The sequence below is a fragment of the Lacerta agilis genome, chromosome 2, assembly GCF_009819535.1.
Source record: "Lacerta agilis isolate rLacAgi1 chromosome 2, rLacAgi1.pri, whole genome shotgun sequence".
Lineage (NCBI taxonomy): Eukaryota > Metazoa > Chordata > Lepidosauria > Squamata > Lacertidae > Lacerta > Lacerta agilis.
In genome coordinates this window covers 32,611,355-32,683,107 of record NC_046313.1, presented here as the reverse complement: position 1 = coordinate 32,683,107, position 71,753 = coordinate 32,611,355, and the positions used below count along the sequence as shown (strand labels likewise).

General features: G+C 44.7%; 2 protein-coding genes across 4 annotated transcripts in view; one reads left to right on the top strand and one right to left on the bottom strand.

Moving 5' to 3' along the window:
- The window catches only part of QRICH2 (glutamine rich 2), a 39,285-nt gene extending 25,458 nt beyond the window's left edge, over positions 1 to 13,827 (top strand). For both annotated transcript variants that reach the window (XM_033139402.1, XM_033139401.1), the window contains 7 exons: positions 229 to 350; positions 3,876 to 3,941; positions 4,321 to 4,422; positions 5,479 to 5,682; positions 8,885 to 9,053; positions 12,926 to 13,013; positions 13,592 to 13,827. In XM_033139402.1, coding sequence (XP_032995293.1) covers positions 229 to 350; positions 3,876 to 3,941; positions 4,321 to 4,422; positions 5,479 to 5,682; positions 8,885 to 9,053; positions 12,926 to 13,013; positions 13,592 to 13,812 — 972 coding nt within the window. In that variant the 3' untranslated portion in view covers positions 13,813 to 13,827. The remainder of the gene's footprint in view (positions 1 to 228; positions 351 to 3,875; positions 3,942 to 4,320; positions 4,423 to 5,478; positions 5,683 to 8,884; positions 9,054 to 12,925; positions 13,014 to 13,591) is intronic.
- A 26,388-nt stretch (positions 13,828 to 40,215) lies between these two features.
- Positions 40,216 to 70,735, bottom strand: UBALD2 (UBA like domain containing 2). Of its 2 annotated transcripts, XM_033139398.1 has the most exons (3): positions 70,151 to 70,730; positions 68,428 to 68,490; positions 40,216 to 42,141 (listed from the first exon to the last, which is right to left on the bottom strand). In XM_033139398.1, the coding sequence occupies exons 1-3, from the start codon at positions 70,268 to 70,270 to the stop codon at positions 41,821 to 41,823; spliced, it is 504 nt and encodes a 167-aa protein (XP_032995289.1). In that variant the 5' UTR covers positions 70,271 to 70,730; the 3' UTR covers positions 40,216 to 41,820. The 2 variants fall into 2 exon arrangements, with proteins under 2 accessions (XP_032995289.1, XP_032995291.1); XM_033139400.1 differs by lacking the exon at positions 68,428 to 68,490 and having other exon boundaries at positions 70,151 to 70,735.
- Between the last annotated feature and the right edge of the window lie 1,018 nt (positions 70,736 to 71,753).

The following is a 71,753-nucleotide window of genomic DNA, read 5'->3' as shown; positions in this document are numbered from 1 at the left end:
TTGTGTTTAAATGGACGCACGACTTTCCTGCTGTAAGCTGCCTTGAGCACCAGAAAGGTGGGCTGAACGATACTTTGAATGGCAGCGACTCACTCAATGGGGCGGAGCTTCAGTGCTAGCTTCCCAGCGGTGCCGCTTCCACGACAGTAGCGTTGCAGCTCTACCCTACCGCGTCAGTGCCTTGGACATGCAGCTCTCTTCAGAACCGTTCTGTCCCTTTCTGTGCAGCTGGACCGCTTGGAACTGGACCCCTTCCGACAGCAGCTGGAGGAGCGCTGGAAGGATATCCGGAAACAGCTGAAGGAGAGGATGCCACAAGAAATAGGAGACGAAGCTGCTGGGATCAGGAGGTAAGAAGTTGTGAAGCTCTTATTTTCCGGTAGACGTATGATAAGAGCGGGCAGATGTCAAGCCAAATCTGATGCACGTTGCCACACGTGTCTCACGTCTGTGGTGTGGTGTGAAAGTGAAAGCCTCCAACATGCCAATGCACAACATGCTCCTTGGAGCCGTGTGCTGGTTTTATGGTTGAAGGGTCTTAAGTAGAGGAGCAGAATGCTGAGACACTGCCTTTCAGGATAAAATGTGTTGGATGGACTATTGCTCTTTGGCCTGGCCTGACCTCAGCGCACTTTGTATATCTAGTATGAGTTCTTGAAAGAAAGGCCTTTGGAGTAGCTTGCACCCTAACCTAGCACTTGGAAGAGAATGGTTATTCTCCAGCAAGCTGGGGTCCATACGTCCTACTTCTCTACTGTACTCTTTGGGCTCCGGGTATTTGTTTTTGACACTTATGCTGGGAACAGTGAGCCCTGTTCCAACACCGAAAGCCTTGCCAAAGATGCTTTCTCTACACCATCCTTGGCTTTTCTTAGTTCTCTCTGCTCAAGCTCTTTTCAAGAAGTGTTTGCTGCTCCTAGGCATAGTTAGCAGTTTGTGAAACAATACACTCTTGGCTTGAAGGAGTACACCTTGCCCATCTGCCTATCTATTCTCCTATGCCATTAGGTTGCCTAGAAACCTCTGCTTTCAAAGAGTGGAAGTTATGATTTGGAGGTGGGGGGGTTAAAAAATACTGCTTTGGAAGACTGGAAGCCATTTTTCACGCTTACTCCTGCAGTATGATTAAAGTAGGCCTAGGGTCGTGTGGCCCTCCAAGCTTCTCTGTCTTACTCTCTGTACTCTCCCCGGACTACACCCTCTCTTCTCCCTGGTCCCAGGCAAGTCAAAGGAGTGGTGGAATTGATAGCTCAGTTGGTTAGAGTATGGTGCTGATAACACCAAGGTTGCAGGTTCGATCCCCCTATGGGACAGTGGCATATTCCTGCATTGCAGGGGGTTGGGCTAAATGATCCTCAGGGTCCCTTCCAACACTACAATTCTATGATTCAGCCACCACCGTCTGCTCATCCTCCTTGAGTGTTTTTGCAATGCATTTCTTCAGTAAAAAAAAATACACACAAAATTGTGTATGTTAGAGTACAAAAATGCATTGTGTTATGGAAAATTGCCAGCAGAAATGTGTGTGTTAGGTAAAATTACATATAACATGCACATCTACAGAGAAATGTACACAAAATTGCAGGCAATTTTTTGCCTGGGCATTTCCCCCTTCCCCCCTTTTTAATGCAAACTAATGTGGAAAACTAATGTGGAAAAAAACTGGGGCACAAGTGGCACTGTGGGTTAAACCACTGTGCCGCTTGGGCTTGCCAATCGAAAGGTCAGCGGTTCAAATCTCCATGACGGGGTGAGCTCCCATTGTTCGGTCCCAGCTCCTGCCAACCTAGCAGTTCGAAAGCATGCAGTGCAAGTAGATAAATAGGTACTGCTCTGGTGGGAAGGTAAACGGCGTTTCTGTGCGCTGCTCTGGTTTCGCCAGAAATGGCTTAGTCATGCAAGCCACATGACCTGGAAAAACTGTCTGCAGAAGGGGACAAACGCTGGCTCCCTCAGCCTTTAAAGTGAGATGAGCGCCACAACCCCAGAGTCTTCCGCGACTGGACTTAACTGTCAGGGGTCCCTTTACCTAATGTGGAAAAGGGGTAAACTGAACTTTTAAGACTGGAAAAGTGAGAAACCAAAACTGATAATTTTGTTCATCCCTACTAGATGGGGCTCCGAAGCTTGGATGTTCCCCTGCCTATAGGCATCTCAATCGCACTCTGCTGCATAGCTGTGTTTTTAGTTTTGTTGCTTTTTTTTGGAAGTCTTTTGGAAGGAGTGGCCCAGTAGCTGGCACTCTCTCATCCAGGGGTAGGCAACCTAAGGCCCGGGGGGCCGGATGCGGCCCAGTTGCCTTCTCAATCCGGCCCACAGACGGTCCAGGAATCAGTGTTTTTTTTACATGAGTAGAATGTGTCTTTTTATTTAAAATGCATCTCTGGGTTATTTGTGGGGTATAGGAATTTGTTCATTCCCCCCCCCCAAAAAAAATATAGTTCAGCCCACCACATGGTCTGAGGGATGGTGGACTGGCCCATGGCTGAAAAAGGTTGCTTCCCCCTGCTCTCATCCCTGCACGTTGTTGTCAATGGATGCTCTTTCCTTCACTGCTGCAAGCTGCATCACCCACGTGTTACCACCAGAGGGTGGTGGTGCTTGCGACACGTGGGGACATGGGGCACAGCTCACTCACCTCAAAGGGAGAGCGAATAGCCTCAGCGAATGGAAACTGGCAATTACAAATGCATTCTGCTGGGCGGAGGGTGGTGGCACAGTGAGCAGCCCCCATACAGTATGCCCGTTATGTAAGAAGATAGAGGCTGGATCCAACAGCCAGGCAGGCCGCCTCCCAGGCCTTGCTCGTTGCTTCCCTCCACATCCTTAGACGGAACGAAACAGTGACTGTACTTGAAAGAGTGGAGGAATAAGGTGCAAGCAAATGCTTTCCGACAAGAAGCGTGGTATCCCCAGGCGAAGTTGTGTGTGCGCAGTTAATTCCAGCTCTTCCTCCAGGGCGATCTTCAAGGAACAGAGAGGCTTGAAGCTGCTCAAATCCTGCCCCATGCACCAAGTACTCTTTCCCAGCAGTAGCTGGTGGTGCCAATTCCTGACTCATAGCCTCGCTCACCTCTGCTTCCTTAACGTCAGTCAGTTGGGATTAGGTAAAGGTGTGTCATGTTTGGGATGGAAGGATCTCCATAGCTACCTGATCTCCACCAGAGGAATCTCCACCAGAGGAATCTGCTTTCCTCGAAGAAGGAAAAGAGGAGTAGGGAATAGAAGTACAGTACAAAGTGCAACCGACGTGCAGTTTTGAGGAGGGGGGGTGCTTGTTTTCTAAAGCAGGTCGCTGACGTTGTTTTTGCATGCAATTTGACATTTAGATTTTTAAAATGTGTTGTTCTGAAATATCGAGAATGGTCTCTTGTTGCTCTCTGGCAGCTCTCCAGGTGGTCAGTTTTAAAAAGGAGGCACCCAACCTGCTGAGTGTTAGGATGCCCAAGTTAATTCCACACTTACGTTGCTACCCAGGCAGCCAGAAACTACATAGGAACGGGGCAAAAAGGCAGCAAGTGAATGTGCTTGGCCTGCTTGTGCTGCAATGTGCGAAAAGTGCCTTCTGCATCTCCTCCTCATCCACGGAGAGATCTGTGAGTGTGTGGTTTTACCAAGCACGTAAGGAGCTCCCTACACACAACTTGTGTTGCTTCTTCCTCTGCTGTTGTGAGCCCACAAACCTTTCAACTTCAGGGCATCTTCCCCCCTTCATGAAAACATGTGTACAAACTATCATTTTACTCTACTTTGCACAGACCGTTAAGGCAAACTTTTGCATATCCTGTGTCTCACCTTCCCCCCCCCCTTGCTCTGTACTCCCGTTACCGTAATTCCTTCATTTGGCCTAAGCATCTCTTTTTCTACCCAAACAGGAGACTCCTGGCCCACTTCCACTGCATCTCTTGCGACCGACCTTTGGAAATGGTGGTTCCTGGCCCGTAAGTCCATGTGTGGAACTCTTATGGTGCTTGTGTGCGTATGTTGCTGTCCTGGGCTCCTTTGGAAGGAAGGATAGAAAATTAACAATAAATATTTATAGGGGTATGTGGTGGTTTAAAAATAGGTGCAGTACAGGACTTGGAAGCTGGGCGGTTTGGATTTGATTCCTCCTTGCTCAGCCATTGTGGGCAAGCCACAGCCTCTGACTGGTAGCTTGGGAAAAACACATCCCATCGGCCAGCCCAGGGTCATGCATGGCCTGCCCTTCCGTGACAAGCAGATGTTAGCAGTTGAACCAGGGACAACTTCCTTGTCCTGTAGCTGTTTCGTTCTCCCACCCCTCGCTTTGCTTAACCTGCTTGCTTATTGTCTTGGCAGACACATCACAACACTCCCTGCTGTGCCAGGTTTACCTCCTCACCAATCCCTCCGGCCATACATGGTTTATGAATTGGAACAAATCAGGCAGATGAACCGCAGGTACACAGAGGACAAGGGGCTTCTGGGGTTTTGTTTTCTGGTTCCTAGCTTGTGTGTATTTTAAGAGGCAAGTCAGGTGGCAATTGGACGGGGCACAGATTTGGAAATAGGGGGCCTGCTGGGGAGAATGAAACTGAGAAGACAGCAGATGCAAAGTGCCTGTGGCCTTGGTGATATTGCTATCATTCTGTTGGGGGAAGGCAGGAGTGGTAGGAAAATAGCTTGCAGCCCAAATACTCCTGCCTAGCAAAACAAGATTTTTCACTGACAGGTTGGACAGAGGGAGCTCTGACCAACATCGCCCCAGCTCCCCCATTTCCTCTGCCCCATTTGCATGTGACGAGAAGGGGGCAGTCGTTTCAGCAAATTGGCAGGTAGGGGAGCAGGGCAGGGAATTAGTCTCTGTTGGTGTGGCGAGGCTTTTCCTGGCAGCTAGTGGACGCCATTGTGTGTTTCCTACAGTTCTCTTGCAAACAATATTCTGTCACCGTGTAGCAAAAAATTACAGTGGCATCTGTTAACCGGAGCCTAGAAGAAAGAGCCCCAGTGCCATAGTTAGGAAACTGGTGGTGGAAGGGGGGGAGGGACGTAATGGGGTAGGTGGGGGTGAATCCCTCCCTTTCCTCCAACCATTCCTCTCAAAATTTGACTGAAAGTTTCCTTTGGGCAATCTCTCAGCACAGCCTTAGATAGAAGTGTCACTGGATGGAGCAGTGTTCCTCAGCAACCCCTCCATTTGTTACACCCAGAGGATCTTCTGCAGAAAATGTGTCCCGTTGAACATGTGTCCTTTGCTTTTTAGATTCTTCATAGCTGTCAGTTTGAGTGAGGTCCTCCCGGGTAGCATAGCTCCATGTAAATGTTCTCACTAGTTCCTGCTTTCCCACAAAAGGAGTGTAAAATGCAAGCAAGGCATGCTGGAAGCCACAGACCTGCTTAACAGTATGATTTCTCTTTTCCGTTCTCTTTCTGTGGCTGTTTGCCGTCTCCTTGCTCTCTGGCTTGTGCTGCTGCACCCCACCTTTCCCCTTCCTATCCTATTGTACCCCACCCTAGTCTGAAGCTAGGACCTGGTGTTCGTTTTGATGCACTGGAGAAGAGTGCGAGTCTCAATAAGCTGCGCCGCATCCATTCCAAGATGCTCATGGATATACAGAAGGTGCAGAGCCATTACAGTGGTGGAGCAGCGAAGGTCAACGCTCAGATGATCAGGGAGATGCTGCAGGCCCAGTGTCTTGGCTCAACCCCGTATGGCAGACGGTAGGAAAATAAAGGTCTTGAGCAGTTGAAGTTCATAGCTCCAAAGAAACGAGAAGCAAAGTAGGACTGGCACTAAGTCTGAAAGCACCCGGGACAGATCAACTTCCAAGCCCCACCCACAGCAAGAGTTTCATGCCCTTGTGCAAAATGGGAATTGCCGCTTCCTGGCCTCACCCACCGTACCCCACTTCTGCCGCCACGCCCCAGTTCTTGCCGAGCCTGGTGCAGGCCAGGGTGCTCCTCTGAGTATTGCTCCCCTAGAGGGAAACCAAGCAGCAGCCAGAATGCAGGAACACCCTGGCTCTTGCCAAACTTGGCAGGAGCTTGGGCACTCCCCCAAATGTTGCCGCTCGCTTGGCTTCTCCACCTGGAGGCGGGGAAGACGAGCCGCAACGCTGCATGCTGGAATGCTGCATCCTCGGTGGCAGAAGTGGTGGAGAGGGCAGAGTGCCGCCTCTTGCACTTCTGCCACCTGAGGCAAGCGCTGTTCCCTGCATCACGGGCGAGCCGGCTCTGGCTGGTTGCTGCATCCGCCTCCATTTTATTATCGCAGAACGAGTCTGGAGGAATACAAGATGTTGGTGGCTCAGGCCACTTTGCTCAGTGCTTCTTTGATGAGTATGGAGTTGGGTAAGCTACATTAAAACAAAAGGGGAGGGCAGCAGAGTCAGCTCCAGTGGGTTTTCTGGGGGTTCTGGGCCCAGACACTTACCCCATCATTTCAGGTGCTGATGCTGGGCTTGAAGTAATGCTTCATTACGCAGCCATCCCAAGGATTTCAAGGCATGGACACAACAGAACTCCACCACCTGTTCAGAAATCCCTGAAAGTCAGATTTATGAAACAGTCATTAATACTTAGCTAAATCTCTGGGTCGAGCTCCTAGTTGATTCCTTTTATCCAGGTGGATATTCCAAATAGGGTGTGAACAATATCAGCTTTGCAAGAAATCAGCCACGAGAAGAGCATAACTATTTGCTGAGCCTTCTCACTTACCAATGTGGAACTTCTTCACTTTGCTTCACACAAAGTGTGAAAATTCCTATACACAGAAGCCACTTTTTGGAACAAGTTTCTGTGTGGTAAGAAGCCACAAACTCCTCACGTGCTCTTAGTCTTATCGCACTGGATAACTGGCATGCAGGATTTATGTAGATTCTTATGCAGAACCGACTTCGGTGTAGGAATTTTGTCATGCCTGAAGCAACCCCTTAAGGTGCTTCTCCTTAGCATACATATAGTTCTGTGAATGGAAAGAATGCACATATTTAGTGGTCAGACTTGCTGCTGCTGCACGGTAATAAAATCTGGAATTCCAAAGCAAACTCTGAGCTTGAGATGTCTGTTGAACAAGTCAGACCTGACTGTTACAGCTTCACAATATATTTACTGATGTCTGCAGGCCAACTCCTGTACATGCAGAACCAAAGAAGTAATATGCAAACAAACGTTAACCTTGTACTGCAGGTCAGGTATGCCACCCCAGTTCCCAACAGCAAAGTTCCACCAAGACTTCAGAAACCCCTCCCGTCAAAACTGGCAATGTAGCTTGCATTTTTTTCCCTGCTTCATTGTTAGCTTGCTGCTGCTGCTGCTAGTTGCTGCTCCATCTATTGCTTCCTTGCCCGAAATTCTACTTTCTGTCTAGGAAGCGCCCTCCTTGTCTACATGCTGACTTGTGACAAGATCTACTCTTTTCATTCTGGTGTGTGTGTGTGTGTGTGTGTGTGTGTTGCTGCTTGATGAAGTGCAGGCCAGGGAGACAAAGCCAGGAGCAGGTTGTTGTTGTTGTGCACTGAGTATGCACTTAATATTTCAGTTTTACCTTCCACCATGACCTCTCTGGAGCGGCTTATTGTTTTCTGCTTTATTTGGGAAATGAATCAGACATGCTGAGTTTTGACATTCTGAAAATGTTCAGTGTAGTTGTGAGTGGAGTTTTGTGGGACAATTAAGGACAGTGGTGCTAAATTGCGACAAAGAAATGTAACCCCCCCCTCCCAAAAAAACCCTCAACAAAGTGCTTTCTGAAGTTAGCATTTCGAAATATCCTTGGGCAGGGCTTGACCCTAGACAACTTGGGAGTGGCATTTGGCTTGCTCTCTCATATTTATCTTATTTACCTGTCTGTTCCCACCTTTCTCCCTCCAAAAGGAGACTCAAGGTTTACCATGCCATATTACACATGTACACTCAAAGCAAGCCCCATTGAGTTCAATGGGGCTTGCTGTGAAGTAAGCAAGTATAGGATTGCAACCTAGTATTTTTTTAACATTCGGCACTGAAACCAAATTACTATTGCACCTGGAAAGAAGACCTTCCCTGTTCCTTTTAACCTCTCTGCAGCCACAACAGAAGGTGGTGCCACAGACCTTTCACCTTGCTCATTTCCTGTTCCCCTCTTGACCACCTTCTCCCCAGCTATAGCATCCAAAAGGAAAGTCCTGCTTGGTCTAGCTCAAGGGTAGCCTCCAGAAAAAGCTGGACTCCCAACTCTCTTCAGCCCCAGCCAACATGGCCAATGGTCTTTAATGGAGCTGCAGTCCAACAGCATCCTGTTGGTTATCACTGGTCTAGCTAGTAAGCCGTGAAGGTGGCTGATGGGTGGGATCCCTAGTTGGGTAGGTGGACAGGGTGGGTGGGTGCTGTACTTTTATGAGCTGCTTAGAAGACGGGATTTCCACATGCAAGGCTTACTGGCTGAGATTCTTGTCTTCTGCACAGTTTAAGATGTGGTAGTCCACCCTGGTCCCCCTTTTCACCTGGCCACTGTAGTGAAGTTAGAAAATAAAGAATAAGGCAGGAGGAGTTGTGGCTATGTGTTGAGACAGCTGGTCTATTAAAGAATTGGTGCAGCATAGAGAAGCAAAGACAGCACTAGCAGTTAGACAAGTATACAGATTTTGTCACGATCCCCCAGGTACCTATGTATGGTTTGGGGTGTTGTCCTCCAGAAACCAGGTTAGTGTAGTCAGTTCGGCTTCAGACTCACTGGTAGTGGGGAGCCAGGGGAGCAAGAAGACAGAGCACCCGTGCCTTTGACAGTTGTGTAAAAGATGGTGCAGCTTGTGTTACAAGCTATACTTGCTGAAACTCCACCTTCTACAAACCATTCAAGGTTCAAGAGCCTGCTCTTTTGCATTCGGGCCCCTTACATACTGGGTTTTCCCAGTTTGACCTGTTGACCCTTGATTCCTAACAGCGACAGGCTTGCTGATATGTCAGACTTCAGCTACATAAGCGTTCCTCGGCACTGCGGAGGCAGCCACACCCTCACTTACCCATACCGGCGTTATGGACGGCTGCAGCAGTTTGCACAGTCTATGGCGCCAGTCCAACCGGAGGAAAACGCCATGTTGGCGGTGATGAAGGTAATGGGAACTGGGGGTGGGGAGAAAGACGGAAGGTGGGGCGTGGAAGTCAGGCTGGACTCATAGCTGACCTGTAGGTTTTGGAGCCTACAAGGGATACACAGGCGTGCACTTGCTTTGCATGATCAACTTCACATAAGAGGGAGAAATACAGTCTGGATTTCACTGAGTATTTGCTCATCCTCTGTCCATTTGGTTTCTTCACATGTAACTTTGAACCTCATCAATTTTTTTGATTTTTTAAAAAAGAAAACACTACTGCACCTTGCATTGGATGATCCCTAGCACTAGTAATAACACAGAGAAAAACTTCCCCCAATCAGTTTTGGCAATACTATGCTTAATTTTATAAACCTCAGGCATGTTTGTCCTGGTCTGCTCCCCGCCCCCCAAAAAAGCTTCAGTCCTTTCTTTTGTCACAAGCGAAGTGCTGCAGCCCCTTGGTTTCCTGCACCTTTTCCACATCTACAATATCCTTTTGGGAATGTGGCAACCATACTTCTACATAGCATCCCAACCAGATTGATATGAAGGCCCTGTGATATCTGCAGGTTTGTTTTCAGTGTCTTCCCTATTAATACCTAGTAAGGAATTTGCCTCCTTCGCAGCTGCCATGTCCTGGGTTGACATTGAGGTTTTTTCCACCAAGATCCAGAGACCTCTTCCATGTCACCGCCAGTTCAGGCTGATCAAACTATACCTGAAGTTGGGATTACTTTTACTTTTGCCCCAAGGTGCATCTTTACATACATGGAGCTTCCACTTCCCATTTTGTTGCCTACCTACCCTGTTTTGCCTCAGCCAATAAGGAGGTTGACCCTCTGCCACCTGCACACACAGTACCTGCATGCATCAGTGCCTGTGGAGAGAGCCCTTTCCCACACTGTCTGAATGTGTGAAGAGAGGGTGAGGGAGCATTCCCTTCCTGCATGCTGTCAGCAGCAGACATGACTGTGGTTGCCAGTGGAAAGGGCCCCACAGCCCCATTCCTTTGTCCTTTTTAACATGGTGGAGGGTGGCCTTATATGACCTTCCCTACTGAACTTAATAGTCAGGCAGGTTCATATGGGAAATTGAAGATGAACAAATTTTACTGCTCTTGGTCTTAAGAGAAACCACATACTTTCTTTTTCCTGACTATGGTCTAGCCCTTCTTTCAGTATTAGAGACTTTCCTTTCCTTCATAAATTTGCGCTCGTTCACATAGGCTCTTTGCTACTATCTTCTGCTAATTTATTTTAGTAGAAACTGAAATGGGCCTATTTTAGGATCCCGTTTCATATATATATATATGATTTTTATTATTTTTTACACTATACTACTACAATACAAAATAAATCCAACATTCTCGTACATTTTCCAACTTTGGCTTACAAAGCCATGACTTCCCTCAATCCCTCCACATGGCTTTCAGAATTATATCTTGATATTATACTTCTTTAATCAACCATTGCTTACATTATCATAAAATTCCTACTTACTTTAACTACCATACTTACAATAATATTTCTACACATTAACTACAAAACTTATTGAAATCCTATTAGCGTATTCAGTTGTAAATTGTCTTTTAAATAGTTCGTAAACTTTAGCCAGTCTTTGATGAATTTCTGGTCCCGCTGTTCCCAGATTCTTCCCGTCATTTTATCCAGTTCTGCATATTCCGTCAATTTCACTGTCCATTCTTCTTTCGTCGGTAATTCTTCTTGTTTCCACTTTTGTGCTAGCAAAATCCTAGCTGCTGTCAATTTTAGGATCCCGTTTCAAGGCTCTTGCATGTGGGTGGGGGACACACATTTAAGGTGGCTTTCAGAAACGCAAATGTTATAAAACCCAAGCCCACAATTCTGAGTGCTGTGTAAAGGCTGAGCACTGGAACGGCAACAATAAATGGAAGGCAACACAATTATTGGTCTGGACACACTTGTTGACCTTGAGGAAGTTGCCGTCTAGGCTTATTTCAGACCCTGCAAAAAGGGAATAATGTATTATCTAAATGAGAATGAGAACAAGATCACCGTGTGTAGAAAATGCTCCTTTCTAGCTGACATTACAATTTTCTCTTAATGGCAGGACTAATGGCTTGGTATTGTTCCTGTGATACACATTTCACCTGCCACCAGCTTATCTCTCTCTGAATTATGTAACATAAAGATAACTGAAAAACAAATTTCCTTTTGACCACACTCTCCTGATTTCTTTTTTATTATCTTTTGTTAGCAAAAAGTTAATTTAGATTGCAAAATGTTTTGTTCATCCTTACTAGCTCAAACCAGTGCTAGTTCTAGGCCAGTATTCCAACTCTCATACAAGAAATACAATGACTAAAAGGTTTGGAGGCTTCTTGTGCATCAGGATACATGTCCTGATTGTGGGGGCTCAAAAAGCCATGTATTTGTTTAGTTCCTTTTTTATCTCAAATGTTCTTCTCCCCCAGATACCCAATCAGATGCCCACCATCCAAAGTACAGCCTCTATCTTGGTCTCCACAGCCTTGGACTCCTTTACTTACCTTCCATATTTCCCTGACATAAAACATGCATCCCACCTCTCTCCCGTGAATGGCACTCAAGATAGTTAACCACAAGAAATTAAAACAACTGGAAAGTAAAAATATTGAACAGCAGAATTCTCCCTTCTCCAGCTTTCAATTATCCCCCACCGCCACCCAAAATTGCTCAAGCTTCTCCTACTGGTTGGAAATATAAATGCCACACATAAACAATATTGAAGTAAAAACAAAATAAAAAAATTCCTTCCAGTAGCACCTTAGAGACCAACTAAGTTTGTTCTTGGTATGAGCTTTCGTGTGCATGCACACTACTTCAGATACACTGAAACAGTTGTTGTCGTCCTGCCTGTAATCCAGACCTGCATGATGGACCTGCTTTTAATTTAAGACATGCTTGTTCATCTTTTATTCTCTGTGCTTAGAAAAATGTAAACATATAGCTCTCTTGGTCTGACCTTACCATGGTACAGAGCCCAGTACAGTTGTGGGTTACAGACCATTAGTTCCTGCTCTTCTCCCTTTTCTGGAGGCAAAGTATAGATTTCCTCACCAGTGGCTGGAACTGGACTCTTTCATTAACTTTTCTAATTCTTGAGTTTTTTAAGACAATACTATATTGTTGCATTTTTAAGTTGACAACCGTGGCATGTTGGATTTACATGAAAGCTGCCAGTCTAGAAGATGAGAGCTTATCTTCCACTCGGGCTAAAATCTTACAAATATATGCACTGGGAGACTACTTCTGATGTCAGAGTTTTAAACCAGTAGATGGAAACCAAATGTGATAAAGGGTTGGGACTAATTCAACTTAAAATCCAACTTGCCTGTTGTTACATCATTGACAGTCTGTATCTGTTTACAGCAGAGCAGGGATTCCAGCATTTCCCACTCTTTCTCAGTCAATGGAACCACCAACAGGTTGCAACCTAGAGATGACGTTTCTACCTTTGTAAACTCTTTGGTAGAGTAGGGCTGCCTTCTGCCACAATGTATGCCCTCCAGATGTTTTGGGACTCCCATCTCCCATCAGCTGCAGTCAAAATGGCCAGTGGTTAGGGATGATGGGAGTTGTAGTCCGACAAAATCTGGAGGTTGGAGGTAACATGCAAACAGGTGTGAGTGGACAACAGGACTGAGGCAGAGATGGGCAGGGAAACTGTCACTGGATCAGGAAATTTAAAAGGCAAAGCAAGAATCACTAGGTTTCAGCCTGGCCCACCCTACTGTCAAAGTGAGAAAGCTTTCAAGCTCCACCATTGAGACTGATGGAGTGAAACTGCAGGACTGGTTTGTAATCGATTTTTTATGTCTGCCCTTGGGGTTAAATTGAAATCTGCTCTGTGCTTGCATTGATTCCTAGCATGAAGAGGTAGATATACTGGGTCTTGATGGTCATATCTACAAAGGACGGATGGACACGCAGCTCCCATCAATAACTGGAAAGGACGGTAAGTGTTACAGTCCATGTGCAGACACTTTGGGTAGATTTTGTTAACCCTTTCATGAACACTGTTCAGGTTATTAAGTGTTAATATGCAGAGCTGGCTTTACCTTGCATGGAACAATGTGAAACATTTGCCTTGGGCTGCAGAACGCAAATCCAGCACCGTTTCCCTGCTGCCGGTTTCTATGGCTAGGGGTGATTAAGAAAAGAAGATCTCTAGTCCATCTCTTGATTGACCCTTACTCCAGTCTCAGAGCTGGGAGATGCACAGCAATTGCCAAATGGTTTACTGCAGAGATGGGGAACCTGTGACCCTTCAGATGTTACTAGACTGCCATCTCTATCACCTCTGTCCATTGGCAGGCTGACTTTGGTTGATAGGAGTTGCAGTCGAGCAACATCTTGGCAGATCAGATTGCAGGATCCTTGCCCCTGGTTTACTGAATAAGCACATCTGTAAGAGACCTGATGCATGTAAAAGGATGACTCTTGTTTGGCTTCTTTAAATCACTACATCACTATTTGTATGTATGTAGCAGAAATACTGAAGTGTCCTTCCACCCTCTGTGCTTCTCCCACCAGGTATTTTAAGACCGAGAAACAAGCTCATTCGGTCGTCGTCACAAAGGCACCATCCCACGCTCAGTGACATTGCCAATCTTCCAATTCGTCCCCACACTGCCAAAGTGTCTTTGCGCAGCACGTCAGGTAAGTTCCGAACCAGGTCAGGATCCAGAAAAGATGAGACCCACTCAGATAAGATAGTGAGGTTTCCTCAATTTATATACTCACTCTGGGATTAATATAGGACAGTCCATACAAGTGGAGCATCTGTGAGACAAACTCTGCTCTTATATTGGTTTTATACTATACCTAGGGCCCCTGAAGACATCCTTTTTATGCATTCATGAATATTTGTGCTAATGATGACATTGGCACAGTTATATGTGATTTCCGTTATCATTGGCATCTACATTGGACATACAGTTTTGTTTCCAAATGTTGCATGTCCTATAATCTCCTGCTGAAATCAGGCAACTTTTCATGCCCAGAATGTTTGGGGTGGTGATGGATGGTCAAGTTTAAATCCACTACTAATGCATTGTTAATTGCATTAACGACATGTTGCAGAATACACCTGCAAAAAACAACAACCACCCACTAGTCTGGTCGGCCTTAAAACTGTTGTGGCTTTTCGCAAATAATCATGGGAATTGTAGTTTATAGAGGGAATCTAGTTAAGAGAGCTGTAGTTTGCGCACACTCTTCACAGAACTACGTTTCCCATAATCCCTTGAGCAGTTAAGCCAGTTTTAAGGCTTTAGAGTGGGTATTTCCTCTGTACAGTCTATAGGCCAGTTCCATTGTACATCTTTGCAGATTTTGTGCTTGGGGAAGTAGCTTCAAGTCAGAATCATGCAGGTTCTTTAAAAAAGGGGGGGCAGCAAAGGCTCCTAGTGAGAGGACTGTCACTGGTTCACTGATTCTAGGTCTGCTTGCAATCTCCGTGCCTGCCAATCCATCTGTCCATTATAGAGAACTCCCTTCTGGTAGCACCGTGGTGCTGAACGCTCACATCTGAGATGTAATTGCAAACACAGTCAGTTAGAACAATTGGACTGTGTGCCAGACTGATTGAAGAGCACTGCAGGAAATCATGGGGCTGCTTAGCATAGCCCAAGAGTGCTGTTTACTTAGCAGTGCACCTAACTTGTGGAAATGTACAGAACCTGTCGGTGAACTTTGCCTGCCCTGTGCAGCGAATGTGGGGGAAGAGTGGAAGGAGCAAGGTTGAGGGTGAAAGGGAAAGGAAAGAGCCAGTGGCTGCTGGAGAAATTTTTACCACCTGGATAAAATTATCTCTCTGCTCAAAGCCGACAGTCATTTTGCATATAGGAATGACAAGAAGGGCTTGATCCTCAACCCCATTACACCTCGGCTTGAGGACTGCTTTACATGTTACAAAATTGGCAGTACACTAAGTGTACCTGTGAAGTATTCTGTAACACATGAAAGGCAAATATATTTTTTAAAACTGAATGTGGGGAAACAAGTATACATTGTGAGAAGACTGGACCAATAAAGGCTCTCCGCAGCCTTAAAGGTGTAGGTGTGGGTGTGTGATGGGGTGATGTGTTTCCTTGGGTGGAGTACATATGATGCAGCAGGTATATTCTGTTCTGTGCATAACAATAGAAAAGTTGTTAACAGGATCTGGACGATCATTCCTCTTCTCTTTAGCAGGAGATATAGAATTGCAAATGCCATATTTCATTTTCCATAGTGACTTCTAGCACTGAAAACAAATCCTGGGGTTAAATGCTTCAGCCAAATTAACCCTGCCTCCATTCAGCTACTGACTGTTTGAGATGCTGCTACCTTTTAAAAACCCAGATCAATCGTCACAACCCCATGAGTTTAAAATGTTTGTCACGGTAAATGGGCCAGTGCACATAATATGCCAATTTTGTGCATCACTTTCAGTTGGCTTCCAATTTTATTTAAAAAAATTATTTTGCTTCAAATTACATGCAAGGTGGCCTTCTGTTGGTGAAAATTCGTGCCTCAAGCAGTCCCAAGTCTGGCTAGGTGAAGCATCAGGCTTTCTGCATGGGAGCTACATCTTCACTTTTCTAGCAGAACCAAAGCCATGTAAAAAACTAATAAATTCGCCTTCAAGGTCATAGTGCTAGGCAGACCTCTTATACTCTGCCCTGTTGCTGTCATGCAAGACAACAAGTGGGAGAGTGCTGCTGCATTCAGCTCCTACTTTTGGGCTTTCCACAGGTATCTGGTTGGTTACTGTGAGAACAGGATGCTGGATGAGATAGGCTATCGGCCTGATCCAGCAGCCTCTTCTTCCAGTCTTAACAAGGTGACCGGAAGCTCTCAAAGCTACTTCCCACATTATAAAATAAGCTGGCACAACCATATATGTAAGGAACTGTTAACCCGGTGCCTCCTAGATCTTGTTGGAATGCAAACCTCATTATCCTCGACGACGTTAGCTGGGGCAGATGGTAGCTGTAGTCCAGGCATAGGCAAACTTGGCCCTCCAGATGTTTTGAGACTACATTTCCCATCATCCCTGACCACTGGTCCTGTTAGCTAGGAATGATGGGAGTTGTAGTCCCAAACATCTGGAGGGCATACATTGTTGCAGAAAGCTGCCCTACTCTATTGGTTAATCAGTTTCTTATACTCATAATAATTAGATCTGGGCTTATAGTCCATTCCAGTTCTACAATTCTATGATTCTGTCTATGGCTGTTGTTCTGTGTTGCAGCTAAGTCTGCAGGGGACAAATCCTCAACCCATTTGCGGATCACGGAAGAGCCTGGAATTCAGGACAGAGAAACCATTGAGGTACGATTGACGATTCCCTCAAGACACTCGGATGAGCAGTCAACATAAGCAGAGACCCACCAGCCTTGTGCCCCAATGAAAGCATGGTTCTTACAGATGAAAGCAAGACAATAAAAAGTGAACAAAATATGAAGAAGATCATGCAGACATACTGCTGGCCACAGGAACACAGCCATCTTGCTGTGCTTTGCCTACAGCAGGTGCAGTCTCTGTGGTTCTTCCATACAGTGATGTTCCCAAGGGAAGGGGTGGGCTGGGCTGGGCTGGGGTTGGCACCAAATGTGTTTGGGGTGGGGAGTAGCAACACTTCCTTCTGTAGAAACCAGTTTTACTGGGTCTGCAGCCATTCATTTTATTTGTCGAAGAAAAATTGTTCTTCAATACAAATTCTTCTGTTCAAACCGGTTAAAGAGACAGCTGGTTTCAAGTCTCAAGATCTTCAACTTCCTCCTTTTCCTCTTGTTGTTTCTTATTCCAAAGCCAGGCACACATTGGCCACTGAAATAAAAAAGGGTTGCTGTGACATAAAGGGGCAATCCAGTTTGAGGTCCAGCAAATTGCTGCCCCTGTTGACTTGGGGAAAGATACGAGACTGCAGTGGCTGAGTGGAGCACTGCATGTTGGGCTATGTATTCTTTAGTTGTTGCAGTTTTATCTTAGGAAATTAATAAGAGTTGCTTTTGGGTTCAGCACGTATAACTCATGACAAAATTTATCACTCCTACGTTCATTAATAAATATGGAATTCATAGCTTTCACCAGAGTCAGTAATTCAGATCTGTTTCCAGAGTGGAACTATTTACTGTTCAAAATTTAGATGGCCATTTTTGTTTGTTTTGATGCAATGCACACCAGTAAGGACACCTGTGAGCAAAAAACTAGTTCTCATTAGGGATTGAACATGCTCAGCAGGTTCCTGCTTAAAATGTCTACCCCTTAAACCAGGCATAGGGAACCTTCGGCTCTCCAGATGTTTCGGACTACAATTCCCATCATCCCTGACCACTGGTCCTGTTAGCTAGGGATCATGGGAGTTGTAGGCCAAAACATCTGGAGAGCCGAAGGTTCCCTATGCCTGCCTTAAACCGACCAGGCCATGCTAATTGGAATGTATGTAGTATGAAATATGTGTTCAGTTATTTGGCAACCAATGTAACATTTAAATGGGTTTATGTTGTTGGCTGGCATGCCGTGGTCATCTTAGTCCTGTGATATGACTGGGCAAGTAAAACAGAAACTTCATAAACCCAAAAGTAGCAGAGGAACTGTGGGGAAATACATGTGGGTTTCACAAGGTGAACATTTATTTTCTTCGTCTCAAGTATGGGTTTGAACTGATCAGTGAGTTGAGCAAGCTGCTAACTAAATTCTACTTCTGTGTGGCCAAAACTTTCACCCCCTTGCAAATCTTAAATCATCACTTTGGAATTCCAAAAGCTTTCCAAACCAAATAAGCTTTGGGTGGAAAACATAACATTTGGTTCCCCAGTATGGCTGCGGATCTTTCAGTGCCTAGTTACATCATGCAGAATGCAAGCAGACTGGGAAAATATCACAGGCTGTCTCATAAGACACCAGAAGGGCGATATTGAACTGTTCACGCGGAGGTGCTATCACACAGTAGAATGAGGAGGATATTGGCCGAATTGTTCTTGGAGGTCAGAATGGGTAAGTTACCAAGACCTGTGTTTTAGCAACATCTGTGGACCTATTCAGTCTTCCCCTGACGGCACGGCTGGCACCAGAGAATGACAGTCTCAGGCATTTGCAAGGGCTCAGAGAACAGTAGCAGGGCCACTGCACCAACGCTCTTGCTGTCTTTTATTTTATGCAGGACACTCAAGAAGCTTAAGTAGCAGTGAGAGAGAAAAAACTTCCCGCCACTCTCCTGCCTAAATACACCACACAAAGCAAGAGGCTTTACCTACCCTTCCTCCAGAGTTCTCTGAAGGACCCAGAGGAGATAGGATTAATCTCTTGTGTCACATCAAGGCCTGCAATGTCATCACATTGTCTTCCCACTGTAGATCACAGGTGTCTCCCCACTGTAAATTACTGAGAAATGCTTCATAGGGACTGAGTGCTTGTGGGAGTCACACCTTGGAACTCTTGGTGACCATGGCAGGTAGGTTATCAGCTCATGTGCCAGCTCCCTCAAAATGGGCAGAATATAATAGAAGTAGAATCCAGAGGTGGGGAACTTGTGACATTCCAGGTGTTGCTGGAATACAATTCCCTTCTTCCCTGGCCACTTGCCATGCTGACTAAGGATGAAGGGAGTTGGGAGTCCAGTAACCACATGGGCTCCCCACCCTACCCCCTTGCTTTTTTCTACCATCGTGGGGGGGGGGTTAACAAGAATTTGTGAATAAATGTGACAAAATTACATTAGTTTGCGCAAGAACCACCCATAGGGCTGAAATTAGGACTCGTCAAATATAGGCTACACCTGAAGCTGTGGATGACTCTCAGTTAAAATACCATGATGCTGTCAACAAACCAAAGAAAGGTGTGTGAGAGAAACATTCCTCAATGTCAAGCTGTTTCAAAGCAATCAATCTAACATACAGCATACTTGGGAGGGGTTTAGTATTCAAGCAACAAGACCTGCACACTGCCTGTACTTGGCTCCATCTTCGTACATCCTCCCCAAACCAGAACGGTCAGGCTTTTGACAAAAGCCTCTCTCAAAAACATTGCCAGTTTATTTTAGATGTGGCTTGACTATAGAAAAACCTCTAAACAGTGTATATATTATCAATTAAAAATGTAAAGTATCAATAAAGTTTCTTCCATGTAGGAGATGCACACCAAGAGATGTTTGACATAATAGTCCTCAGGCTTTTTTGCTGCAGTCCATCCTATTGTGTTTGTGATTCAGGAAATCTTTTACATTTGGTTACAAACAACAGAAAAACATGTTGCTACCCCCCAGACGCAGATTAACCATTCCTGGACCCAAAGAACTCTGCCCACTTCAACTGCTCCTGCCAATACCATTTGTTTTAAGTAGTCAAAGATCCCAAAACTAGGTATATATGATCCTTCAAGTATGAGACTAGATTTAGTATTTGGTCAAGATGGCCTTCAAAATTCACTGGAGAAAGTATAAAGAGACTGCACAGTCTACTATGTATTTCGCCCCAGAAGCAAGCATGGGCGTATTTTATGCATGCTCCTTTTTATTTGTAGCACTTGTACATGCACACGAAAGCTCATACCAACAACAAACTTAGTTGGTCTCTAAGGTGCTACTGGAAGGATTTTTTTTATTTTGTTTCTCCATCCCAGCATGCATTTGGGCAGTACACACATCCCCTCATCTCTACACCCCCCCCAAAATGCCTCCTGCACTTCTCCCCCCCCCCAAAAAAACAAAACAAAACCATAAGGCTTCCTTTCCCTCCAATGCTGCATCCTGCCTGCTTTCTCTATACTCTCTCAAATGGTTCTTAAGTTAATGTGCTGTTCTCACAAGGGTGGGCATGAGGACCCTCTATTCTCCCTCCACAGTTTGGGCTCCATCATATTGCAAGTCAAACAGAACAGATGCTCACATGCAAACGAAAGGGATCCTTCTAGCATAGCACAGTCTAGCTTAAAACTACACCCTGGTCCGACAGAAATGCAACAAGTGAGGCAGAATGCCCAGGGCACTTGTGGTCCTCAGCTATTTCCACCCCAGGGCCACACCCTTTATACTCAGAACATGTCCCCACTGCAACCCTATCTCCATTTCTTTGTACTGTGGGCAGAACCTAAGCCAGTAGCTTGCATGCTTGGAGTGTTGAAGTGAAGTAACAGCCAAGCTGTGGACAACCATCCACATTTTTTTATTCCTTGTGATGAAAGTGGAGGAGGAAAATGCATTTCTTCACCACTTCCTACTATGCTTGGCTCCTCAAAAGGCACTTCCAATTAATTTAGTGGGACCTACTCCCAGGTGTGTACAGGAATGCGGTCTAAGTGTGATGACAAATGCTGTGACAAAGAAGAGGTGTTAGTATCCACCATCATACTAGAGTTATTATGAACGTTTGGGGGGGACATGCACAGGTAGTATGGCATACAGAACTCTGCCTTCCAACAGAGAGGAATGGTCACCCCCACCCAGCAGCTGCTGCCTGAGGCAGTCATCTCTGCCCTGTCTAACCGTAGGGCCAGCCCAGCATGTTAAGCAGCAAGAAATTACAAGCTCTCTCGTCCTCCTTCCTCCTTACTGTGGCATCTCTAAGCAGAAGCTCCTTTGGTTTCAAAAGTGAGTTATCTATCTTCTCAGAATGACCAGAGCTGTGGCATGTGGCCTACAAAGTCATCTGCCTTTCACAATATGGTATCCTGTCTCCGGAAGCAGAAGCATCATTCATAACCCCTTCCTTGGTCTGTTCTCTGGGACTGGAGATAGAACAGCAACAGCCGGAGACACTATCACTTCCATATACCCTCCTCCTCGCCTCTTATTTGCCCTCCCATTCACCAACGGCCCCTTCCACTCGTTTCAAAAGAACTCTTGAGGGGCTGTTGCAACACTTGGGCTGGAACACCGTGTCACCAAGGGGAAACCACAGAGACCTTAGGGCTTTCTATTTGCACATTTAAAAGGAAGTTGCAACAGCAGCTTGTGCTTTCTTTTAGACATTGTGAAGGGGGAAACTCCCATGTTTGCATCACCCTGCACAGAGAGGCGTTGGGGCTAGGCCCACATCTGGAACTGGGGCAGGGGGGAAGAGACCCACAAATTCCCCCTTTCCGTGTTGTTATGCAGCACATATTTCTTCCAAGGACTTCAGGTCAACATACATAAATATGGGCTACAAATGGAAATGGGATGGGCCATAGGACTTGTTTCCAATTCTGTTGTTTTGTCTTGTCGCGTAAAGAGCCATAATATAAAGTGCAAGTGATGCCTGCCCTTGTATCTGCATGGAAAATGTAAGATAGAAGGTAAAGGCTACATGGGTTTATCTCACTATCCTCACAATATAGCTCTGAATGGAAATTAGGCTAGACTCGAGAGAGGCCAACCCCAGTGAACTTCATGGCTCAACAAGGATTTGAACCTAGGTCTCCCTGGGTCAACTACACTACACAATATAGTAAAGCATGTGATGTGTCATCTTTCATCACATCATTTAATGTGCAACACGAGTTTGAGGAACATTGTGACGACAGTTCTCTGTCCAGCCAACTGTCCAGCCTCCCACAAAACAGAAAGTCACTGAAGATGCTTCAGCTGTACCTTCTAACATTGGACTAAAGAAAAGCCACGTGCGCTTGTACAGTAAGCCCTCAGCTTACAACAGAGGTTACGTTCCGGGGATCACGCCTAAAATCGCATATAGTCTAAACACACTGGGTGCAATGGTGCCCAGATTTTTTCCCCCTGGACTTTCCGCCCCTTCAAAAAAAAAATTACATTTTTTTTTTTGCAAAGCATGCAAAGCTGAAGGTGCACAAGTTAAATGTATGTAAGATGTGCCCTTGCTGTACTGCATACCACACACAAAAGAACTTCCTAGCATGTAGTGAGCTACTTGCATGAGGCTTCATGGCCTATTACACAGATTTATTTATTTTTTAATGACTATAGATTGGATTGAAAGGGACCTGGTCAATTTCCTGCACTGATCCAGTTTGTATAGAACCCTAAGCCTTAAGAAATAGATGAATAACTGAGTGCACACTATTCCCTCCTGCACTTAGCACTCTGAGGATAAATTTTCGATGGAGAGAGACATCAAGGCAGCATTCTAAAGAGAAAAATGTTATAATAAGCGATTTTAGCTACTCTCACATTGACTTGAGTGTTCATGTTGAGGATACAAAATTTTTTGATGTGATAAATTACTGTGACCCAGAGAAGCAGGTCAAACTCACACAGCTAACTAGAGGGGAGGCAACCCCTGACTTAATCATGAAGGCGCTCAGATCTGGGGCATGTTATTTGCTCCTTTACATGTCATGTGCACAAAGAGGACTTTATGAGAAGGTGAAACAGGGTTGCACCCTTGCGTGCCTCCCCCCTTCAACGCCCTAGTATCTACACACAGGGTGTGGGAGGCAGGGGGTCATGCAACAACAATCATAGTGCCAGTGGCAAGGTTTTGCTTCCCCTTTATACTCACAGATACTTATTAATGTGTGTCATGAAGTAGTGATCCTGTGAGCAAGTATTGATTAGTAGCTTGGAGGGAAGACTCGGGAAAGTGATCCCCTCCTTGACAATGTGTACAATGGAAAGGGGGACTTGTGTTACTGAACTGCTTGGGAACAGCCACACATTTATATGAGTGGTAAGGTGCTCCAAAAATTCAATACATTTAACAATGAAAAATGAACTCTGTAATATAAGATTACTTTCAATGAAGTCAAAGGGAGATTCAAAAACAGCCAGAGATATATTGAAGATGCTCAAAGGTTAGTTGAAACCGTTATACCAGGAACTCGAAAATAGAAAGTTTATCTTAAAATTGGAAAGTTACAACAAAATCCAGAGAAGGCACCGTTGTGGTAGATGAGCTGAGTCAAAGGAACTATAAAAGGAAACACCACGAGACAACTTCCTTTAAAAAGTGGAAGTCGTGCCCAAACAAGATAAAACATCAAAGAGCGCAGATACTGACAAAATAAATATAAGCTGATAAGACAAGCAAAAAGATGTCAAGAAACACAATGCAGCGGAGATGTTGGAAAGCATAATAAAAGCCAGAATTAAGAAGATCAAGCCTTGCTGAGGAAGTCCTGATTCTCCAACCTTTTAGAATTCTTGTAGTGGGCTCAACATGTTAGGGTTGCCATATTTCAAAAAGTAAAAACCAGGGCACCCCGAAAGTTGTTGAGCCTTTTTTAGACAAACCCCAAAGTTTTTGAGGCTGATGGCGCTGTGGTCTAAACTACTGAGCCTCTTGGGCTTGCCTATCAGAAGGTCGGCGGTTTGAATCCCCGCGACAGGGTGAGTTCCCATTGCTCGGTCCCAGCTCCTGCCAACCTAGCAGTTCGAAAGCACACCAAAAAGTGAAAGTAGATAAATAGGTACTGCTCCGGCAGGAAGGTAAATGGCGTTTCCGTGCGCTGCTCTGGTTTCGGTGTTCCGTTGCGCCAGAAGCAGCTTAGTCATGCTGGCCACATAACCCAGAAAAACTGTCTGCGGACAAACGCCGGTTCCCTCAGCCTGTAAAGCAGGATGGGCGCCGCAACCCCAGAGTCGTCTGTGACTGGACTTAACTGTCAGGAGTCCTTTACCTTTTTTTCTCCCATGTACAGTGGTACTTCGGGTTACAGACGCTTCGGGTTACAGTCGCTTCAGGTTACAGACTCCGCTAACCCGGAAGTAGTACCTCGGGTTAAGAACTTTACCTCAGGATGAGAACAGAAATTGTGCGGCGGCAGCGGGAGGCCCCATTAGCTAAAGTGGTACCTCAGGTTAAGAACGGACCTCCAGAACGAATTAAGTTCTTAACCCGAGGTACTACCGTATGTGGTTGTGCTTTGCTAGCAAACTAGCCCAATAAAACAATCAGCACATAAACGTAACTGATATAATATTGCAAAAAAGGTCATTTGCACCTACTAAATATGTAGAGTTGTGGGAGGATGCTCTTCTGCAGTTCAATCACTTGCTTCCTTTCAGATATGATCCACACAGACTCTCAAGGAAGGTTTGCAGGACGGTTGTGCACACTGTAAAGCTGGTGCTATCGCGGCAAAGAAATGTTTCAGAAACCTTTTAAAAACACAACTTGATCACAGTTGACCAGCTCATTGTGGTACCTGGTGCCTAAAACAAGGCAAATTAGCAGCAGAAATGCTCAGGGAGGGAGGCTTTTGGACTTATCAGTCCCTTAGTGCCCAGATATAAAAAGCTGGAAGCTACATATGGCGCTTCATAGCAGTCACTGTTTACAAATGATGAACAAGTCTAACTCTGGTCTCAGAGCACCACGCTGTTGGTATTTTTTTTGTACAATCGATGTGTGTGAGGGGGGAAACTGCTTTTTCATCATACTTCTGGCAAGCCTTCAAGTACTTCTCACAACCACCTCTTCCTCTCTCTCTCTCTCTCCCGCCCCACGCTTTATGTCTTAAACAACGCAATCCAAGTCTGGGCAGAGTGTAGCAGGGTACGCCAGGAGGAAACACCCTCCCCGCAACCCACAGTCCCTGCAAAGGCAGCAAAGCTGGAGAAGTATTTTTATTCCAGAAACCAAGCCACTTGCTTGTCTTGTGGGTGGAAGGAGAAATGATGCTTCCTTGAAGCTGCGCAACACGTACGGGAATATTGCATTGGCTCTCCCCATGGCTTCCCTGCCCTTACTTGGCCTCTGGCCAACAACATGGTCGAGAGTGTTAAAATAAGCCTATTGCAAAAGAATGATTTTGTATACATACAGAGGGGACCTTTAAGGGAAGTTTAGAGGGTGTGGAAGGCCTGAGTCCTGAGTGAAGCAAGAATGTGCTAGCACTCCTAGAACAGGAATTGTTTTGAGCAGCCAGCAGGTATACAGTTGTCAGTAACAAGGCCAGTCTTTAGCCTTTTGTTTTGCAGCCTTGGTTCGCAGTGAATTAATCGAGGAACCCAGCCGCCTGTTTCACCTGTAAGGGGTGGAAGGGTCGGAAAGGAGAACTGTGAAATGCTACCAGTGCTTTTCTTCTAGGGAAAAAGGGGTGCTGGTAAAAAAAACAACAACAACTTTTTTGTAGCTCAACAACTTTGGCCAAAAAATAACTTTTGTGTCCGATTTTCACTTTTTGAAATATGGTAACCCTAGTTAAAAGCACCTTGTTTTATGGTTGTGGGTTGTTTTAAATTGTTTCTAATGGTTTAAACCCACCCTGGGACCACACGGTGAAGGCCAGCTAATAAATTTAACAACAACAACAATAATAATAATATAAAAGAGGCAGTGTTCAAAAACATGTGATACAGATAAAGCTCCTGACTGGCTGAAGGAACACACAGGAAAGAAGTACTGTACAGCTTTTTTTCCATATCGGGGGTGGGGTGGGGAGTACAGCTTCTATGCACAACATGAAGAAGCACTTACGAAACCTGCATTTGGAGTCCCCGAAGTATTTTGTGTTGTTGAGTTTGCGGTGTTTGCTGCGTTTTCCTTGGTTGCAGTGCCAAAAATGCAGCTTGAACCAGTTGAGAAGTCAGGTGTGCCTCAGGTTCAGGGAGCCACAGTGTGCAGGACTAGATTGGTTTTCAATTTTTAATGAGGAACTTTTCCCCATACAACTCATTTAAGGCTTTAGAGCTGGCCCTCTGACAGAGCAATCCAACTATTTGCCCCGCAGACAGCTTTCATGCACACCCTGGTTCTGTGATTGAAATATCAACAGACTTAAAAAAAACCTAATTCAGAATTCCTGTCATCCATGAGGAAGCACAAAAACCTGCCAGGGTGTGTGTGGTGGCAGCAGGGAGATCCAATTTAACCACCCTGACAGAATACTGCAGGGTGATTAATGGACAGTTAACTCATAGAATAACAGAATCATAGAGTTGAAAGGGACCCAAGGGTCATCTAGTCCAACCCCCTGCAATGCAGGAATCTCAGCTAAAGTATCCATGACTTATGACCATCCAACCTCTGCTTAAAACCCTCCAAGGAAGGAGAGTCCACCACCTCTCATGGGAGTCTGTTCCACTGCTGAACAGCTGGTTGCAGTTTAAGGACCGCTTAAACCAATTTATTATACCATAAGCTTTTGTGGACTAGAGTTCACTTCATCACAGCCATGAAATGTATAAGTTGCTTGACTGAGTTCATATACCTGCCAACTAAGGTAGCACTTCATGAATCTGATTGCCTCTAGGCCATGAAAGTTTGAGGTATTTTTAAAAAAATGCATTCATCTTTAATATACTGTACCAGGACTCTTTTGAGAGACCAGAGGTATAGTAAGTGGGCACCATCTTCCCTTTGCAACACCTTTTATTCAGTTTTCCGGTACTTTAATTTACATTACGGTGTAAACCATACTGCCCCCTCTGGTGGTCTGAGAGAAGGCATTCTTGGCTTCTCACAGGTATTGCCATTTCAACTCCCTTTAATTCAGGAGTATGGAAACCATAGGTAGCTGCCTACGATATTTGGCCTAACTAGCCTCCAAAGAGAAAGCAAGGAATAAAAGTCCTAGGGGTGCGTGTTTTGTTTTAGTGACATAACATGGTCTATATCAGGGGTGGCCAACTCTGAAGAGACTGTGATCTACTCACAGAGTTAAAAACTGGCAGTGATCTACCCCCTTTTGGGGGGTTCAGGTCAAAGTTGTTAAGCTTTTTTTTAGGAAGGAGGAAGGCCCATTTTTTAGGGGTTCATGTCAGAGTTGTTGAGCTTTTCTGAGGCAGGAGGAACACCCTGTTTTGGGGGGGGGGGTGAAGGGCTAAAATGTTGATCATTTTTTAGGGGAGCCAAAGTTGTTGAGCTTCTTTGGGGGGAGCCAGTGATCTACCAGTGATCTACCACAGATGCCCAGTGATCTACCGGTATATCACGATCTACCTGTTGGACATGCCTGGTCTATATATAGTCCAGTACTGCCATTTCCCGTTGGCAGTCACACGAGAGCCTCAGTCTAGCTAAAAGTCAGCACAGGACAACTTAAAAATGGTGATATAAATCAACCCTAATTGAATATAAAGGGGTACAGCTTCGCTACCCACCCCAGACAGCTTTTATATCCAAGAAAACCTGCATTGCACAGCAAGGCCAAAGATATGACTCATTCCTACTCTAAGGCAGGCCCAATAAAATGGCCGTTGCAAAGAAGTGGTGTGGAGTAGACTGCATATGGGTTAATCCGTTGTCAACACACACACAGCGCTTATGAATGAGCACAGCGCTCTGGCCCTTCCTGCTGTCAGCCTGCATTGCTCCCTGAACAGAGCAAGCATTCAGTATGTTGCGGGTGGAAAGGGGGCAAAGGAGCCCTGTGAACTAGCCTATTCATTGCAGCTCTCCATATTTCCCACAGTGTCGGTACATTAAATACACGAGCACATTCAGTCCTGAAGCGAGAGAAAAGAATAGGCATCGTAGAGTCAAAACAAATTCTAGCCAATGAAAGGCCAACCAAGCAGCCTGGAGCTGTTGGGCCTCCCTGCTATGATGAGAGCAGCAAATGCTTTCCATACGTGTGTGTTTGTAAAAATTATTTCTTAGCAATGTGGATGAATGGCCGCAGTTCATCCACGCTACTGCTGCTGCATGTCCAGGGATCTTAAGTTTATTCTGTGGGTGTATCCAAACTACCGGTGAATACATGCCCCCAAAGAAATTTCAGCATTCATGCCATAGACCTCCTCTATTTAAAGATGAGAACATATTTCGGAGGTGTGGGCGGGCAATTCATTTTACACAACGACCTGAACGTGTGCTGGAGGCGGGGAGGGAGGGAAAGTAGTACAGCTTTTGAAAAGACTGAAACACAAACTTAAAAAGCAAGCGTTTGCGAGATGGCAAGGTGTCAATGGATCGGGAAAGGGGGTTGCATCGGGAAAGGGGGTTGCTACTTAGGAATAGGATGAGTCCTTCCAGGCTCTAGTGGGTACAGAGAATGGCCTAGTCCACATGCCGTATGAAACTATAGTTTGTTTTGAAATATGGTTGAATGTGAACAAGCAGTGTGCTCATGCATGCTGCTCAAAAGGCCCCTCCTACTCCTGTTGCTCTCCTCAAACACAATGCCAGGCAATGAAATCCATATACATTCATATACATCCATATACATTCAGCTGGACCATAAAGAAGGCTGATCGCCGAAGAATTGATGCTTTTGAATTTTGGTGCTGCAGGACACTCTTGAGAGTCCCATGAACTCCAAGAAGATCAAACCTATCCATTCTGAAGGAAATCAGCCCTGAGTGCTTACTGGAAGGACTGATCCTGAAGCTGAGGCTCCAATACTTTGGCCACCTCATGAGAAGAGAAGACTCCCTGGAAAAGACCATGATGCTGGGAAAGATTGAGGGCACCAGGAGAAGGGGACGGCAGAGGACGAGATGGCTGGACAGTGTTCTCGAAGCTACCAAACTGCGGGAGGCAGTGAAAGACAGGTGTGCCTGGCGTACTCTGGTCCATGGGGTCACGAAGAGTCGGACACGAATGAACGACTGAACAACAACAACAACAACTCCTGTTACCTCTACACTGTCAACAAAACAAGCTAGCGTCTACTTTGTTGTGATGTTCGAATCTGGGCTAGTGGGTTTGTTTCCTCTAAACATGCAACAAGCAGTAAGTCAAGAATAAAGCATGGTTACTGCTTGTGGTTGATTCTTGGAACAATGAACCACAAGCCTGAGTACAGATACCACAATAAGCCAGACTCTACCTAGTTTCCCAGTGGTGCGACAACATCAGGAGCAGAGCTTATGGGTGGGGAGCAAGAACTTGCTGCACATTCACATTAAACCACAGTTTGTTTCAAAACTTTGGTTTAATGTGATGTAAGAACCAGGGCCAATGCATGTAACTCTGCTTCTACAGTAGGAAAAACAACAACTTGGGGTGGTATTCATCCAAGCTTTACTCACAGCAATCACACTGAAATTAAAGATCATGACTAAGCTAGGTCCATTAATTTCAATGGGTCTATTCTGAGTAAAACTTAGTTGACCACCACCCTTTATGTCACACACATAAAGAGGAAGAAAGCTGTAAGCACTGGAGATGGCACAGGGCCTCCCATAAATGGGGCCATGATTCTTAACCACATTCTACAGAGCAGTCCCTTGTGCTTCCTCAGATTCATGTGTTAGTTGCAAGCCTCATCCATTATGTATCCCAGTTTGCTATAGTAATAGCTGATGTGCCTGAAATTTTACAAGTGGGAATTCAGAACAGCATACCAGGCGACTGGATTATTGCACTATTTACATGCCAGCTGCCAGAATGCTAAGACACTTAAGGAACAAAAAGCTTTGTTGCTGCCATTGCATGAAACTGGTGTGGGATGTGTGTGTCCAACTATGACAAGTTTTGACTAATGCAAGGTACACAGCGGAACATAGGAAGAAGCTGTATACCTGTTTAGACCACTGGTTCATCTAGCTCAGTACTCAGATAATCTGCCTCTTCAGATTTCAGTTAATCAAAGGAAAGATGTACACTTGATTCACTGATAACTCGCAGCTGAATATATATGGATTTCATTGCCTGGCATCCTGTTTGAGGAGACTCAGGCTCTGTAGTGTTTAGTTTCAAATGCCTCATTCAACACCCGCAAGATGCCAAGTTTCAAACTTGCATGTGTGAACCAATACTAATGAGAGATATTTGATTGGAGGGTCAAGGGGGGGCCAGGGAGAAGAAGCAACAATTGTAGTTTAGAGCCTAATGAGTGTTGTTGTTCAGTAGTTCAGTCGTGTCCGACTCTTCGTGACCCCATGGACCAGAGCACGCCAGGCACGCCTATCCTTCACTGCCTCTCGCAGTTTGGCCAAACTCATGTTAGTAGCTTCGAGAACACTGTCCAACCATCTCATCCTCTGCCGTCCCCTTCTCCTTGTGCCCTCCATCTTTCCCAACATCAGGCTCTTTTCTAGGGAGTCTTCTCTTCTCATGAGGTGGCCAAAGTACTGGAGCCTCAACTTCAGGATCTGTCCTTCTAGTGAACACTCAGGGCTGATTTCTTTAAGAATGGATAGGTTTGATCTTCTTGCAGTCCATGGGACTCTCAAGAGTCTCCTCCAGCACCATAATTCAAAAGCATCAATTATTTGGCGATCAGCCTTCTTGATGGTCCAGCTCTCACTTCCGTACATTACTACTGGGAAAACCATAGCTTTAACTATACGGACCTTTGTTGGCAAGGTGATGTCTTTGCTTTTTAAGATGCTGTCTAGGTTTGTCATTGCTTTTCTCCCAAGAAGCAGGCGTCTTCTAATTTCGTGACTGCTGTCACCATCTGCAGTGATCATGGAACCAAAGAAAGTGAAATCTCTCACTGCCTCCATTTCTTCCCCTTCTATTTGCCAGGAGGTGATGGGACCAGTGGCCATGATCTTAGTTTTTTGGATGTTGAGCTTCAGACCATATTTTGCGCTCTCCTCTTTCACCCTCATTAAAGGGTTCTTTAATTCCTCCTCACTTTCTGCCATCAAGGTAGTATCATCAGCATATCTGAGGTTGTTGATATTTTTTCCGGCAATCTTAATTCCGGTTTGGGATTCATCCAGTCCAGCCTTTCGCATGATGAATTCTGCATATAAGTTAAATAAGCAGGGAGACAATATACAGCCTAATGAGTAGTTCCCATAAATGTAGACAGAGGGGAACAACCATTGTTTAGAGCTTTGGGCATTCTAAACTTTCAGCGTCACACTGTGCAATATACAGAATGTGTGGACAGGTACAAAATGCATCTTCCTTCAACAGAACGATGGCTTCAGGCTACAGCAGAAGCCGTTAGATGCTAAACATTCAGTATGTGGCTTATTCTGTCTCTTAGTGCACTGCATATTGACATTATCTTACCACATGTTCCTGTGGCACACACAATGAGCAGCAGATATATGGAATTGCTTCAACCATTACTTAGAAGAACCGGGGCCTATCTAACATAGGAACAGGGAACCTGTGACCATTGGGGCCATGTTAACCGGGGCTGATGGGTGTTGGAGTCCAGCAACATCTGGAGAGCCACAGGTTGCCCTTACAACTGTGAATAAATTAACAAAACAGGCAGGCAGACTGAATCCATTTGCAATGCTCAGGGAGGGTAAGATTCTGTGCACAGCATAGTCTTTTTGTCCATGTCCATAACTAGAAGCAGCAGGCAAACTAATGCAAAACAGGCATGTACAGTCAAAGCATTAATGATAGCAGCAAGCTTAAAAAGCACAGTAAACGTGCCTGACAAGATTAAGGGTCTGTTTAGTCCAATGTTTGGTTTCTAGTAGTTAGATGCCCCCGGGGAGCTTACAAACAGGGCATGGAATCTTCCTCTTTTGCTTCCCCCCCCCCCCCCGGTATACTGCCTCTGGCCAGAGAGTTTTCATGGCTGATTCTTAAGGGTTCCTTCCTGCATTTGTCTAATTCCCAGCTTTTAAAGGCCATTTCATGGAGGTTTGCTCCACCTGGAGCTTCACCAGAGCCCCAGCTTCAGCATCTTTCTGCAGAAAGGAAACACTATACATTGATAAGACATTTTTTTATGGTTAATTAGGGGTGGGTGTGGATTTAAAAAATAATAATCATTTTCTCTTGTTAATCAGCTTTGTTACTGACTTTAAATCTCTGATAGAGGATAAGATATAAACTCAAACCACTGAACCCTTTTGCCTGGTGCAAGGAAGCGAATTCATGTGCATTTCCAGGAATCTGCCACGTGTTGCAACAAGAGAGGAGTTGACACAACCCGATGGGGAGGCTTACGCAAGAGGGCAACTCTCACTCATAAAAGGGCACAGACAGCAGCACCTGCCAAGCAACTCTCAAGCAGGGATGACACCAGATCCCTAGGCTACCCCAGCCAACTAGGACTGGGTTTCTGAGGTCCTGTGGAAGTGATAGCATTTGGTGACAAGAGTCAACGGTGTCACTGGCTCCATCACTTAAGTCACTGGTTGCTTCACCCTTCTCCAACTTCCCATTGGTTGACATTCTGCAAGGCTATTTTCGGATTTGTTCCCAAAGCACAGCCAAGACACTAGCTTGTTATTGTTCAGCTTCTCTCTCTCTCTGCCTTTGTGCAAGATTTAGTAAGTGTAACGCAGCCAAGGTTTTTAACAACATTACAGCACTCAAGGCAGCTTCAGTTACTACTGGAAGAAAAACAGCAAGCTTTTCTGCAAACCACAAAGCTATCAAGCTAACTACAACTACGGCCAGGCATTCTGGGGGGGAAACCCCCGATCGCCTTACTTCTGAAGCAACCCTTTCGCAGTTGTGGCATGCAAAAACCCCACACTAATTGGTGGTGGTGTCCCAGTCCCAGATGATGAAAGCAACGATCGAAACACATGTGTGCTTTGTAGCACTTTAGAAGTCGAAGCACTTGTCTTATCTTCTCAGGAACCCCTATGTAAGAATCTTGAAAAAGGTGAGTCAATACCACCATCATCCTTGCACAACAAAGCACCTACTGAGGTCGGGTCAGATAGATTTGAGTAGAGGACTTCCTGGCTCGCTGCTCAGTTGCTTAACCACTACATGGCACCACCTCTTAGCTTTGGACTATGTTTCTCTGTGCCCAACAGTGCTCCTCCTATAGCATGAGTCAACAAATCTAGAAACACTAGCTGCCAACAACTTTTACTTCAAATTAACATACAGAATCAATCCTGATTAAGGCACCCAAAGCACTATGTCTGTACACTTTATCCCTGCCAGTCTATAACGTCAGCCGGGTCAAGCTGCATAACGTGCCTGATCCTTATCTGTATTGACAATGCCTGCGAGTGCGGCGCCACCAGCAAACTTAATTAAAAACACTCCTACTGCCATTACCCAGGTTACTACCCAAAGTATTTCCTAACATGGGTCCCATGACTCACCCTTGAGGAATGCCACTTGGTACTTATCTCTAGCATGGGAGTGCTTTGTTCTTGCCACCAATTCCTTACCCACTGCATGATACCCGCACAAAACGTTAAGTTAAAGGAGGATAATATGAGCTTCCTGTGCCTTATCGTATCAATGGCTTGCTGAAACAGAGGCGCATAGGTTTTATTTGACAAACTGATGTTCACGTTGCTGAACCCAAGTTTCGATTTTCTGAAATCCAGGGAATTGGTTCGGGCCACATTTCCCTAATTAAGGAAAATCAGCAGCAATTTTTAAAAGATATCAGATTAGGGTGCACCGATCCATTCTACATTCCGTTTCCTACCAAAAGCATTCTAACACTCACATAGAATCTACTCCATTACCTTTAGAATTCTCGCTTTTACAGTTTGGTCCGGGCCTTGTTTCCCTCTGAAATTAAACTAACAGGTCTACGGTTACCTAGGCAACTTATTCCCTCTTGTTACATATAGGCAATATATATAACCATCAAATGGCAGCCATCAGGTTCCGTGTCAATCTTCTATTTTACACACCAGCTCCTTTGACAACTCTCAGTGGTAGATCAGTATAGTTCACAGAGTGATATATTGGACATAAACTTAACTGGAAATAAGTCTCATTAAAAGCAATGTGACTTATAACAGCCCGATACTTCTGAATAGGCATGGTTTAAGAGTTTCAAGGTGAGCTTCCAACAAAAGGAGCAAATCTTTCTCTATGATCATTATTGTGACTAATAAGAGTATTCACTGTATATTTATACTACACTGTACCTGATCTCTCTTTCACACACATCAGCTGAAGCACAGCAAGAAGACAGGTGTAGCAGCAGCACGTTGACACAGCAAATCCTATACGTCAATAGCGAACTCATTCTCCTTCTGAAGCTAGAAAGGATTCCATCCATGCCTAGTAGGAAAGAACCCTCTTGACAGGTTTGCAAAAGTATGAAAAACAAGGGTTAGGAAAAACCTAAAAGGAGAACCCCAGAACAAACCATTGAAGACTTTGGTTGTTCAGTTGTGTACGACTCTTCGTGACCCCGTGGACCAGAGCACGCCAGGCACGCCTATCCTTCACTGCCTCTCGCAGTTTGGCCAAACTCATGTTAGTAGCTTCGAGAACACTGTCCAACCATCTCATCCTCTGTCGTCCCCTTCTCCTTGTGCCCATCTTTCCCAACATCAGGGTCTTTTCTAGGGAGTCTTCTCTTCTCATGAGGTGGCCAAAGTACTGGAGCCTCAACTTCAGGATCTGTCCTTCTAGTGAAGACTTTAGCATGTTGAAATGAAATGAAGCATCCCAGAAAAGGGAGTGGCCAACTCGTATTATGGACAGGAGCATTTCACACTGCAATATTTCGTTGTAGGTCCAATGTTTTCTATATTTCTTATGTTTACAAAGCTTCAAGTATAGCTACACCATTTGTAATGCTCCTATTAAAATTGAAAAATACATAAATCTAGATGCCCACCTTTTTGCAACCTAAGACTCGACTGAAGCTGTTCTCCCACCCCAGAGTTAAACAAAAGCAGTCTGATGAACAGCAAAGGCCAGAAGACTTCCCAAAACATTCCCCTCCTGAAACAATTTCCCCCACAGCTGCCAAGTTGCTCATTTGCTGCTTTCAGTAAACAGTAGCGCATCAGCAGCAGCTGCCTGGAGTTTAACCTCTTTTATATGTAATGCTTCGCTATAATTTCTCAGCTGAATGTGGACACAGTGTTGAGTCAGCCTGACTAAAGCACAGGAGGGAGAGGACTTCTTTGAAGAAATGAGACAATCAGTGGCCAAAGCATCCACCCCTTTGAAAGGGTATTCTGGTCTATTGGCAGAACAGGAAGGGCACTGCATGAGTGTCAATGCCTCTAAGGCAACAGCTGTCACCCATATTATGCACACACGATATCTAAACCACTCTTTTATCAATTTACTTTTGACTCAATTCATTCCAATAGCAATTTTGGGTCTTTGCAACGTTCAAGCTATTGGGTCAATGATACTGACAATGAGGACTAGACACACAATCATTTAAAATAAGAGAAAGGAAGCTATGGTTTCCCCTGTAGCCTAAAGCCAGATTCCAGATTTTATATGCCATGCTAGGCATGTGGCACACACAGCAGCTTTGCTGCAAGCCAGACTTCGAACATGCTTCTTAAAAAACAACAGTAGTGATGAAAACCGATCTTTCCAGAGGGGAAAACACAGAGGAAGAAATCCTCCTGTGTTATACCAAATTTCTCTCTGCCGAAGCTCACATCACTTGAAGCACACAAGACAGCAGAAGCTGCAAAGACATTTTCAGAAGCCAGCCAGGCTGTAACTTTCAGCTCCCCTCGCCTCCCATTTCAAGCTCGTTGTTGGTGGGAACTCATCACAGGCAATAGTAGAAAGCCACAGAGATACATCTCTCAGAAACTTCCAACTGGTTCAAAATGCAGCAGCCAGATTACTGGCTGGGATTCTATTTAGAATTTATGTAACCCCTTTTTCAAACAGTTGCATTGGCTGACAGTTCTTCTCCGGGCCCAGCTCAAGGTGTTTTAAAGCATTTGTGTTTAAAAAGCCCTCAACAACTTAGGCTCCAAATATCTGAAAGACCGTCTCCATCCCTTCCTGACCTTCTCTTGATACAAAATAGAAAATTCTTTCCAGTAGCACCTTAGAGACCAACAGAGTTTGTTCTTGGTATGAGCTTTCGTGTGCATGCACACTTCTTCAGATACACTGAAACAGAAGTCACCAGATCCTTAAATATAGTGACTTCTGTTTCAGTGTATCTGAAGAAGTGTGCATGCACACGAAAGCTCATACCAAGAACAAACTCAGTTGGTCTCTAAGGTGCTACTGGAAATAATTTTCTATTTTGTTTCGACTATGGCAGACCAACACGGCTACCCACCTGTAACTTCTCTTGATAGTTCCACTTACCTCCAAAAGCGCAGGGATTTTTGGCCTGGGAAAGGGCTCTGTGTCAACCCTTAGATGTAAAACTCCCTTATCACATAGGTGTGTCTTGTATCTTCATTGTATAGCTTTCCCCATATGCTGAAGACACACCTCTCCCCCACCCAAACTTTGGCAGTTACAGTACATGTATTTTGTTTTATGAGGTCCACCTCTTTTGCTGCATTTACACTGTTATGTTTCATTTGGAATGGATAGATTGTGGAATGTGTTTGCTTTTTATTTTTTATTTTTAGTTATAGAGTTCATAGCTGTGAAGTCAGGATGTAAGAAATCGTATGAACAAGCCCCAAGAACGATGAGCTGCAGATCTCTGCACCTACTCCCAAAATTTTCATTGCTTGTGGAAAATGCAATGCCGTCGGCTTAAGTCCAGGCCTTACTTAGCCACGTTAAAATTGAGGCAGACCTAGGGGAGGTTGAAAACAAACACACACAAAGCAAGTTCTTTAGAATCCAGGCCATCCAGTGTACTTCAAAGAAGCCCAAAATAACACCAGCTTGGTGCTTGTGGACGCAAGGGGTCAAAAGAATTGTAGCTTAACTATGCTGCATGTGAAAAAGTAAGAATCCAATTTATCAAAGAGGGGTTCTTGGAGAAGGTATTCAAGAGCATCAAGAGCCATTTCGACATAAGGGCTAAAACCAGAGAGGGAGGCTGTAATTCTCCATGGCAACAAGGACATGGAAAGTGGCACCTCTAGCAGTTTTTTTAAACAGAGAAGCAATCCAGAGGCATTTAGGAAGTGGGATAAAGCAGCACCTGGGCAAGCTGGGGAGGGGAGGGGAGAAGACAGTGTGGGGCCAAGTGCACAACCTCTACCCCCTGAATCTCATCACCTGCTGCAAATTGGAGAGGATGGCATCATGCAGAAATCTGAAAAAGTAGGGACAGAGGTAGCATGCTCAACCTCCAACAAAAGCCTGGATATGGCTTAGGAGTCAAGCAAATATGTTAAGCCTATAGCCTCTTCAGTGGTGGAGCTTCATGCTCCAGCACCGGGGGGGGGGGGGGGGAGAGAGCAGGAAGGGCCGGGGCTGGCGCGCGTCCCGGGAGCGTGGTGCCCAGCACGGGCAGAGAGGCAGCCACAATGGCACCCCACCGGGATTGCACTGCGCTCCCCCCACACTCCTCTTCCTCTGCCAGTGAGCCTCTTAAAGGTATGTATAATTCAAGAGCCTTCTACCCAGAATTTTTCTTCCTTTCCATGTATGCTGTTATCTGTTTTGATAGTCAAATTGCTGGGATCCGGGCGGAACAGGGGTGCTGTGGCTCTCCAAACATTGTTAGCCTGGAATTCCTTGTGTGTGTGTAAACCAGAGATGGGAAACTTGTGGCACTGCAGATGTTGCCAGGCTCCAACTTCCACCATCCAGCATACTGACCATACTGGATGGTGCTGATGGGAGTTGGAGGCCAACAAGATTTGGAGGGCCACAGGTTCCCCATCCCTGGTCTACATGTGGTGGGGGAGAATTCTAGGCTGCTTCTGCCATGCCCTCGTGCTACTAGAAACAAAGCTAAGCTATTACTGACTGTAACAGAATGGTGTATTCTACTCACTAAGGAGTATTTTTGTTTACCTAATACAGGGATGAAAAGATGGAACCAACAGTCTCCAATCTTGCTAAGGATGGTTGACTCAACCCAGCCTATAGGCTTTGTCCCTCAAATGTGTAAACATGGGAGCATAGAGCCTTCAGTGGTTGGTTGCAAACACAGTACTACCACTCTATACAAATATATGCAAAGCAGGTCCTGCCCAACAATGTATATTTGGGTTGATGGTGGGGCTTCTGGGTCAGAAAAAGTTGAAGACTACTGGTTTGGAGTGAGCTCAGTGGCTGCTAATATATCTGATCAGGTACGTGGGGGCCACAGGTGGTGCTGTACTGAATATAAGGAAGATTTTTTTAAATGGTCCATTGGTAGATCACTAGAATGACAGACATTTGGTTGAACAGAAGGCAGCCGTGCAAGAGGGCCTAAAATGAATTCACCAACACCAATGTGGTCCAATAGTGCAAGGCTGGCCTACAGAAGAACAGTGGCAGTAGCACACCATTGCCTGCAGGAAAGTCTTTAGCAATGAAGTGTTGTTAACAGCCCCATTTTTGTTCTTACACCAAGTTGAAAAAAGGAGGGGGGGGGAGAGATTTGAGCAAGTGTTAAAATTCACACTTATAAAGCTACACTTATTAACAAGGCCAATAGTGTGAAGGAAGGGCTTACAGCAGACTTTAGTCTGGGCTGCAGAAGATGGGACTGGGAAGCAAAATGGATCTCCTTCACCAAGTTCTTCTCATTGCAAACAAGGTCTCCCTGACTTCTTTTTCATGACAGCAGGCTTTCCATCTCTCTTCGGAAATATCCATAGCACTGCTCTTTTGGGTTACATTATCCCAACTGAAAGCAATGATGGCAGTGACAAGATTCCACAATGCAGAGATGAACCCCCGACTCATATTTAATAATTATCCCTCAGGTGATGTTAAATTCTACTTTCCTTGTCCATAATTTTCCACCCACCTTCCATTATATATTGAGCTGCTGAAGACACCCCCATAGTAAAGACAAACAAATGCACATGCAAACATCCATCACAATTTTGACTTAAATCCACACCTTTATACCTACCTCTGTGTGCCCGAGAGACTGACAGTTTCACACCGCTTGCATGAAACTGGAACTGAGGAATCTTGTGTTTTTCTGGATGTCGGCCTAGCCCTGATCCTGGTAGGAAATGGGTTCAATATCCAGATCGTGCATTCAAATCAATGTGTGGCTCCTCTTTTCACTTCTCCATGTAGTGAGGGGAAAGATGGCAGAGAGGAAGTATGTAACACCAGCTTTTAGTGACACAACAGTGTGTGTGTGTGTGTGTGTGTGTGTGTGTGTGTGTTTGCATGTGCGCGCACACACAATAGAAAAAGATGCCTCAACACCCACTTCAATGTGTTTTTGTTCTGGTCAGGGACTACTCAAAAACTTCTATTTTAAAAAATCCAATTCTTCCAAAGCAATAATACCGATAGCCGAGATAAACTTGAATGCAGATTGATATAGAGGCTCCACACAGAAGTCAAAGCAGCCAAGTGTTCACTACAAGGCAATTAAGATGAGAACACACAAGTACTCTTCTGCAGGGGTCTGGGGAAGAGGTGGAACTAACGTGAGGAGGTGGTGTGGGAACAAGGCTGCGAAGGCTGCATTCACACTGCTGTTTATTCCGTTTCCCTGATATCTCCCTAAATGTTTTTTTGCACAAAAAGCTACCTCGTGAAAACAAATGGAATGGAATACTGTGCAAGTTCAGCACTCGTTTTCATGTTATTTGACTCCAGCAAAAACTGTTTGCGGCCCTCTCAACCTGGAAAATCATGGGACCTTTAGCGTGGCATTCCCCCGTTTTCACGCTGCAGCTGCTCACATGACGAGCTGCGAGGCGGCATACCATCATGCACTGCACTTCCTGCCCATTTTGAGGCTCATGCCCTCCTTTTTTTTTGCCTGGTGAGAAAGTGTGCCGGAATTTCAGCACAGAACGGCACAATGTCAAGGGATGGCATGTTCACATCTGTGCGAATGACATTTCTCGCACCGTGTTGGTGCAGAGGTAGAGATGTGGTGGAACAGGCTTATGCAGCGTGAAAGGAAAGTTAGGAAAACCGGGCAGAAGCACTAGCCTTATAATAAATGAATGCAATACACACACACACTATGTGAATGCAACCTAAGTCTGCCCCCTGCCCCACCATCTCCCTCTGCAAATTAGAGGGCAGCAGCCCGAAAGGGAGGGTACTCCTAAACAAGTAGGTTTCCCATGTGATGTAAATCCTGGTTTTCCAGGGGTCTACACTGCATGGGGGAGTATACATGAGTAGAAGCCGGCTCCCCAATTCACAAAGACACCCTCTAACCTCTGGAGAGAGAAATGGGGATGGGAGTACAGCTAGCACTCTCATTCCCATCTTCGTCTCCTCATCTGGCACTGAAGTGTGTACGCGTGCTTTTTTTTAAACCTGCATTATGAAGCAATTCCAAATGAATGCTAATATTAACACCGACGACCTAGTTTCGTTTTGCTTTTCACATAAGCCAATGAGTGACGTGCAACAGGGTCAGCGGGGAAGAGCAGAGTAGGTTTCTAGATAAAGGAGGGGAGGAGGAGGAAGAGGAGAGCAAGCTGTGTGCCTTTGCAATGTCGCGTATGTAAAGAGGAAGCACTGGTTTTTGGTTTCCGTTCAGTTCTAACGTCTATCATTCATATCCAGCAGATTTCTTTGAATTAAAGAAGAAGTATAAGGCAACAGGGTTGGGGTGGGGAGACAAAGAGACAAGTGCCACTCTGGTTAAAAAAGTGATTTTTTTATTTTTAAATTAATATAAAACCTTCAACCTGTTTAAGCAAGATTCTGATTTTAAAACCTAAAAAAAAACCAAAAAAAAAAAAAAAAAAAAAAAAAAGAAGAGCCTCAGCATTCTCCCTTGCCGCAGGATGTCAGGGAGAACTCTCTTGAGTCCTCCTTTGAATAATCCATCTTCTGGGGAGGTTGACGTTTGTGTTTTTATACCTTTGAAAACTTCAGCAACTTCCCTTCCAGCTTATCCTCCCAAATGCTTAAACTTTGTCCTTTTAAAAAGGGAAACAGCTTGAGAGCTGAAGGGGGAAACCATTCCCAAAAAAAGCAAGAAGGGGACGGGGGTTGGGGTGGGAGAGCAAGAAAGAGTCTGTAGTAAGGTACTAAAAAACAAAAACCCCAACCCATTTCTAGTTTCCGCTACTTGGAGCACACCTGCTGCAGCCGTTGAAGAAAAAAAGGGTTTCAAAAGGCCAAAGTTGGAGAAAGGTTTTAAACCCAAATGACAGCACGGACACAAGCCCACGAAACCCCATTCTCGCCCATAAATTTGCCAGCCCATGTATAGTCAAAAAGAGCTGGCTGATTTTGCCAGACTGTACATGTCTCGGCACCTCTCAAAAAAATGGCAAGATTTGCCTCCTTGAATGTACAAAATCTTGAGTAGGACTCAACATGGTCTCAAAGATTACAGCCCCGATAACGTGACATTTTGCACTATTCCATTTTTTTCTTTTCTTTTCAGGCTCCTTCTGTGACCTACAGGAGAGCCCTGTGGAGCGGAGCCCACAGTGGAAAATGACCTCCCCAACCCCTCACGCTCAGTCACAACATGGGGCAGGGGGTGGAAGCTCAATTCCTTTAGCAGGTGACACCCCACCCAGCCTAGGAGGCTCTCTGAACCGCACGGGCACACAGACAGCCACAGAATCTGAGGCCTGTGCTTTCCCTTCAAGCAAGGAGGGTTTCTCCCTCAAGGCCCCTCAACCGTCTCAGCTGCTACAGGCAACTCCCGACAACCAGGAGCCAAAGGAAAAATCAAAAGGAGGGCAACAAAATTGGGAAAGGATGGAAAGGAGAGTCAACTTTCTGAGCTCTCCTGGCCACCCCCAATCACATACATACGCGTGCGCACACAGGGAGACACCTCGACCCCCCTCCCCGACCCCAACACAGCCACCCTTCTTTTTTCCAGGCAGCTTTCGCAGAATGCTACCTGGATCTTTGCAATTCCGTTGCTTTCATTCGTGATGTATATACATTAGATATATTTATATATTTATATATTATAGTTATATAATTTTTTTTTCTTTTAAAAAAGAGAAAAAGATCAGTTATTAACTCTCCTGAAGAGTGGATAAGGGAAGAGAAGGAAGGTGGGTGCGGGGGAAAGGACCATCGGGGTTTGGGCTGATGACGACATCTCATCAGTTTTTTCTTTTTTAAAAAAAACACTATAAAATATTCCAGTGCGATCTTCAGGGGGGGAAAATACCCCCACCCCATTTCCCTGTGCCCCCTTGGATTTGCCACACCCTCTTTACTGCCCCCGCCACCCTATCAACTTCTTCCCCCCCATTCCAAAAACATTAAGTCTTATCTCTGGCCATCCATTGCCGCCATGGCTTTCTGCTGGGGGGGCCCTTGCTGAGACACAGGAGGCCACATGGGCTGCTGGTGGTGGAGGTGGTGGTGGAGGTTGTGACTGGTGGGCGACGAAGGAGGGATCCAGGCAGGTTGGTGGTTTGGAGGCGAAGAAGCCCAGTAAGGGCTGAAGCTACCCGGAGGAGAGCAAGCCATGGATGTGATAGGACTGTTGCTGCTCTGAAGGTTCTCTGAAGTCCGCAGCTTGGAAAACATGGCAAGGGCGTCTGGGAAGTTGGGAGGCGTGGCTGGAGTATTGCTGGGTGTACACATCTGGGGGGCAGAGAAAAGAGAGAAACAGGGTTATAATTGCAGCTCCCTTCACCTGGTCTGTGCAAGGATTCACCTAATGACTTCCCAAGTCTACTTTTTATTAAATAAATAAATAAATAAATAAATAAATAAATAAATAAATGGATATCCAGCTTCCACGTGCAACACAAGGAACCAGCCCCAACAAGAGCACATGGCATCTTCTCCTTCCCCCAACTAAGCAGCACAATGTAGTCTGGGGAAAGAGATAAAAGAGTTTAGGTCGTTTCCAATGCATGTGGCCACACCCTTGAGCTCCCTCCTTAGAAATTAACTACCCCGCTCTGCTAAATATTGGCAGAGCAGGGTCCCATATTCACAGCTAAAACCGGTGGCTGGATCGGCATTTTCACCAGCCTGACTGAATGCACCAAGTGGAAGGTCTGAGAGGAAGGGGAACTCCATTTTCCACATGGATTAATCAACTGGATGTGCAGCGGATCAATAGGAGCTTGGTGTAAACTATTTTGAGCTCATGGAAGAATGAAATAGAATACAACAAAATGTATAAATAAAACCAACTGATTTTTAAGAAAGGGTTTACATCTGGTTAAACAGATTCGATGACCTTGACTATTCAACCTGTAGACTGGCCTGGGTCCCACTCAATGCTACATTGACCCTACACCCAAACCTGCCGGCAAGCTTCCTCTTTCAGTCCATCAAAATTATTGAAGGAGGATGGGGCAGAAGGGGCAGATTGCTGCTTGGTGAGCTCCTCCTACCCAGAAGTGGGCAACCTTTTGCTGACAGTAGTTACAAAATGTTGCTGAAGGAAGCCAATGGCAGGAACTGTTGTCAAGATTCTGGCAAAATCTGACTCCAGAGGATGCCCAGCTTTAGGCAGGGGGAGGAAAGAGAGAAAAGGGTAAAGTGATGTTGGGGGGGAGGGAGGATGCAACACTGGTTTACAACTAACTAAGGTCTACACCAGTGCTCTTCAGATGTTGTTCAACTACCCATCTTCCCTCACCACTGGATAAGCTGGCTTGGAGTGATGGAAGTTGTAGCTCCAACAACTGGGGACCCAAAGTTGAAGAACACTGGTCTACACACCATCCTCCATGTTTATCCAGCTCCCAAGCAACTTTTTCTGCCCTCCCCTCCAAAGATAACTCTGATTTTGACAAAAATGGCACAAAGAAAACTCCAAGTAGACCCAGCACTGGGGGTGGGGGCAGAGAGATCTGTTTGTGTGTGGCCTAAAAATGTTCACTCCAAAATCTTCCACAACAATATCTAGTTGTTGATCAAGGTATTAAAATCTTCCCACACAATAATAGTAGGAAACAAAGTGATTTCCCCTTTCACAAACCTGCAGGAAGCAGACTTTGGGCTGGCACCAATCTGTGGGCTAGTAGTTGGAAAACACACATAACCCCCTTTTTGGTCTTTGGTGATAATATAAAACCGAAGCAGGAGAGTTTAAAGGCCCAGACCATGTATGATCCAGGATGTATGATCTACACGCCAGGAAAATAGCTGGTCCTGCAATTCAGAGAAATGGATGCAAAATCTAAAAGCTTCCAGACACTGGTACACACTGACCAAAGAAAGGCAGGATGTGTAACGGATGCCTGTTTGTCATGTAGTTTGCAAAGTTATGTTTAATTTTGCTTACACAAAGACAGAGATGGATTGCACGATCCCAAAATGTACAAAAGGCTTTCTATGTTATACTGTCAAAATGAAACAGGTGAACAAACAGAACTGAGTGTGTTTTGCATAATCCCAGCACATTTCAGAACGGGGAACCTTTTTGGTTCACAGGAGGCTCCATTGCCAATTAGCAATGTTGCCTCATCCCAGACAACTGCATTTTCCACTGTGCAGGACAACCTCTTTCGGAGTCTTGACATGTGGTGTATGACTTGCATCGTTAATCAAGTGCCAACCTCAATCTTCTGGGGAACTCTTAGACTCAGGGCTCCCCCTTTATCTCAGCAGCATCTCACAAACCACCCCCGCACAATAAGCACACTTCCTTATTAAACATCTTCTCCCTCCTAAAGCCTGAGAAGGAAGCATGACAGCTTGAGAGTTGAGAACCCAGCAGAAATTAGCTGCACCAATACAGGCCAATTTGCAGAACGTGCCATCTATGATGAAACAATGCATATTAATTGCTCCAAGCACTGTTGTCTATACCTTTTGTCTGGCTCCATCACCATGTAAATTGACGTGCTCCCAAATGCTCTCTGAAGTGGTTCCCTCATCTGCAAGATGACCTCTTTTACCAGATCAAACACGGCTTCAATCTTCTGCAGCCGTTCAACTTCCTATGGGTCCACCCTGCAGTCAAATTCTACTTATGACGTGCTGGAGTGCTCCAACAATCCATGCTGGCCTTGTCTGGCACTCCACTTAAATGGGGGAAAGGGACTGCATTTGGGAAGCCCATCCACAAAAAGGCACCCAAGAAAAAGAAAACGCACATACAAAAGAAACTAGTTACACTTTAACTGACCTTTTCCTCACAAATGGCTCGGCATATAAAGCAGGGGTGGCTAACCTTTTTCTGGTCAGAGGGTCGTCTTCACCCTTGGCCAACCTTCTGGGAGCTGCATGACAGTGGTGAGCATGGCCAGTTCACACAGGGACACAGAAAGGTGCTTATACCATCTACCTCAGTGCTGTCTGTACTGACAGGCAACAGCTCTCCAGGGTTTCAGACTGGCAGTCTCTCACAGACCACCTGGAGGTGCCAGGAGCCGAACCTTTCACAAGCAAAGCAGATGGTCTGCCACTGAGCATCTTCCCCACATGTGCCACACATGCCCATAAAACAGACAATCATGTGCAGCCTTCCCTCCCAAGCTGATCTATATAGATCAGCTGGGGGAAAGGGGTTATCATCATCATCTCTCTGCATGTCAAAGGCTTGATCAGATGACTGGGGAAGGGGTGATTTGCATTCCAATTGGGGAGCTGGGATCTGTGTCCCAGCACTGTCTCTACTTTCTTTTAATTTTGCCAGAGCCAAAATCAATAGTGACTTTGAGGGGTGGGCAGAAAAAATTGCGGGGGGGGGGGAGAGGGAGGGAAAAACTAGAGTTGCAATTTCGTCACCTCAATATAAAGAGTAGGGACATTCCTGTCTTTCCAAATGTTATATGTAGGTAAATCAGATCTAATTTGCATTAACACCTGACCATTCCCCAGCTAATTACCCTACAATAAATATACACACACTGCAAAATTTGTATTTGCAAATGAAAGAGTTGAGCACATTAACAGGTAGACTATACAATAACCCCATGTTATGGAACCGCAAGTTCCCATCTGTGTTAATGCTGGAAAACAGAAGCCGAGGGTTCTATGCTTTTTTTCTGGCCGAGACATTTCCAAATGAGAGCACGTGATGAGTATTTCCCGTCCCTGCTTCCCATGCATCAGGAAGTTTCATCCAAAATGCCCCCATCTCAGATATTACTGTAGGTACTTGATCCTGGACAGCTTTAAGAGAGGGATTTTTTTTTTGGGGGGGGGAGGTTTTCCTCATTCTTCAGGTAATCCTAATTGGGTAGTTTCAAATTGCTTGGAGAAAAATTCATTCTAGCACAGTCTGGGCCCCGCCCTGCAAATAAGTGTACTCCTTTTTGTCGGGTCCCTCTAAAAGCTACATTCAAAGTCGTTTAAAAAGAGGTGCAGCTACCTCAAGCACCAAGCACTCCGTCCCTCGACTCCCTCCTACACACCTACATGTAATGTAAAGCCCTGAAGTACTCTCCACGTTTGCATACAACTTTCCCTTGGGGTGGAATTCGAACACGCCACCCTTCCGCTCAACCTACTGGCATGTTTGTTTTGACGACTGAGCTCCTTTTTATTATGTGTACACAGACTCTCCTGCCTTCCATTTCCCTACTTCTAAGACTCTTGTTTTGTATCTATCTCAAGGTGCTCTTTTTAAAAAAGGAAGGAAGAAAGAAGAATGAAGATAAAACACCAAAAGCTAACCAATTTGTCTAGGCTTAAAAAAAAAAAGGTACCGTGGCTAGCTCAGACACCAGGTTGATAAAAACGAGACTTTCCTTTTGTGCAGTCAACTGCGTAAAGGTGCATCTGAAGGGTTGAGTGAGAACAGCAGCAATTTAGCTAGCGCACTCTAAAATAAGAGAAGTTTAAAAGGTTTGCTAGACATCTAGTAACCATGTATATCCAGTGGGGCATAGGTTGCAGGTATGTTCATGTTCCTCTCCCTTGTGTGCCACAGTTGATCTCCCAAACCTCCCCCTCACAAAAAGGAGCCTGGAAGATTGCCTATATTAACGTATGCCTTGCATCACCTATGTGCACAGTGAGGTGCCCAAATCATGTATGTTAATAAGCCGGGCTGACAGTATTTCCCAATCAATCAAGATGTCAGCCAGCCCTAACACCCTGATGCCAAATACATTACGTGGAACTAGTTGAAACAATGGGATTTGGCTGCCAAGTAAGAGTGTCACAACCTACATAATTTATTCAAATTTACTTTTTTACACAACTGCTTGCATGTAGGGAAAAACCCATGAACGTCATCAGACATGTGCCTATTTTGCCTTGCATCCAAGTGATGAGGATTAAGATTCCCACTGTTTGGAAACGTGACAAGAGAAGACACACAACAGCCTACTTACTATTTTACCTACAATGAAGTGATCTCTCTGTAGGAAACTCAAGCCAAGCAGCCCTTAGCAGAGGCAACTTAGGCACAAAAAGTTGTCGGAAATAAAACCCACTGATTTATGGTGCTCAATTGCATCTTGTATATTTAAAACATCAGAAGCAATGGTAATTCTTTACTACAGGTGTAACCAAAGTGCTCAATGGGCAGCATACGTTGTTGCACCCCACCCTTTATTTTCACAACAACCCTGTGAGGTAGGTTAGACAGAGAGATGATGACTGGCCAAAGGTCACCAGTGAGCTCAATGGCCAAGTGAGGATTTGAACCTGCATGTCCCTGGTCGCAGTCCAACAGACAAACCACTGTGCCACACCAGCTCTCGTTACCCTGACATATTTTGCTTCTTTATTTAGAAAATTTATAAACCACTTGCTCAAAAAGTAGGTTCACACATACACAACCAAAAAAAAAAAAGAGCACCATAGAAAACTACACAGCTACCAGTCTTCATCCAACTCCTGGACTGGAAGATTAGAACCACACTAGAAATATGCCATAAACAGATAAACACAAATAGTTTTTTTCTATTTTGCAGCCTACGTAACATCAAGCACAGCTTTTTCTTTGATGGCCTTACTCTAGAATTACTCTCAAATGAGAAAAACGGATCATTATTCAAAAGTTGCTAAGTTAAACCTGCCACAAAGTTTTGAAGTGTGGAGCAGCTCCTATTTACGATTCTAGCCTGCCACCCATTTTCAACTCTGGTTTTCCCTCTCTCCCACCTGTGTTGAACCAACGGTGAGCTTGTTCCGGAAGCTTTGCTAACGCCATCTTGGTAGTCAAGATTAACCCCACAACTAATTGGTAGTTGTAGCAATGAGCTTTGATATACGTGAATTGGCTTGCTTTGATGTTACCCTTATGTGTGGGGCTTGGGGTGCTGAGCCCAGAAAAGGGGAGCTTGGTTTGGGTATTTTCCACCTATGTCCTCGTCTGGCCAGGTGGAGTAATGGGAAGTCCTGGCCAAAGTGTCACATGCTGCAATTTTCTTAGGCAATGGTTATAGTAAGTATAATATAATCTAGGGCAGGGAAAGTGGGTTTATGTACTTAATGCATCAAAAAGTTAGCCAGAATATCTCACCTCAGGCAATGAGGTCAAATACATAAAGCCAAGATGCAGTTGTCTTACAGACATCATCCATGCCCACCTTAGGCAATGTTGTGAAGATGCCTCACACCATATAAACACTAGCCTATAGGGTTGTTTTGTTATATTGTGCGTGTTTTTAAAAAGCAAGCTTCTAGTCCTCATAAGTAGAAGAAAAACATCTGCAAGCTTCATGTGCTAAAGGTTCAAACAGCTGGGGCTTGCTGCAGTCAAGGGGCCTTCCTTGCCCCTACCTGCTCCCCACACCTACTTCATCCTTTTGAGGCCTGTTTCCTTCCGCCATTTCAATCCTTTAAAATATTCTGAATTCTGAGGGGAGAAAGCCCACCCGATTAGAGTCAAAATGGTCTAACAATGCAATGTCAAAATCAAGCCTGAAGGTAAAGTTTTGTCCAACCTTGAAGCCTGTGCGAAATACTAGCTAGACCCCACCCACTTTTGGCCTCTGGCCCTGAGCAAACTACTTCTGAGGGAATGTGGCCCTCAGAATGTGGCCCTCGCCTGGGAGTGGAGGTTCCCCAGCCCCTTTAATCCTGCAGTCTCCTCACTTGTTCATTTTTAACTCTTTCTTTAATTAAAAAACAACAACCCATATCTGCATTAATTCTGAGGAGATCCAGAACATTTTTGGCACAACGCATTGTTGTGGCATGTTGCTTTGCTTTGTTTCTCCAACGCCAACAGAATAGGTGTCATGTGAGTCCAATAAGTCACTGTAAAAAAAACACACACACACAAAAACTACCAGAGCCTTGCTTTATTGGAAGGTGTGTTCTGGGGGTCATGTTTACTAGAGGTCAAGTTTCCTGTGTCACAAACAAGCTGAATCAAAAGAACTGTAGTCCACAACATATATGGCAAAAACACTGCCAGTGAACACCATTGTCCTGAGGAGAAATGAACATTTCCCTCCAAGTAGCGCGTGCCAGATTAAACAATCCCAGAATAGACCAAAGGGGTGGGGGGAGAGAGAGAGAGAGAGAAAGAAAGAAACCCCACATCAGTTTTAGTCTATTCAGACTTGGTGAACATGGCTGCCCTCTCTAAAAGGCAGGGCCCCATGTTAGCAGCCTCACAGTGATCAGCAGCGTTACCACAACAAACAAGAGAAGTTACAAAACTAGCAAGGAGGGGGCTTCTTGCTATCTCACCCAAGAACTCTGCTCGGGTTACAAGAGACCTCCAATTCCCCCTCCCCACACACACACACCTGCAAGGACATCCATGCTAGGGTCACATAACACAACTTGGTGAAATCCAATACCAACCTAAAATCCAATGGATACAGTATTTCAAGAGGAGAAAAATAGGTGTGAAAAATAACTTAAAATTGACAACACCTCTTATAGCAAGGTCGGGGGGGGGGGACTACATATGTGGAGAGAGGGGGTGTGTGTTTTCCCCCTTTAACTCAATGTATAAGTAGTTTTTAAGATTAGGAGTAATAGGGAGCTGCCTGGCACTGTCAATCTATTGGTCCAAGTGGCTCAGTTCCTAGACCAGTGTTTCTCAAACTTGAGTCCCCAGCTGCTGTTGGACTACAGCTCCCATTATCACTGACCACTGGTCTTGCTCACTAGGGATGATGGGAGCTGTAGTCCAACAACAGATGGAGACCCAAGCTTGAGAAACACTGTCCTAGATATTGCTGAACTACAACTCCCAAGCTGCTTGGTGAAGGATTATGGGAGTTGTAGGCCAGAAACATCTAGAGCACTAGTCTACAATGTCGACAGTGGCTCTCTAGGGTTGCAGACAAGAGTCTTCCAACCCATCTTGAGATGATAGGGATTGGACCTGAGACCTTTTACATGCAAACCACACACTCTGCGTTGAAGCTAAAGCCCTTCCCTGTGTTTTGGACTGGAACAATAAAATACACAGTCATGTCAAGTAATATGCTTTGCTGATAGTGAATGATGGGTAATTTTTATATAGGTTTTTCTTTTAAAAGGCACACAAATGGAAAGTTCAGGGTTAATTTGCAATCCAGAGCAAACACAGAACAGCCATTCACAAACAAAGGTAGTTCCTGGTCTCTAGGAGAAACAGCCAATATAGTTCAAAGATGAGCATATACAGAAGTGCTGCATCTAGCTAAATCAGTGTGCGTGGGGAACAATTTCTTCGAAGGCCATAATGGAACATCTGTGAACACCCTGCCAAATCAGCTCAGGTGATTCCCCCAGAGCAGATTTGGGGTGGTGTACCCAAGAAGGAGAAGTTCCATTGTGCTTGAGCAAGTTGTTCCACACAAACAAATATTTTTTTTTTTGGATTCAATCCAAAGACTCAAAAGCCAGGAGAGGCCTGCTGGCCATAGAAACAACTCGGGACACTGTGAAACCTGCAAAATTCAAGTACTGTGCAGAGAAATGAAATCTAAAAAACACATACGCATCTTCAGAAGAAGCAAGTGGCCAGAGATTGTAACTTCCCTTTACTTTTTTGAATGATTTGCAGCAGTGAAGAGATTGTTCCATCCATGCAACAAATCAAAGCTACGTGGGCTATGAAAAATGTGGACAGGCCCAAGCACAAAGGTCTTTTTACACCTCACTCTCAGTTCTACTTTATAAAATGGCAAATTGCCTGTGGCAAGCAAACTTGAGGAAGACGACGTGGGTGGAGCTAGGGAAGAATATAACCTCCATTATAGTAACTCGGTGTTAAAAGGGTGGATTTTGCAACCGGGGTGAAAAAAACCAAGGAACAGGTTTGACTTTGCAATATAGATGTATCCCTATCAGCAAGAGCCAGGCTGCTTTTCCTTCTCATCTACAGACTAATTTAGCTAGCAGCTTGCGACATCCTAGAAACCTCTGGAGAGGTCCAACACAAAAGAGTACAGCAGAAAAGCCTCTCCATCACCAGCTTCTCCTCACTTCCTGGTAAGTCCTCACAATTTTGTGTAATCATTCTAATTTTAGCATCTTAAAACACATGCACACACACAACCCTCCTGTCAGGTCTCCCCCCCACCCCCCGCCAGTCGTCACCCCAAATGCCTGCTGTCAACACCCAATTTGCAGCTGAAGGTGGGGGGAAACTTAAAAATGGTGAGGGCCAGCCCACAGAAGGAAGAATTAGATCACAGTGTTCAGTGTGTACAAAAAAAAGAAAGGAAAAAACGCCTGCCTAACTTCAGAAAGGAAGAGGAGAACATGACTAACAGAAAAATGGGTGTGTGTTATGAAACAGCTGCCTGGGAAAAAGTGTGCAGCAGCCCAAAGAAAGGAGTGGGGAGGAGGAGAAACAGCAGCAGGGAAAGGTTCCTTTACCAATGCCCCAGTTTTAAAGGAGCAACAGGCCATTACTCCTCAAAGCATAAGGTATAGAAATACTACTGGACCACACAGCCTAGACACCCCTTTGTAAATGAAGGTAACTCAACGGAACAGTAACACCCAAACATACTGGCCAGAAAATCCACTCTCCCTCTTGTTGCATTTGTTATTGGATGCAGCAGAGGGACGGTGTTACCTATCCTAGCTACAGCAACCTCTTTCTCTCACCATCAAGCAGCACAGCCTGGCAGGAGCAAGCCCAGAACAGGCAGAAAGCAGGACCTATATAATTATAAACAGGGTTCAGCAGAGAGGAAACCATTGCATAATGCTCCCTTATACATGACTCAACCTTCCTGCCTGTCCAATTAAAACAAAAAACAAAAACTCAACAACAACAAAATCCTAACAGAAGCTCTGCAAACTAAGGATTGGCAAGCGGAAGCACAGAAGGTAACCTTGACCTTCCTGGCATAAAACAAGCCCAGCTCGCCACGTGGGGCGAACACTCTTTTGCAACCCCAAGCAATTCAACCTTAACGCTCAATGCAGCCTAATAAGGAGGGGAATAGACATTTCTGAGCTTTGTATGCTGATTTATAGAAAACTATACTATCTCGGCTACCACAAAGATCTCATCCTGTCCCTCTATCATTAGCCTTTCACTGGAAGCTCCACATTTCATATGGCCACAGTTTAGTGTGGGGTGGTTGTGCGAGTATGTTTTTAAAACAGAGAAGGCATTCACATGTGCCACAACAGGAGCATTAATTCCAACTGATTCACTGCAAGTCAGAATCACGCTATCAGCTGCTGTGTGTGTGGGAAAGCAGCACCATTTGTGCCTGCAGCAAGCTGTGCAAAGTTAATATAATTTAAACAGTTAAGTTGTCACAATCTCTTTTATTAAAGGCAAAGGCAAAGCAGTGGCGCGAACTGACCCCAAACGGCATCATTGAACACATCCATTGGCAAAGTAAGCAGTCTGGGTCATGGTCTATTTAGGGGTGAAGGAGGCGTCAGTTAAACAAGGTGCCCACTCCCAGGATAAAGCAAAATGGTTTGCTGTAAGCAATACAGTGACAGCCAAATCAACAGTGTTGCTAAACGGAAACCCACCAACAGCCACAGCTGGACTGCTGCGAGAAGGAAGTCATTGGAAAGAGCTGAGTCATGCGCTGGGCACATGACTGTGAGTTTGTCACTTGTCTACTTTGTGCCTCCTGGTGAACTCCTGTAATGTTTGAAGATTCATGTCTATAAACACGTGGGGGCAAACCATCCCTTTGTGACACAAGTCCATCAAGCACCTTTAAAGACATGCATTACCTTTCAAACATTCTAGCAACTACTCAAGTGTACCCGAGAGGCAAATTTGTCTGCTGTGTAGGAGAAATGTGAACTTTCCATGCTGAGAAAACACACAGGCACAGCGGTGTTTTCACTGACAAGCTACATTCATATATGTATGTATGTATGTATGTATGTATCACAGGCCACATCCACAGCATACATTTAAAGCACCACTATACCACGTCAACAGCCATAGCTTCCCCCAAAGCATCATTGGAGCTGTAGTTTAAGGGTGCTGAGAAGAGAGCCCTATTCCCATCACAGAGCTACATTTCCCAGAGTTCCCTGGGAAGAAGGATTGGTTGTTTAAGCACTCTGGGAATTGTAGCAGAGGTCACCTAACTCTCAGCTCCCCTTAAATGACGGTTCCCAGGATTCTTTGGGGGAAGCCAAAGCTGTAACAGTGCTTTAAATGTAAGGTGTATCAGCAGTCTTTGAATCAGAGATCTGCTTTGCAGTGCAAGACATTGCCACTAAACACAAGGCCAAAGTTAGAGCATATCCAACAGCCAGTTGCCTGGGACAACTGCAATTCTCAGAAGGTATTATCAATGCCATTTTGTCTTGAGATGATCCTATACAAACATGCCAGTTTCAAGCTAGGTTTACTGTGCTGAACAATTTACTTTGCTTTTGCCAGTCATGGGAAGGTACAACTAGCTAAGCAGGATCACAAAGCCTCTTACTTTTGCCCTCACCCCCCCCTTAAGATTTTGTGTAGGTCCATGGGGTGCTCAGTGCTCTGTCAAGCACCAAGTTCTAGCCTTTTGCTTTGTGGAATCTCAGAATATACAAAGCTGTGTTAAAAAAAATAAAATCCAATGTTGCTCAACACATCTCAACAGCACTCCTACATATTAAATTCAATTATTCCTCGTAGCCTAAACCACTTTCCTTTTATCATTCTAATGGCCTCTGGCCACAATCCCTGAGCCTCTGAAGCTGCTTCAGCCCCTCAGACATCACAAGGCGCTACTATTTTCTATGTGATTTGTGAGTCGCCCTGAAGGAGAGTAAGTAACTGCAACTCCACTGCACTGTTAACAATCAAAGCCTGCTATACCATTTATTTGGGAAAGGGAGCATTTGTCCATATTTGCCTTATACTAGCCTAGAAATTGAGCTTTTGTTGGTGTCAACAAAGAAAAAGGAGGAAGGTTGGATGGGTGTGTGTGTGTGTGTAAGACAATCATTTTATTTTTTTTAGTTTCCATTTTTTCCTTAATATAAAAATGTCTATCCTACCCTGTTGCTGCTCATGCAGCATTCAGGGCAGTTCACAACAATGTAAAAATCGCATTACACTAGCACATAGTCAAATAGAAAAATAAAACAACAGTAGAGACAAAATAAACTACATTAACATCCATTTGAAAGCAGCAACAGCAAAGATCACAGGTAAAACTGACCATATATTTTTTAAGTCTTCTGAAGTGTTTAGGCTACTTGCATTCTAACACATTTTTGTTCCTTCATACGCTCACCACCTGACCAAAGACTTTGGGCTGATCTTGGGAGAAGGAAAGTGACATCAAGTCTGGTTTCAATAGTTCTGAAATAAACCCTGAAATAGCTCCACTTACAGCACACCAATTGTAGCAGAAATAGTGCAGATTTCCCCAGAGTTGTCTGTGACTGGACCTAACGGTCAGGGGTACCTTTAACTTTTTACATATTATGAATGAGGGTTCATGCAAGCATTGACTAGAGCATGTATGGCCACATGGCCAGTACAGTGCAAAGAACTTAAGACACCATGTATATCATCTCACATAACACCTTGCTGTTCACCTGAGCATGCAGAAGCATGCGTGTGTGTGTGCGCGCGTACATGTGTAAAGAACTTGGAACTACAAATGAACACTGTGTGACCCAGATGTATTAAAACAATGCTCAGTGTGTGGGGGGGTGGCGGCTTCTAGGAGGAAGTCTAGGCCTTTCATTACACGTTGGCTGTGGCCAATGCTACAAGCGCTACGATAACGCACATGCTTACACAGAATGCTACGAAAAGGCTCTGATTTCAGCTGGTCATTTATATAGCATTGACAATGTGCACAGTACAGAGCAAAGCAAAGCAAGCAACACACCCACAGGTTCCTGCCCCAAGGAGATTACAATGTACAGTTCAACACTGAGGAGACAAAGGCAGGGGGAGAAGAAAAGGGTGAGGCAAGAACAAAAGAAAGCAATCAAGATGCAAACTTAGGAACGTGTTGCAGCACTGACACAGACAGGGGAAAAATCTTGTATTGTCCCAGCACAAAGAAAACACACACAAAGCAGTCATGGTATCTTCACAATAGACAAAACTAAAGTGCCTAGAAACATACAAAGCCACAAGCAAGCATCTTATGCCAGTGCTTCATAAACATCCAGCACACTTGATAACCTTAAATATTTAATAGTAAGCTGTAGAAGGAAGGAGAAGATCCACAAGCCACCATTACAATCAAGCGCACACGCACCAATTTCTTTTGTCCACATCCAATTATGCAGTTGGCCTTGACATATATTCAAATGGAGCTTGGCTGTGTTTTTCATAACTCAATAAACTAAGCAAACAGACAATCATCCTGGGTGCTGGAGGAACTACAGAAAACACATAATACTTCGATGTAGCTACTGCTTGCCTTTACTCAATTCTGCGTTGCTCATTCACTTTAGTAGCCCAACTATTCTCCAACAGACAAGGCTGCTAGTGTTACCTCTACTACCTCTTCCCTGCTTATCAATAAAACCATGCCCTAAGTGGGCTTTCAAAGGTATAACAAAAAAATAAAACAAAGCTATAACCCAACATTGAGAGATAGAGGAATAGAACAACAACAACAAAAGCAATTTGTTAAATTTACACCTTGCCCTTTCCACCCCATAGTGCTCAAGGTGGCTCACACTGAAATAAGGTCTGGGTAAAACACACACATAAACATTTTTTGCCATGTGACCTCAAGGAATGGGCAAGTTTGTACAGGAATAGGCAGCCTCTGAGATACCGTAAGCAAGGGCAGGGATACTATGGCCATCTAGAACTTGCTGGTCTACAACTCCCTTCATCCCTGAGCACTTCAACCTCTGGAACCACAGGGTCCCCATTCCTTCCCTATAGAGGGTGGGATCATGTCTCATAGGTTAACAGCAGCATGTTGACTAAAGCCTCAGGACACACAACATCACACTCTTAAAACTGGCCAGCTGTGTTCCAAATGGCCCATATGCCAGCCAGCAGCCTATGTGCTGCATTTTGAACCAGTTGGGAATCATCCCGCAGTTATCAAGTCTGGATATTATCAGAGCATGGGCAGCAATGGCCAGGTGACATCAGCCTATAAAGAGGTCGCAGTTAGCTCCACAGCCTAAGCTGGTGAAAAGAACTTCGTGCCATTTGGGTGTCCAAAAAGCAGGAGTATAACCTCAGATGAAACTCCAATCCTTGGATCAGCCCATTAGCAGCACCTCCATCTTGTGCAGGCAAAGTCTCAGTTTAGCCCTCGTACAGTTTATTACCAACCCCAAGACATAAGATCGCCACTTTACTACCATCATTTTCGCAGGTGGAAAACCGCAGCAGAGAGGCACTAACTGAAGCTAAGCCAGGAGGAACACCCAATTCTTCCCAATATAGACAAATTGCTAAATGCACCTGCAGACAAGGTGCCAGATATTCCTTACTGCAGAGATTATTTTCTTCTTTTCAGCAAGTTAATAAACCCAGTCTGTACCATTTGCACTTTTTCTAAATTAACTGCCTTTGAGGGGGGAAGTGAGTGGGTTTGTTTTTGTAAAAAACACTATTCATGACAAGTATATTTCATTCAAAATACTCCAGTCCAGCACTGGGCTGCCTCTTTTAGCAAAAAGTGCTGCAGTATTGCACATTAAAACTGTCACACGTACAGCGGTATGCAGATTAAGTGCAATTAACGCATTCTGCGTGTTATTTTCAAAACTGTGGCAGACACAAAGATGCAACTTAAATGTATGCCAGGATGTTGTTACACTGTGGCAATAACACAGAATCAGTTATTTTGTGCAGAATTTAGGACTCGGAACCTCATATTTATTTCAAGCAAGTTGCTAAATAGGTATGCTTGAAATTGTTTGTAGACAATGCCTGACAGTGGTTCAGAAACTAGTGAAATAGGAGGGGATGGTTGTCACCGAGCCGAACTTCCACAGATGAGGAAGAAAGAGCTCACTGCCTCCCTTCCTGGGGCTACAAAAACGGTACGAAAGAAATATCATCAAATGGGCTTTGTTACACAGGTCACAGAATACAGATATTCTTGTGTCTTTTGTTTTAAAACAGAGGTTGTGAGGAAAGACGTACACCAGGCTTCAGGAATATGTTTTGTCAGAGCAGAAGACACCTGGAAGCCAGTGGGATAATCACTGTATTGCTACAAGCAACTGCTTGTATAAAGCTGCCCTGAATCCCCACAAACACACCCGTATCCTCTTGCTGCAGCCAGGAGGGAAAACCAGAAGTGATTACCAGCTGAGTGACTGCAGGACTGCACACCCACTTTTAACACCCTCCCCAGCTGCTTTGGAAAACCTGCCTCCATGGTCCAAGAGTCTACGAAAATGGACAGAACTATGTGTTTATTTTTGGAGGCTGTCAAGATGCTGTTGGATTCCCCAGTGCCATGATTTGGAGGGCCACACATTCCCAGTCCCCATTTTAAAGGAAAACAAGAGTTATTGGCAAGAGTGCCTCGGGTTTCCCACCAGCATTGTAGAATTCTATTTCCCAAGGTAGCCCCAAACCTCAAAGAGGTGGTGAATGTAAGTGAAAAGTCTGCCAGGCGAGGGGAGCACAAGAGCCAAGAACAACTATTTCAAGCCCCCCTGATTATCATAATTTCAGCCTCAACATGCTTACTTGCTTTGATGTTCTCCCTCTCGCTCTTTTTTTAAAAAAAACTCCTTTATATAAGAACAACACAAGCATCAAAAATATACAAAAACAGAAATGTCCATCCATTCTTACCACAACATTGAAAACACTTGAATTTTCAGCTTTTAAAATTATTGATCCAAACTGTTGTAGGATCATAGAATTGTAGAGTTGAAAGGGACCACGGGGGTCATCTAGGTCAGTGTTTTTCAACCTTTTTTGGGCAAAGGCACACTTGTTTCATGAAAAAAATCACGAGGCACACCACCATTACAAAATGTTAAAAAATTTAACTCTGTGCCTATATTGACTATATATAAAGTAATTCTCTTGAATAGGAATCAAATAAACAAATTTTTCCCACGGCACACCAGGCAACATCTCGCGGCACACTAGTGTGCCGCGGAACAGTGGTTGAAAAACACTGATCTAGGTGAACCCACTGCAATGCAGGAATCTTTTTGCCCAACGTGGGGCCCGAGCCCTATATTTTTATATTTAATAAATTGCATTACTTTTACAGTGGTCAATAAATTTTCAGTGAATTTATCCCATCTTTGATTTTCTTCTTTCTTTATAAAGTATCATTATTTAAGGGTTTGATGAACCAAGAGGATTGGGGGTGTGTGGAATCTCTGCAATGACAGCTAAGTACCTCCCCAAATAATTGTCCATGTGGACTAGGCAAGTGTTATATCTAAGGTAGAGATGTAAAATTTCTGGAAATTTTGAAGCTCGGAAAAAACCCCAGTTTTTTTCTCTTTTTTTCCGGAAAAAAACGAAAATTTTCGGAAAAAATGAAAAAAATGCTACATTAGCACTTATTTTTTCTTTTCCAGATTGAAAGTCATTCTGTTACTTTAGAAACATAAAATATATCTATGGACAATTTTAATGGGCATAAAATTATCACAACTAGCATATTAAAAATACAGTGTATCCAAACAATTATTACAAACGGAATTTACTTTTAAAATAATATTTATTTGTATTTGTAACAAATGGAGCAACAATCTCCTGAACTGTTTAGTAGTTCATGTGGAACAAAAAAACTCCACAAAACAATTTTTAAAAATCCAGAAGTAACAATTATTCATATTTCCTCTCCATAGTATTTTAAAAAAACATTCTCATAAAAAGAACTGAAGAAGGAAGTGGGACTAAGTTTCAATGAATGGGCATGAAATTTAATCGGAATCATTTTCTGAGCTGTAATTAAATATATACTTTCAGGCCCTTTTGTTGTTCTATATTTTCTTCCAGTGCTTTGAGGCCTAGTGAAGAGGAACAGAACCAATGCATACCACACACATATATGCAAAAACAAAACAAACCTTTTTCTTTTCTGGTGACAACAGCACCTCCTAAAGGAAGAAATGTATCTTGTTCTTGCCTTGGAGAGTTCAGTTTGTAACCTAGGACTTGCTTGTCCTCACAGAAATTAGAATAATCTGATGCCATACATATTTTTTTAGAAATGATTTATAAAATATTTTAACCCCTTATCTTAAAATATTTTATTCATCATGTTAAAATAAAACATTCCATAATCTATTTTTTATTTTTTCAATTTTTTGGGGGAAAAATAAAAAGGCTTCAGGGGAAAAAAATGGGGGTGAAACATTTCCCCCCCGAATTTTTCCGGTTTTTTTCTGGGCCTTCACATGTCTAAGGAGTGTGCACTGGGGAGGGGGTGCCAGGGAGTGTAGACAAGTGTGCGAAAAGGGGAGAAGAGAGAAGTGGGGCAGGTGACTGTAACCATGCTTGCTTGTGACACAACAGGGGGACAGTCCCCGCAGATTCTAGAAACAGAATGAAGGGCAGCCCAGAAAGAAGTCAAGTTTGCTTCCAGGTACTGCCTCATCTACATGTTAGGGCCCTGTCCTCTTAGGCTGCGTATACAGCACACATTTAAAACACAATGAAAGCACATGGCTTCCGCCAAATAATCCTGGGAAATGGTAGTTTGTTAAAAGCATTGGAAACTGAAGCTCTGCGAAGGATAAGCTACAGTTCGTAGGGTTCCTTGTGTATGCAGCCTTCGATCACTTTCTGCTACCCTTGATTTCCAAGTAGCTGAAAAATGGTAGGACTGAAGAGGGCAGGATGGGGAGAGCCCTGAACAGCATTCACTGAAAGGTCAAAAGGCCGTGGCCTTCGCAGGAGGAAAGCGGGGTGTGTGTGCAGATTTTATTATAGTTTTCGGACTAGAGTTTGCCTTTCCAGGCCATCTTAAAATAATTCCTCCTTTCCCCAGCAACTCTCTGTGTCACTACACTGCTCTGGAAGGTCTGATACTCTGGGGTAGGTTCTTGGGATCAAAGAAGGCTTCAGGTGTTTGGCGGGGTGGGGGTGGGGTGGGGGAATGGGTTAAAGATTACCTTCCCTTCTTTCTCCAACTGGAGATCTTCCAGGATCAAAGTTCCTCTGATGGGAACAAGTTAGTCATGCCCACTAATTTCAATGGGTCAATTCGAAGAATGACTAACCCTAGATACAGTCCTCTGGATCCAGGCAGTAACATCTTGACACTGATATTAGGTCATGTGAGTCACACACATGCACCATGTTAAATGCTCTCCTCTAGGACTGGCTAGGTCTACACATGGTTAGTTTTAAGTTATGCAGCATCACTCTAGAGACCATTCACTGCAATGGGAAAAACCTTTAAATACTCACAACCAAGCAATTACTTCTTTCTTTTCAGATGAAGTACCTAAACTACAATTAGGGAGATTTAATTCAATGGTGTTTTTTTAAGAGTTTCCAAATGGCTAGCAGTTCAAAGGCAATGAAAGCACGCCACAAGGCAGCTATCTGCCTGCAACACATGCAAGTATACATGGGATTTTGCCTCTGTAACCCCCACATACATGGTACCTGGTACACTGGTTGGATCAAGGGAACAGCTGTGCTGTTTTTTCCCTTCATTTATTGCCTATCTACAATGTCATATCTGTACAGCCTAAAGGCAGTCAGAAGGTCTCTCCCCACATGCTGTTGGCTTACAGCTCTTACATCCCTAACACAAAAACCTTCCACAAATACTATGCAAAGATTGAAAGATCGTTAACCCCCCACCTCTCTCCTCCCCACACTCTCTCCCCTCTTTACCCCCCAACTGCATAATGTCTATAGGACAACACTGTCTCATACCAAATGTAAACGAACTGTGAAAATGGCTATGAATTGACTCTATGAATTGAAAGTAGAGGCGCTGCATGTACTGTTTTGTCACACAAGAAATTTTTAAATAAAAATTATTGTTATTCATCATCTCTTAGATCTGTAACCACTGGCTATGCTATCTGCAGCTAATGGGAGCACATCTGGAGGGCCATCGCCTAGGTCTAGAGAACAGGCAGTAGTCACATCGCTGAAGCTAAGCAGAGCTGGTTCTGGATGCAACTTGGATGGAAGGGCAGCTGCTTTTTAAAGATGCCCCCCCCCGAAGATGATGTAGGGCCTGAGTACCATTAAGTCAGTAACTGGCCCAGGCGAGCACCCACCGAACCTTAGAAGCCAAGTGCTGACACTAACTACAAAGAGAGGTGTGTGTGTATATTGCAGGATCAACTTTTTTTCCTTTTCACTAGAACCCTGAAGGTTTACCAGTTCATTCTAAGTACAAAACCATGGGATGGGAAGCAGGCAAGCACTTGGAATTAAAACAACAGCATACTGCCATGTTCCTGTTCAGGACAGGAACTTGTGTTTGTTACTGGAACCCAAGCTTGCAATCCTTCCACCCAAAATACCACCCCTGCTTTTCCTGAGCTTTCTTCAGTTTGGCAGGCTAATGTAAAGCGGGTTGGGAGAGGCATTTTTCAATCACTTAAGAGATCCGGACCCACTTTCTGCTCCTTCAAATAAAGTAAAAAAAAAAGTTGTGATGGCCTATTAAAAATAAATAAATTGAACAACCACAGCAGGGAAAGGCCTTTATTAGGACCAACCCGAAGGGCACAAAACACCGAGCAAGCTTTTGAGTTCCCAAAAGCTCTTCGTTGAGCAAAAGCAGTGGCCGGGGGGGGGGGGGGAAGAGAAGAGGAGAAAAGTCTGCATTGGCCTCAAGTCTTAGGAAAGGATGTGGGAAGAGATACCAGACTTAATTGGATTAGCCTATCCCAGGTACTATGCAAGGTTTCCAGTAACACCCAAGAGTGCTAAGATAAAGAAACACACAATTCCTTATTTCTGAGAAGATAAAATCCAGCACCCGGGTCCCTGCCTTTCCTTGTGGGCTTGGATACCAGTGGTGGGCAGAGCTGTGGGTGTTACTTTTAACATATCCACACCTCTGTCCTCCTTCCAAGCAAGCAAGAGGCATTATGATCACAGATCAAAGACACATTCCAGACAGGCGAAAGTATTCCCAGGAACTATCTATGGCCTCAGGGACTGGGTGTGGCTAGGGGAGAGTTCCTGGTCAAATAGAGAGGCCCTTGAAGGCTGCATGAGGCCTGAGGTTCTCTGCCCTCTTTCTAAGGAGAGAGGAAGTGAAACAGCAGACTAGCATGGTGGCAGCACAGCAGTTGGGAAGCCCTGGATTGGGACAATCTTTGTTTCGGTGGCAGAGTGGTGCTGGTGTCAGGCAAACCAGGGGATTGGCTTGCAGACCACCATGAGGAGGGAGGCGATGTCGGCAACCCAAGACCCTAAGCAGAACTAGATTCCCCTTAACTGAACTGCCACAAGAACAAAATACAAATGCACCAAGTTTCTCTCCACTCCACCCCTCACCCCTGAATTTTTGTTTTCTCTAGGGAGCCAGGGATTTTCCACTGGGCTTAAGCAGAAACCTTACTTCATATGCCCCACATGCTAGTGTTTCAACCAGAGAGGGGCTGGAAGCAAAGCAAAACACCACCCTCTAAAATCCAACATTAAGATCCTGAAATGCCTCTGGGAAACGTAATTACAAAAGGGGTTTCTGGGAGGGAATAACCATACAGAACACCATGACTTGAGCACTAGTTTCCTGATTAATGTGTCACCGGTTATAGAAAGACTGGGGGAGGGGGGGAACTGAAGATAGCCTTCCAAAGGAGACAGGATATCCTTTGTTTGCAATCTCTATTAAACTGCCCCTAGCGAATGCAGGAACTGTAAACTCCTTAATGCTTGGCAGTTGGGAGAAACATTCCAGGCCATGTAAAAATGGGCCCAGCTCATGTCTCTCTAACACAGCTATGATACAGCGACGCCTTGGCTTAAATCTACATCTCAGAAACAGTTTTTATGAATAAATGGAGCCCCGGCAAATCTGCAGTCTGCATGCTAATGAGAGAAATAAGGAATTTTAGAATGCCAGACAAGGGAGAGCAGGAAGGAGGTTTTCCTCAGACTCCTGAATCTGTTTACTTCTATTGTTTTGGTTTGGTGCTGCTTTTCAAAGCGGCGCCTACCTGTCAAGAGAACACTGGTGACTTGCTTTAAACACACACACACACACACACCCCACAACATACAAATATAAGGGTCAAAGAAAGGAGGCCAGAAGTGGATTTGCTGGCAATATGTGCAGAAGGGCACACAGCACCAAGAACTGGATATAAAACAGATTAAACAGGCTAAGCTCCCTGTAGCAGTCAGGCACTAAACTAGGCTCCCCCGCTGTGTGCTAAGCATTTCAAACACCTGGAATCAAATCTGAAATCCTACTTGCTTCTTTCAGACCGCTAGCTGAGCTGCAGAAGAGACTGCACAAGATGAAAGGGGCCCGTCAAGATTCCAGCTTGGCTCCGGGTATGGACATGATTAGCCGAGAGACTCCTGGTGATCCCTGAAATGTTGTCTAGCTCCATGATGCAAAAAGGGCATCGTCACCTTTCCCTTACTTACCCTTATCAATGTCTCACACACCCAAATGACAAACCCTCAATGCTGCCTGGCTCCATTCGATGTGCTACAAACCCCAACTGCCAATCACAGGAAGCTGCCTTCTCCCAAGTCAGACCCCGGAGTCCCGTCCAATTCAGTACTGTCTATGTGCTAGCTGGCAATGGTTCTCCAGGATTTCAGACTGGAGCCTTTCTCAGCTGCATTTGGAGATGGCAGCACTTGAAACACAGGAACTCTTGCATGCCACGCACATACCAGGGTTTGTCGTTTCCTACATGTATCATACCTACTCACCCGCCACAGTTCGAAACTTCACAATAAGATGACATCATGCAGATTAAGGTAATCAGGAGCCAGATTACTGGCGGCAGACATAATGCCTTCCAGCAAAGCTGGACCTTTTAAAGCCATATATTGGGACAGATGCATGGGGGAAGTGTGGGCTGTGCCCATGTGAAACATCCTAGCTATATACAGGTAATAAAAAAGGCTGCTGCTACTCGACCCAATAAAGGATCAAGATGGCATCTCCTGTGACTCTAATCCAGGTGTGAGGAATCTTTGACCCTCCAAATGTTGCAGAACTACATCTCCCATCATGCCTGGTGATGCTTACCTAGGCTGATGGGAGCTGTAATTCAACAACATCTTGAAAAAATATTGTGCAGTAGCACCTTAGAGACCAACTAAGTTTGTTCTGGGTATAAGCTTTCATGTGCATGCACACTTCTTCAGATACACATGAAAGATTATACCCAGAACAAACTTAGTTGGTCTCTTAAGGTGCTACTAAGGGAAGCGGGTGGTGCTGTGGGTTAAAGAGCCTAGGGCTTGCTGATCAGGTTGGCGGTTCGAATCCCCACGATGGGGTGAGCTCCCGTTGCTCGGTCCCAGCTCCTGCCCACCTAGCACTTTGAAAGCACGTCAAAAGTACAAGTAGATAAATAGGTACCGCTCCGGCGGGAAGGTAAACAGCGTTTCGGTGCGCTGCTCTGGTTCGCCAGACGCGGCTTAGTCATGCTGGCCACATGACCCGGAAGCTGTACGCTGGTGTCCTCGGCCAGTAACGTGAGATGAGCGCCGCAACCCCAGAGTCAGACATGACTGGCCCTAATGGTCAGGGATCCCTTTACCTTTAAGGTGCTACTGGACAATTTTTTAATTTTTTTTGACTGTGTCAGACTAACACGGCTATCTACCTGAATCTACATCTGGACAGTATTAGCTCAGATATATAAGCTAGGTGCCAAATGGCATCTTAAATCTGGGTTACAGTAGCCACAACAGGATGTCTATTTGCCAGGAGGATGGACTGTGATCTCAACTACATTGCTTGACTGTAGCTTGCCCTTACAACAATTCACTTGTCCCCAGCATGCAAGAAGGAGAACCACACTCAGTGGAAGTGGAAATGGAATTAACTGTGGACTAAGGCAGAGGTTTTTAAACTGTGGACGCCAACTTGGTGCCCAGAAATCTCCACATAGTCACAATTGGACCCACACCAGTAGGAAAACATGCCTGGCTAATTTCTAACACTGCATCTGGCGGGCCAAAAGTCCCCCAAACTTGCTTAACCAAAGGGTCAAGAGGCCTGTTTTATTTCCCCCTTTCCTGCAGAACTCGGCCAACTTTTTGTACACATTTTAATACTGCAACAGAGGACCCCATTCCGCAGCCCCAAGTGCAGAATATCTAGGGTTAGCTGATTTACGATTTAGAGGTTTAATGTTACCAGGAGACAGGAAAGTCAAGGAGGTCTCAGAGAACTTAGTAGGCCTCACCACTTGGGATGGGCTTGAATTCCTTGTAAGTCACATGTGAAGCGACTCAAGGACACTGCATACAAGTTTTCAAGCAAACCTCTAAACACAAGAGATCTACTTTCACATTCAGGATTAAAAGAGCAAGCTTAAATTAGCTCACTAGCCACAGGGAACGTGTTCCAACAAACCTGGCAGTGGAGTATGAATCAGGATTCCAGCTCTTGCCACCTCATACAGGCCATCCCTCTTACACCGCAGTTTATTTCCCCACATCTTGAATTTACTTGTCTATACAGTATTGCACAGCAAACCCCTGACAAAAAGAGGGAGGACTCTGCTAAAGGGGAAGAAAGAACCTAACACATGAACTTTGATAAGGCATTCATAAAATACTAGTGATAAGGCAAAACCAGAGCAATGATAAACAAAACCAGGGAGACGAGGACATTGTGAAGCCATATGGAGAGGGGGCGGGAGAAAAGATCCTTTAAAACAGACTGCCGATACTTTAGAGTAGGGAGCTGGTAAAATTGCAGTTTGAAGAGAAAATGCTGATTCAATATTTTAATAAAATCTTGAATTATTCCAGGAATCAAAACAAGAGATATTTAACCCCAAAGTTATAACCTTGGCACGACAAATGGAAATTATCTTCTAAAAGCATGACAATTCTCCATCTTTGAGAACTCAGCTTTCCTTTGCTGAACTAATACAGACATTTCCTGATTATCATTAATACTTCTGTTAAACTGTGAAAGGGCTTTACACGCCCCCAAAGCTTTGTTTACTCCCGAAAGCATTATTTTCATGCAAACCTCAGCTTCACTACCTGAAGAATCATGGAGCAGATGAGGTGACAAGACCTTTCTCTGCCTGATATACTAAAGTCAGAGTAGACTATATGTGTGGCTAGATGAACAAATAATCCAATCTGCTGCAAGACAGCTTCCTATGCTTCTGGAAACGAACATTTGCTAAAGTTAACCTATCTCCAAGAAAACTGGGTCACACTGCTTTTTGCAAAATATATACAGAAGGGGACCAACAGGGTTATCTTATTTTTTATTTATTTTTTGCTCATCTGGGGAATAGCAAGCAGTGTCCTCAAATTTCAGTCACTTACCATTTACAATTTTGTTTTGTACACAAAATACACCTAGGACAAAAAATAGCCCCAAAAATCTACTGATTTTTGACATTGGGATGTGTCTCCCCCACCCCAGCCAATGTTAATCTATTGTGGTAAAATAAAAAATACTATTCAATTTTTTTCAAAGAAAAATCAACCCCCCCCCAAAAAAAAATAGCAGTTACCGGTAGGTGCCCTTCCTCTGACACCACACACATCATGGCTTTTATTCTAGGACATTTTACCATCCCAAGACACACTTTAATCAGCTTGGAGTAAAAAAAAACCCTACCCCATAAAACTTTCACTGTCCAATTATTAGTTTTCTTAACTCAACAAGCTCATGGGTGGGGACCACTGTGCATTTGATTTTCCTTTCCAATGTCAATAAATGTGTGGAGTTGCATACGTACGCAGTCATGTTCAAAACTTTCGTATTTTGGTATGTGCAATTGTGACAAAACATACGTTTTCATGGGTTTCACAAGTGAAAGTGTGCATGTTTCCCCAACTCTTACACTCACATTGGAAAGGTACAGAAAACAGCCTTAATTCTATACCCAGAATGAATCATGGTTTAAAAGTCTTCTCTTCCCAAGATTAGCCAGAGTTGACAGGCTCAGAGTCTGTTCTGCATGAAAACTTAATGTTTAAGTACAGGGCTTATTTGGCAGTGGCCCCAAAGTTGCTAAACATACTTTCCAGCTATGTCTAACCCTGTAGAACTTGAAAATGCACAAGAGTCTTTAACTGAGAGTGTAAATATCCTAATTTACTTTTTTTTAAGGAATGTTGTAATTATTTTTCATAAATCACTTTGTTAGGTTCTCCTGAAAAGCAGTACAAAAATGCCTTAAAAGGAGTAAGACATGCACACAAATATACATTTCAGGAAGTTTTATGATACAGACCCTCTAATGTTCCCCGCTGGATGTTTCCTATTAATTTGTCTCTTTTTGTTGTTTTTACATTCTCATAACTTTATTATATGGTTCACTTTAATCTATTTTGAGGCCAGCCTGAAGAACATAACAAAGAATCTAATGAGCATGTCTAAAGGTGGAACACTACATAACTCAATTTGTGGCTATTTGAATAAACAGGATCGCTCTTATATAGCTACACATTCCTATTGCAGCTAAAGCTTTACAGATATGGGCATGCAATAGCAAAAACAAAACAAAACACTTTGAAAATGTTCCCTAAATTCAAATGGAAAACTAGTAGGTTCTCAGGGTAATAAAATCTATGCTGGCCAAGTAGCAAGCAAACAGCATTGAAATTCCATGAGATATTTCTTCCCCAGTCTCCCCCCCCCACTTCTAAGGCTAGACATTGGTTTTAACAATGGCGAAGTACAAGGAGGGGGGGAGCTGCAGCTTAAGTCTCTATCTTCTATTATCCTAGCACACAGCACTGGTTTAGTTTCTTTTTTAAAAAAAATTCACTTCCTTTGCTTGCCAAAGAAACTTGCCCTCAGTCAAGGTCATATAAAGTTTTGCTCAAGTTTAGATGAAATGTGCAGAGGCAGGAGGAATAAAAACCCAAACTTTGTCTGAATTTGTTCCTTCTCTCCAACTCTGAAGGTTTTCCAGTTATTCAAGAGCATAAACATAAGTAAGATAGATTTATGTGAGCACAAAGGTTGGGGGCGGAGGGAGGAGAAGAGAGAAACAGAAGTCCATGTTTCCTGGCAGACATTTTGGCTCTTGTTTACATTTGCAGTCTGTGTGTTTCTCTTGTTGCAGAGCAATATGGCTGTCTGAAGAGCTGACAGCATTGAATGCACAACCACTGTTGGCTGCAGGCTCATGTTCCCCTCCCAGTATCAAAGGTTGTGTAAAATTATGCAGACGTTGCACATACAAGGCAAAAGAGTTCCTCCTCCTCATATTTACATGGTTTGGCAAGTCAAGTCAACTGCTGTTAAGGAGGGGGGTGGTCTTTGATTTGTCGTTTAGAATGTGCTTTCTAAGCTTATGGGGAAAGGACTAAGGCAGTTTTGTTTGGGGTTTATTTGTCCACAGAAGCAAGGAATATGCAAAGTGATTCTCTTTTTTTAAAAAAAAATGACACGCACTCACACACAAACACATACTCCAATTGCAAAATTTCACTTCAGCCCACAAGAAACAAAGATACTGTGAAGAACAGCGTGAACCTGAGAAGTTTGAGCTACTTACCATTTGATGGTGGTGGTGGGTGTTAGGAATGTTGGTTTCTTGAAAAAAAGCACTCAAAGCAGTCTATGTTTAAAAAAAAAAAACACAAGCCTGCAGTTAGAACAAGGGGCTATAGCCTGAACAAAGTAAGTGAAGTTGGAGGGCAGGGATTAGCAGCAAGATTTTTGCAGCGATAAAAAGAAAAGGAGATTTCCTGACATTCTTCTTCCCCCCCCCCTCCCCAAATACTTCACGTGTCAGCAAATAATCTAAGTTGACAAACACAGGCCCGGTTTGGGCCCTTGCATTCTTCAGCATTGGCTTGGGACACCTTTGAAATGTTAATTTGTCTTCGCTCTCCCTTTTGGGAAGGGAGGGAAGAACAGGAACAAAACAACAAAAGAGAATAGTAGAAAATCCAAAACAAACACAGCTCCCCCTGCCCTCAGTCTTCACAAGAGGAGGTGTTCACATACACACACACACACCCAAAAGGCAGGAGCCTAGAAGAGACTGAGGAATGTAAGGGGACATACACACACCCCAATTGCAATTGAGATTGGTTTCCTCTTTAAAAAAAAATGATAATCAAGTCAGAAATACAAGTGTTTGTTTAGATTTAAAACAACAAGAGGGGCAGGAAGAAGTATTGGCGTAAGGGGGCAGAGGGGACGGAATTTACCAAGTATAAACACTATATCTAGTGAAAGTGAACAAAGAGACTTATTGCATCTGTGGTCAAGATGCTGGCTCAAACCAATCTTTTCCTGCTCCAGCCTTATTAACCAAAACAAAGAGCACACCTTTAAAGCAGTTCGGCTAGGCTGGGCAGAATTTGATCACGTTCAAAACAACGATGTTGCTATGTTTCACCATGCAAACCGCGTGTGTGTAGGAACCCACACAGGGTGCGAGAGATTACTAAACACAGGCCAAGCTTCGAAACTGATCCCACACCCCCTTCCCCGGTCGAGGGGGAAAAAACGCCGTCGTCTCCTTGACACTTCTTTTCCGCAAGGGCCTGGTGGCCTAGTCAAGAAATAAATTCCCATTAGGGAGATTGGGGCTAGATAAGCAGAAACAAACCGGTCGTCTTTTTTTTCTCTCTCTCTCCCCCCCCCCCTCCTAACTACCGCATGGCCTACTGGAGGTTTCAATTCTTAGAGCGTTTCTGAGTTTCCCTTCAACTCGAAGCTTCATGGGTTTTGGAAATAGTTATTCCAACGATTGTTCCGACCACCACCCCTCCCCAAATGTGATGCAGCAGCCGTTCTCTCCCGGCCTAACAATTACAATAATATAGATGTGCGTCCAGCCCCCACCCCCTTCCCCCCCCCCACGACCAGCTGCAACAAGAGATTAGTCAACACGCAAAAGGCCCAGCGCATTCCCAACCCCGGAAGGCACTTACTACTCCGGGAGGAGGCTGTCGTTCTTTAAATGCCTTTGATGCGTTGTTTATTTATCTGTTGCCAGCAGAAATCCGCCGCTGCCGCCCCCCCCCCCCACTCCCGCGTTACACAAAAGGGTGCAGGATCTTTTTGTACGTCTGTGTGGTGCTGGGGAGGGGGTATATTGCTGAAAGCAAATCCACCACCACAGGCAACTGTTTCCGCCACCCACCACCCTACTAAGAATTGGAGGTGGGGGTTCGCATTAATTTCCACTACCTTTCGCTCGTCGGCATTGCGGGTGGGGGGGGGAGGGGGTGCCGCGTGGGTAAAAAGAAGGGATCTCAACGCACCTCGAACTGCCAGTGTGCCGCCTGCAGCAGCTGCTTTGCTTGATCCGCCGCACAGCCCGCAGCCAGCACGAACTGGTTGATCATGACCTGATGCCGAAGCTCCTCCATATTCACCGACATGGCGAGAAACGAAACCACAACAAGGGAGGGAGGGAGGAGGAGGAGGAGAGCCAAACACGGCGCCGGCGGTATGCGTGAGTGTTCCGGGGAGGGGAAAATCCACAAAGGATCCCTTCTTCTCCTCTTCCTCCCCTAAAACTCCCAAGCCGCTTCTGTGTATCCGAAGCTTCAGAGCCGATAAATCGCCCCCTCGGCCTCCCCCTCCTGCTTCAATCGGCACGGACAAGGGTATGTTGGTGTCCCCCTCCCGCCCCTCTCGTAGCTCCTCGGCAGCTAAAACACCACAAACAACAGCAGCCAGGGGAGGAGCATGTGGAGAAAATCGGGGTGGGCAGGGGGGGGAAGCCGGCGGTGTCTCAACGTTCTATTCCACGCTTCCCGAGGCCGCTGATTGGTCGCTGCAGTGTTCTCTGCGTGTATGAACGTTCGGTGCGAATCTTCCAGGCGCTGGATGTTTCTCTTTCTTTGTCCCGCCTCCTTCAACCCCATTCGTGCATTTGATTGGAGAAAAAGAGCCACTGGGCTCCTTGCTTATTGGTTAGCTGCTATGTTTTGACTGAGAGAGATGCTGCTATTGGTTAGGGTTTTTATCGTAAGGGGGGGAGGGTAAAACTATGCTCTGGTTTGAACTGAACTGGAAATTCTACTCCTTTTGTTGATTGGCTGCTCTGCTCCCCCTCCCATTCTTTTTTCCACTGTTGTAAAAAAGAAGAAGAAGAAGAAGAAGGAAGAAGAAGAAGGGGGGGAAAGTGTAGTTTGTAAAAGCCAAGTTCATTGACGAGCTTCACTGTAACCAGCGTGCTCAGCTGGAAAAACAAGAAAGCAGAGCAGTGATTCATTTCCTTTGAAAAGGCTGGTCATCCTGAAAACTAAAGTTATCGCACAATAGAAAAAGATATAGAGAAGACTTATAACCACTGTCGGAAACACAGTTTAGAACTTCCGGAGCAGAAATTGGAAATGTTATTTCTTGTAATTTTATCCTATCCCTGCTTTTACTAATTCATGTCAGAGCAAAATGCTGGTAACAACTTCCCCTTGAAAAAAAACATGATTTTGAAGAAATTTGAAATGCTGTACAGTTTTTTCTGTCTGCCTTCTTTTTATGAATCAACTTCTCTAGGGCCTTGAATGAAAGGTGTAAATTCTCTTGGGGCTTCCGGACCCCCCTGGGCTAAAGGGAAACACAGTCGATCCCTGATTACCTTTAGCTTTACTGCCAAGTGCTGACTGCTGAGCAGAGCCATTATGCGGTAGGAACAGCAGATTTGGAGTTGCCATTAGAAGACAGCACGTTGGAAACTATTGTTTGGTTGCCATATTTTTTTTGTTACCACCAAGGCCGGGAGTGGTCCTTTAGGCATATTGCCTACATTTGTCCTGGGCCGTCTGTGCTGCTGAAACTGTTGTGGGCATGCTGTTGTCAAACGTAAACCTGCTTGGGTTTATTTGCACACACCTTCCCCTCTCTATGAAGTCCTGC

Excerpts from the sequence above, each read along its gene's own strand:
- UBALD2 (XM_033139398.1), bottom strand. The coding sequence starts at position 70,270 with ATGTCGGTGAATATGGAGGAGCTTCGGCATCAGGTCATGATCAACCAG. Across the intron at positions 68,491-70,150 it reads CGGCACACTGGCAGTTCGAG|ACTGCTTTGAGTGCTTTTTT; the intron begins GTGCGTTGAGAT and ends TTTTAAACATAG. Across the intron at positions 42,142-68,427 it reads CCCACCACCACCATCAAATG|ATGTGTACACCCAGCAATAC; the intron begins GTAAGTAGCTCA and ends TCTGCCCCCCAG.